Source organism: Brienomyrus brachyistius, chromosome 25 (assembly GCF_023856365.1).
Source record: "Brienomyrus brachyistius isolate T26 chromosome 25, BBRACH_0.4, whole genome shotgun sequence".
Lineage (NCBI taxonomy): Eukaryota > Metazoa > Chordata > Actinopteri > Osteoglossiformes > Mormyridae > Brienomyrus > Brienomyrus brachyistius.
In genome coordinates this window covers 12,714,197-12,785,589 of record NC_064557.1, presented here as the reverse complement: position 1 = coordinate 12,785,589, position 71,393 = coordinate 12,714,197, and the positions used below count along the sequence as shown (strand labels likewise).

The following is a 71,393-nucleotide window of genomic DNA, read 5'->3' as shown; positions in this document are numbered from 1 at the left end:
GTGGTAGGTGCAGTTGTGGATGTCGTCGTGGTCGTAGTTGGTGTTGTAGTTGATGCAGTTGTGCTTGATATAGTGGTCGGTGTAGTTGTGGATATCGTAGTGGTCGTACTTGGTGTTGTAGTTGACGGAGAAGTGCTTGATGTAGTGGTAGGTGCAGTTGTAGATATAGTGGTCGTAGTTGGTGTTGTTGTTGATGCAGTTGTGCTTGATGCAGTGGTCGGTGCAGTTGTGGACATCGTCGTGGTCGTAATTGGTGTTGTAGTTGATGGAGTTGTGCTTGATGTAGTGGTAGGTGCAGTTGTGGATGCAGTGGTCGTAGTTAGTGTTGTAGTTGATGCAGTTGTGCTTGATGTAGTGGTAGGTGCAGTTGTAGATGTAGTGGTCGTAGTTGGTGTTGTTGATGCAGTTGTGCTTGATGTAGTGGTAGCTGCAGTTGTGGATGTCGTCGTGGTCGTAGTTGGTGTTGTAGTTGATGCAGTTGTGCTTGATATAGTGGTCGGTGAAGTTGTGGATATCGTAGTGGTCGTATTTGGTGTTGTAGTTGACGGAGAAGTGCTTGATGTAGTGGTAGGTGCAGTTGTAGATGTAGTGGTCGTAGTTGGTGTTGTTGTTGATGCAGTTGTGCTTGATGCAGTGGTTGGTGCAGGTGTGGACATCGTCGTGATCGTAGTTGGTACTGTAGTTGATGGAGTTGTGCTTGATGTAGTGGTAGCTGCAGTTGTAGATGTAGTGGTCGTAGTTGGTGTTGTTGATGCAGTTGTGCTTGATGTAGTGGTAGCTGCAGTTGTGGATGTCGTTGTGGTCGTAGTTAGTGTTGTAGTTGATGCAGTTGAGCTTGATATAGTGGTCGGTGTAGTTGTGGATATCGTAGTGGTCGTAGTTGGTGATGTAGTTGACGGAGAAGTGCTTGATGTAGTGGTAGGTGCAGTTGTAGATGTAGTGGTCGTAGTTGGTGTTGTTGTTGATGCAGTTGTGCTTGATGCAGTGGTCGGTGCAGTTGTGGACATCGTCGTGATCGTAGTTGGTGCTGTAGTTGATGGAGTTGTGCTTGATGTAGTGGTCGGTGCAGTTGTGGACGTCGTCGTGATCGTTGTTGGTGATGTAGTTGATGGAGTTGTGCTTGATGTAGTGGTAGCTGCAGTTGTGGATGTCGTCGTGGTCGTAGTTGGTGTTGTAGTTGATGGAGTTGTGCTTGATGTAGTGGTAGGTGCAGTTGTAGATGTAGTGGTCGTAGTTGGTGTTGTAGTTGATGGAGAAGTGCTTGATGTAGTGGTAGGTGCAGTTGTAGATATAGTGGTTGTAGTTGGTGTTGTAGTTGATGCAGTTGTGCTTGATGTAGTGGTAGGTGCAGTTGTAGATGTAGTGGTCATAGTTGGTGTTGTTGATGCAGTTGTGCTTGATGTAGTGGTAGCTGCAGTTGGGGATGTCGTCGTGGTCGTAGTTAGTGTAGTAGTTGATGCAGTTGTGCTTGATATAGTGGTCGGTGTAGTTGTGGATATCGTAGTGGTCGTAGTTGGTGTTGTAGTTGACGGAGAAGTGCTTGACGTAGTGGTAGGTGCAGTTGTGGACGTCGTCGTGATCGTTGTTGGTGATGTAGTTGATGGAGTTGTGCTTGATGTAGTGGTAGCTGCAGTTGTGGATGTCGTCGTGGTCGTAGTTGGTGTTGTTGATGGAGTTGTGCTTGATGTAGTGGTAGGTGTAGTTGTAGATGTAGTGGTCGTAGTTGGTGTTGTAGTTGACGGAGAAGTGCTTGATGTAGTGGTAGGTGCAGTTGTAGATATAGTGGTCGTAGTTGGTGTTGTTGTTGATGCAGTTGTGCTTGATGCAGTGGTCGGTGCAGTTGTGGACATCGTCGTGATCGTAGTTGGTGCTGTAGTTGATGGAATTGTGCTTGATGTAGTGGTCGGTGCAGTTGTGGACATCGTCGTGATCGTAGTTGGTGTTATAGTTGATGGAGTTGTGCTTGATGTAGTGGTAGGTGCAGTTGTAGATGTAGTGGTCGTAGTTGGTGTTGTAGTTGATGGAGTTGTGCTTGATGTAGTGGTAGCTGCAGTTGTGGATGTCGTCGTGGTCATAGTTGGTGTTGTAGTTGATGGAGTTGTGCTTGAAGTAGTGGTCGGTGCAGTTGTGAACGTCGTGATCGTAGTTGGTGTAGTAGTTGATGGACTTGTGCTTGATGTAGTGGTAGGTGCAGTTGTAGATGTAGTGATTGTAGTTGGTGTTGTAGTTGATGCAGTTGTGCTTGATGTAGTGGTAGCTGCAGTTGTGGATGTTGTCGTGGTCGTAGTTGGTGTTGTAGTTGATGGAGTTGTGCTTGATGTAGTGGTAGGTGCAGTTGTAGATGTAGTGGTCGTAGTTGGTGTTGTTGATGCAGTTGTGCTTGATGTAGTGGTAGCTGCAGTTGTGGATGTCGTTGTGGTCGTAGTTAGTGTTGTAGTTGATGCAGTTGAGCTTGATATAGTGGTCGGTGTAGTTGTGGATATCGTAGTGGTCGTAGTTGGTGATGTAGTTGACGGAGAAGTGCTTGATGTAGTGGTAGGTGCAGTTGTAGATGTAGTGGTCGTAGTTGGTGTTGTTGTTGATGCAGTTGTGCTTGATGCAGTGGTCGGTGCAGTTGTGGACATCGTCGTGATCGTAGTTGGTGCTGTAGTTGATGGAGTTGTGCTTGATGTAGTGGTCGGTGCAGTTGTGGACGTCGTCGTGATCGTTGTTGGTGATGTAGTTGATGGAGTTGTGCTTGATGTAGTGGTAGCTGCAGTTGTGGATGTCGTCGTGGTCGTAGTTGGTGTTGTAGTTGATGGAGTTGTGCTTGATGTAGTGGTAGGTGCAGTTGTAGATGTAGTGGTCGTAGTTGGTGTTGTAGTTGATGGAGAAGTGCTTGATGTAGCGGTAGGTGCAGTTGTAGATATAGTGGTTGTAGTTGGTGTTGTAGTTGATGCAGTTGTGCTTGATGTAGTGGTAGGTGCAGTTGTAGATGTAGTGGTCATATTTGGTGTTGTTGATGCAGTTGTGCTTGATGTAGTGGTAGCTGCAGTTGTGGATGTTGTCGTGGTCGTAGTTGGTGTAGTAGTTGATGCAGTTGTGCTTGATATAGTGGTCGGTGTAGTTGTGGATATCGTAGTGGTCGTAGTTGGTGTTGTAGTTGACGGAGAAGTGCTTGACGTAGTGGTAGGTGCAGTTGTGGACGTCGTCGTGATCGTTGTTGGTGATGTAGTTGATGGAGTTGTGCTTGATGTAGTGGTAGCTGCAGTTGTGGATGTCGTCGTGGTCGTAGTTGGTGTTGTTGATGGAGTTGTGCTTGATGTAGTGGTAGGTGCAGTTGTAGATGTAGTGGTCGTAGTTGGTGTTGTAGTTGATGGAGAAGTGCTTGATGTAGTGGTAGGTGCAGTTGTAGATATAGTGGTTGTAGTTGGTGTTGTACTTGATGCAGTTGTGCTTGATGTAGTGGTAGGTGCAGTTGTGGATGTCGTCGTGGTCGTAGTTGGTGTTGTAGTTGATGCAGTTGTGCTTGATATAGTGGTCGGTGTAGTTGTGGATATCGTAGTGGTCGTACTTGGTGTTGTAGTTGACGGAGAAGTGCTTGATGTAGTGGTAGGTGCAGTTGTAGATATAGTGGTCGTAGTTGGTGTTGTTGTTGATGCAGTTGTGCTTGATGCAGTGGTCGGTGCAGTTGTGGACATCGTCGTGATCGTAGTTGGTGCTGTAGTTGATGGAATTGTGCTTGATGTAGTGGTCGGTGCAGTTGTGGACATCGTCGTGATCGTAGTTGGTGTTGTAGTTGATGGAGTTGTGCTTGATGTAGTGGTAGGTGCAGTTGTAGATGTAGTGGTCGTAGTTGGTGTTGTAGTTGATGGAGTTGTGCTTGATGTAGTGGTAGCTGCAGTTGTGGATGTCGTCGTGGTCATAGTTGGTGTTGTAGTTGATGGAGTTGTGCTTGAAGTAGTGGTCGGTGCAGTTGTGAACGTCGTGATCGTAGTTGGTGTAGTAGTTGATGGACTTGTGCTTGATGTAGTGGTAGGTGCAGTTGTAGATGTAGTGATCGTAGTTGGTGTTGTAGTTGATGCAGTTGTGCTTGATGTAGTGGTAGGTGCAGTTGTAGATGTAGTGGTCGTAGTTGGTGTTGTTGATGCAGTTGTGCTTGATGTAGTGGTAGCTGCAGTTGTGGATGTTGTCATGGTCGTAGTTGGTGTTGTAGTTGATGGAGTTGTGCTTGATATAGTGGTAGGTGCAGTTGTAGATGTAGTGGTCGTAGTTGGTGTTGTAGTTGATGCAGTTGTGCTTGATGTAGTGGTCGGTGAGGTTGTGGACATCGTCGTGATCGTAGTTGGTGTTGTAGTTGATGGAGTTGTGCTTGATGTAGTGGTAGGTGCAGTTGTAGATGTAGTGGTCGTTGTTGGTGTTGTAGTTGATGGAGTTGTGCTTGATGTAGTGGTAGCTGCAGTTGTAGATGTAGTGGCCGTAGTTGGTGTTGTAGTTGATGGAGTTGTGCTTGATGTAGTGGTAGGTGAAGTTGTAGATGTAGTGGTCATAGTTGCTGTTGTAGTTGATGGAGAAATGCTTGACGTAGTGGTAGGTGCAGTTGTGGACGTCGTGATCGTAGTTGGTGTTGTAGTTGATGGAGTTGTGCTTGATGTAGTGGTAGCTGCAGTTGTGGATGTCGTCATGGTCGTAGTTGGTGTTGTAGTTGATGGAGTTGTGCTTGATGTAGTGGTAGGTGCAGTTGTAGATGTAGTGGTCGTAGTTGGTGTTGTTGATGCAGTTGTACTTGATGTAGTGGTAGCTGCAGTTGTGGATGTCGTCGTGGTCGTAGTTGGTGTTGTAGCTGATGGAGTTGTGCTTGATATAGTGGTAGCTGCAGTTGTAGATGTAGTGGTCGTAGTTGGTGTTGTAGTTGATAGAGTTGTGCTTGATGTAGTGGTCGGTGCAGTTGTGGACGTCGTCGTGATCGTTGTTGGTGTTGTAGTTGATGGAGTTGTGCTTGATGTAGTGGTAGCTGCAGTTGTGGAAGTTGTGGTGGTAGTTGGTGTTGTAGTTGATGGAGATGTGCTTGACGTAGTGGTAGGTGCAGTTGTGGAAATCGTTGTGATCGTAGTTGGTGTTGTAGTTGATGGAGTTGTGCTTGAAGTAGTGGTCGGTGCAGTTGTGAACGTCGTGATCGTAGTTGGTGTAGTAGTTGATGGACTTGTGCTTGATGTAGTGGTAGGTGCAGTTGTAGATGTAGTGATCGTAGTTGGTGTTGTAGTTGATGCAGTTGTGCTTGATGTAGTGGTAGCTGCAGTTGTGGATGTTGTCGTGGTCGTAGTTGGTGTTGTAGTTGATGGAGTTGTGCTTGATGTAGTGGTAGGTGCAGTTGTAGATGTAGTGGTCGTAGTTGGTGTTGTAGTTGATGCAGTTGTGCTTGATGTAGTGGTCGGTGAGGTTGTGGACATCGTCGTGATCGTAGTTGGTGTTGTAGTTGATGGAGTTGTGCTTGATGTAGTGGTAGCTGCAGTTGTAGATGTAGTGGTCGTTGTTGGTGTTGTAGTTGATGGAGTTGTGCTTGATGTAGTGGTAGCTGCAGTTGTAGATGTAGTGGCCGTAGTTGGTGTTGTAGTTGATGGAGTTGTGCTTGAAGTAGTGGTCGGTGCAGTTGTGGACGTCGTCGTGATCGTAGTTGGTGTTGTAGTTGATGGAGTTGTGCTTGATGTAGTGGTAGGTGAAGTTGTAGATGTAGTGGTCATAGTTGCTGTTGTAGTTGACGGAGAAATGCTTGACGTAGTGGTAGGTGCAGTTGTGGACGTCGTGATCGTAGTTGGTGTTGTAGTTGATGGAGTTGTGCTTGATGTAGTGGTAGCTGCAGTTGTGGATGTCGTCATGGTCGTAGTTGGTGTTGTAGTTGATGGAGTTGTGCTTGATGTAGTGGTAGGTGCAGTTGTAGATGTAGTGGTCGTAGTTGGTGTTGTTGATGCAGTTGTACTTGATGTAGTGGTAGCTGCAGTTGTGGATGTCGTCGTGGTCGTAGTTGGTGTTGTAGCTGATGGAGTTGTGCTTGATATAGTGGTAGCTGCAGTTGTAGATGTAGTGGTCGTAGTTGGTGTTGTAGTTGATGGAGTTGTGCTTGATGTAGTGGTCGGTGCAGTTGTGGACGTCGTCGTGATCGTTGTTGGTGTTGTAGTTGACGGAGAAGTGCTTGACGTAGTGGTAGGTGCAGTTGTGGACGTCGTCGTGATCGTTGTTGGTGATGTAGTTGATGGAGTTGTGCTTGATGTAGTGGTAGCTGCAGTTGTGGATGTCGTCGTGGTCGTAGTTGGTGTTGTTGATGGAGTTGTGCTTGATGTAGTGGTAGGTGCAGTTGTAGATGTAGTGGTCGTAGTTGGTGTTGTAGTTGATGGAGAAGTGCTTGATGTAGTGGTAGGTGCAGTTGTAGATATAGTGGTTGTAGTTGGTGTTGTATTTGATGCAGTTGTGCTTGATGTAGTGGTAGGTGCAGTTGTGGATGTCGTCGTGGTCGTAGTTGGTGTTGTAGTTGATGCAGTTGTGCTTGATGTAGTGGTAGCTGCAGTTGTGGATGTCGTCATGGTCATAGTTGGTGTTGTAGTTGATGGAGTTGTGCTTGATGTAGTGGTAGGTGCAGTTGTAGATGTAGTGGTCGTGGTTGGTGTTGTTGATGCAGTTGTACTTGATGTAGTGGTAGCTGCAGTTGTGGATGTCGTCGTGGTCGTAGTTGGTGTTGTAGCTGATGGAGTTGTGCTTGATGTAGTGGTCGGTGCAGTTGTAGATGTAGTGGTCGTAGTTGGTGTTGTAGTTGATGGAGTTGTGCTTGATGTAGTGGTCGGTGCAGTTGTGGACGTCGTTGTGATCGTAGTTGGTGTTGTAGTTGATGGAGTTGTGCTTGATGCAGTGGTCGGTGCAGTTGTGGACGTCGTCGTGATCGTAGTTGGTGTTGTAGTTGACGGAGTTGTGCTTGAAGTAGTGGTCGGTGCAGTTGTGGACGTCGTTGTGATCGTAGTTGGTGTTGTAGTTGATGCAGTTGTGCTTGATGCAGTGGTCGGTGCAGTTGTGGACGTCGTCGTGATCGTAGTTGTTGTTGTAGTTGATTGAGTTGTGCTTGATGTAGTGGTCGGTGCAGTTGTAGATGTAGTGCTCGTAGTTGCTGTTGTAGTTGACGGAGAAGTGCTTGACGTAGTAGTAGGTGCAGTTGTGGACGTCGTGATCGTAGTTGGTGTTGTAGTTGATGCAGTTGTCCTTGATGTAGTGGTCGGTGCAGTTGTGGACGTCGTCGTGATCGTAGTTGGTGTTGTAGCTGATGGAGTTGTGCTTGATGTAGTGGTAGGTGCAGTTGTAGATGTAGTGGTCGTAGTTGGTGTTGTAGTTGATGCAGTTGAGCTTGATGTAGTGGTAGGTGCAGTTGTGGACTTCGTCGTGATCGTAGTTGGTGTTGTAGTTGATGGAGTTGTGCTTGATGTAGTGGTCGGTGCAGTTGTGGACATCGTCGTGATCGTAGTTGGTGTTGTAGTTGATGGAGTTGTGCTTGATGTAGTGGTAGCTGCAGTTGTAGATGTAGTGGTCGTAGTTGGTTTTGTAGATGATGCAGTTGTGCTTGAAGTAGTGGTCGGTGCAGATGTGGACGTCGTTGTGATCGTTGTTAGTGTTGTAGTTGAGGGAGTTGTGCTTGATGTAGTGGTAGCTGCAGTTGTGGATGTCGTCTTGGTCGTAGTTGGTGTTGTAGTTGATGGAGTTGTGCTTGATGTAGTGGTAGCTGCAGTTGTAGATTTAGTAGTCGTAGTTGGTGTTGTAGTTGATGCAGTTGTGCTTGATATAGTGGTCGGTGTAGTTTTGGATATCGTAGTGGTCGTAGTTGGTGTTGTAGTTGACGGAGAAGTGCTTGATGTAGTGGTAGGTGCAGTTGTAGATGTAGTGGTCGTAGTTGGTGTTGTTGCTGATGCAGTTGTGCTTGATGCAGTGGTCGGTGCAGTTGTGGACGTCGTCGTGATCGTAGTTGGTGTTGTAGTTGATGGAGTTGTGCTTGATGTAGTGGTAGCTGCAGTTGTAGATGTAGTGGTCGTAGTTGGTTTTGTAGATGATGCAGTTGTGCTTGAAGTAGTGGTCGGTGCAGTTGTGGACGTCGTCGTGATCGTAGTTGGTGTTGTAGTTGATGGAGTTGTGCTTGATGTAGTGGTAGATGCAGTTGTAGATGTAGTGGTCGTAGTTGGTGTTGTAGTTGATGGAGTTGTGCTTGATGTAGTGGTAGATGCAGTTGTTGATGTAGTGGTCGTAATTGGTTTTGTAGTTGATGCAGTTGTGCTTGAAGTAGTGGTCGGTGCAGATGTGGACGTCGTTGTGATCGTTGTTGGTGTTGTAGTTGAGGGAGTTGTGCTTGATGTAGTGGTAGCTGCAGTTGTGGATGTCGTCTTGGTCGTAGTTGGTGTTGTAGTTGATGGAGTTGTGCTTGATGTAGTGGTAGCTGCAGTTGTAGATGTAGTGGTCGTAGTTGGTTTTGTAGATGATGCAGTTGTGCTTGAAGTAGTGGTCGGTGCAGTTGTGGACGTCGTCGTGATCGTAGTTGGTGTTGTAGTTGATGGAGTTGTGCTTGATGTAGTGGTAGATGCAGTTGTAGATGTAGTGGTCGTAGTTGGTGTTGTAGTTGATGGAGTTGTGCTTGATGTAGTGGTAGATGCAGTTGTTGATGTAGTGGTCGTAATTGGTTTTGTAGTTGATGCAGTTGTGCTTGAAGTAGTGGTCGGTGCAGATGTGGACGTCGTGATCGTTGTTGGTGTTGTAGTTGAGGGAGTTGTGCTTGATGTAGTGGTAGCTGCAGTTGTGGATGTCGTCTTGGTCGTAGTTGGTGTTGTAGTTGATGGAGTTGTGCTTGATGTAGTGGTAGCTGCAGTTGTAGATTTAGTAGTCGTAGTTGGTGTTGTAGTTGATGCAGCTGTGCTTGATATAGTGGTCGGTGTAGTTTTGGATATCGTAGTGGTCGTAGTTGGTGTTGTAGTTGACGGAGAAGTGCTTGATGTAGTGGTAGGTGCAGTTGTAGATGTAGTGGTCGTAGTTGGTGTTGTTGCTGATGCAGTTGTGCTTGATGCAGTGGTCGGTGCAGTTGTGGACGTCGTCGTGATTGTAGTTGGTGTTGTAGTTGATGGAGTTGTGCTTGATGTAGTGGTAGCTGCAGTTGTAGATGTTGTGGTCGTAGTTGGTTTTGTAGTTGATGGAGTTGTGCTTGATGTAGTGGTAGATGCAGTTGTTGATGTAGTGGTCGTAATTGGTTTTGTAGTTGATGCAGTTGTGCTTGAAGTAGTGGTCGGTGCAGATATGGACGTCGTTGTGATCGTAGTTGGTGTTGTAGTTGATGTAGTTGTGCTTGATGTAGTGGTAGCTGCAGTTGTGGAAGTTGTTGTGGAGGTAGTTGGTGTTGCAGTAGATGGAGATGTGCTTGACGTAGTGGTAGGTGCAGTTGTGGATGTTGTCGTTGTAGTAGTTGGTGTTGTAGTTGATGGAGTTGTGCTTGATGTAGTGTTTGCTGCAGTTGTGGATGTTGTGGTCGTAGTTGGTGTTGTAGTTGATGGAGAAGTGCTTGACGTAGTGGTAGGTGCAGTTGTAGATGTAGTGGTCGTAGTTGGTGTTGTAGTTGATGGAGTTGTGCTTGATGTAGTGGTAGCTGCAGTTGTGGATGTTGTTGTGGTCGTAGTTGGTGTTGTAGTTGATGTAGAAGTGCTTGATATAGTGGTAGGTGCAGTTGTGGACGTCGAGATCGTAGTTGGTGTTGTAGTTGATGGAGAAGTGCTTGATGTAGTGGTCGGTGCAGTAGTGGATGTTGTTGTGATCGTAGTTGGTGTTGTAGTTGATGGAGTTGTGCTTGATGTAGTGGTAGCTGCAGTTGTGGAAGTTGTGGTGGTAGTTGGTGTTGTAGTTGATGGAGATGTGCTTGACGTAGTGGTAGGTGCAGTTGTGGAAGTCGTTGTGATCGTAGTTGGTGTTGTAGTTGATGTAGAAGTGCTTGATGTAGTGGTAGGTGCAGTTGTGGACGTCGTTGTGATCGTAGTTGGTGTTGTAGTTGATGGAGTTGTGCTTGATGTAGTGGTAGCTGCAGTTGTCGATGTTGTTGTGGTCGTAGTTGGTGTTGTAGTTGATGTAGAAGTGCTTGATGTAGTGGTAGGTGCAGTTGTGGACGTCGTTGTGATCGTAGTTGGTGTTGAAGTTGATGGAGATGTGCTTGACGTAGTGCTAGGTGCAGTTGTAGATGTAGTGGTCGTAGTTGGTGTTGTAGTTGATGGAGTTGTGCTTGATGTAGTGGTAGCTGCAGTTGTTGATGTTGTTGTGGTCGTAGTTGGTGTTGTAGTTGATGGAGAAGTGCTTGATGTAGTGGTAGGTGCAGTAGTGGAAGTTGTTGTGATCGTAGTTGGTGTTGTAGTTGATGGAGTTGTGTTTGATGTAGTGGTAGCTGCAGTTGTCGATGTTGTTGTGGTCGTAGTTGGTGTTGTAGTTGATGGAGAAGTGCTTGATGTAGTGGTAGGTGCAGTTGTGGACGTCGTTGTGATCGTAGTTGGTGTTGTAGTTGATGGAGTTGTGCTTGATGTAGTGGTAGCTGCAGTTGTGGAAGTTGTTGTGGTGGTAGTTGGTGTTGTAGTTGATGGAGAAGTGCTTGGTGTAGTGGTAGGTGCAGTTGTAGATGTAGTGGTCGTAGTTGGTATTGTAGTTGATGGAGTTGTGCTTGATGTAGTGGTAGCTGCAGTTGTGGAAGTTGTGGTGGTAGTTGGTGTTGTAGCTGATGGAGATGTGCTTGACGTAGTGGTAGGTGCAGTTGTGGAAATCGTTGTGATCGTAGTTGGTGTTGTAGTTGATGGAGTTGTGCTTGTTGTAGTGGTAGCTGCAGTTGTGGAAGTTGTTGTGGTGGTAGTTGGTGTTGTTGTTGATGGAGATGTGCTTGACGTAGTGGTAGGTGCAGTTGTGGATGTTGTCGTGGTAGTAGTTGGTGTTGTAGTTGATGGAGTTGTGCTTGATGTAGTGGATGCTGCAGTTTTGGATGTTGTTGTGGTCGAAGTTGGTGTTGTAGTTGATGGAGAAGTGCTTGACGTAGTGGTAGGTGCAGTTGTAGACGTAGAGGTCGTAGTTGGTGTTGTAGTTGATGTAGAAGTGCTTGTTGTAGTGGTAGGTGCAGTTGTGGACATCGTTGTGATCGTAGATGGTGTTGTAGTTGATGGAGTTGTGCTTGATGTAGAGATAGGTGCAGTTGTAGATGTAGTGGTCGTAGTTGGTGTTGTAGTTGATGGAGTTGTGCTTGATGTAGTGGTAGCTGCAGTTGTGGATGTTGTTGTGGTCGTAGTTGGTGTTGAAATTGATGGAGATGTGCTTGACGTAGTGGTAGGTGCAGTTGTAGATGTAGTGGTCGTAGTTGGTGTTGTAGTTGATGGAGTTGTGCTTGATGTAGTGGTAGCTGCAGTTGTGGAAGTTGTGGTGGTAGTTGGTGTTGTAGTTGATGGAGAAGTGCTTGATGTAGTGGTAGGTGCAGTAATGGAAGTTGTTGTGATCGTAGTTGGTGTTGTAGTTGATGGAGTTGTGCTTGTTGTAGTGGTAGCTGCAGTTGTGGAAGTTGTAGTGGAGGTAGTTGGTGTTGTATTTGATGGAGATGTGCTTGACGTAGTGGTAGGTGCAGTTGTGGATGTTGTCGTTGTAGTAGTTGGTGTTGTAGTTGATGGAGTTGTGCTTGATGTAGTGGTTGCTGCAGTTGTGGATGTTGTGGTCGTAGTTGGTGTTGTAGTTGATGGAGAAGTGCTTGACGTAGTGGTAGGTGCAGTTGTAGATGTAGTGGTCGTAGTTGGTGTTGTAGTTGATGGAGTTGTGCTTGATGTAGTGGTAGCTGCAGTTGTGGATGTTGTTGTGGTCGTAGTTGGTGTTGTAGTTGATGTAGAAGTGCTTGATATAGTGGTAGATGCAGTTGTGGACGTCGAGATCGTAGTTGGTGTTGTAGTTGATGGAGAAGTGCTTGATGTAGTGGTAGGTGCAGTAGTGGATGTTGTTGTGATCGTAGTTGGTGTTGTAGTTGATGGAGTTGTGCTTGATGTAGTGGTAGCTGCAGTTGTGGAAGTTGTGGTGGTAGTTGGTGTTGTAGTTGATGGAGATGTGCTTGACGTAGTGGTAGGTGCAGTTGTGGAAGTCGTTGTGATCGTAGTTGGTGTTGTAGTTGATGTAGAAGTGCTTGATGTAGTGGTAGGTGCAGTTGTGGACGTCGTTGTGATCGTAGTTGGTGTTGTAGTTGATGGAGTTGTGCTTGATGTAGTGGTAGCTGCAGTTGTCGATGTTGTTGTGGTCGTAGTTGGTGTTGTAGTTGATGTAGAAGTGCTTGATGTAGTGGTAGGTGCAGTTGTGGACGTCGTTGTGATCGTAGTTGGTGTTGAAGTTGATGGAGATGTGCTTGACGTAGTGGTAGGTGCAGTTGTAGATGTAGTGGTCGTAGTTGGTGTTGTAGTTGATGGAGTTGTGCTTGATGTAGTGGTAGCTGCAGTTGTTGATGTTGTTGTGGTCGTAGTTGGTGTTGTAGTTGATGGAGAAGTGCTTGATGTAGTGGTAGGTGCAGTAGTGGAAGTTGTTGTGATCGTAGTTTGTGTTGTAGTTGATGGAGTTGTGCTTGATGTAGTGGTAGCTGCAGTTGTCGATGTTGTTGTGGTCGTAGTTGGTGTTGTAGTTGATGGAGTAGTGCTTGATGTAGTGGTAGGTGCAGTAGTGGAAGTTGTTGTGATCGTAGTTGGTGTTGTAGTTGATGGAGTTGTGCTTGATGTAGTGGTAGGTGCAGTTGTGGACGTCGTTGTGATCGTAGTTGGTGTTGTAGTTGATGTAGAAGTGCTTGATATAGTGGTAGATGCAGTTGTGGACGTCGAGATCGTAGTTGGTGTTGTAGTTGATGGAGAAGTGCTTGATGTAGTGGTAGGTGCAGTAGTGGATGTTGTTGTGATCGTAGTTGGTGTTGTAGTTGATGGAGTTGTGCTTGATGTAGTGGTAGCTGCAGTTGTGGAAGTTGTGGTGGTAGTTGGTGTTGTAGTTGATGGAGATGTGCTTGACGTAGTGGTAGGTGCAGTTGTGGAAGTCGTTGTGATCGTAGTTGGTGTTGTAGTTGATGTAGAAGTGCTTGATGTAGTGGTAGGTGCAGTTGTGGACGTCGTTGTGATCGTAGTTGGTGTTGTAGTTGATGGAGTTGTGCTTGATGTAGTGGTAGCTGCAGTTGTCGATGTTGTTGTGGTCGTAGTTGGTGTTGTAGTTGATGTAGAAGTGCTTGATGTAGTGGTAGGTGCAGTTGTGGACGTCGTTGTGATCGTAGTTGGTGTTGAAGTTGATGGAGATGTGCTTGACGTAGTGGTAGGTGCAGTTGTAGATGTAGTGGTCGTAGTTGGTGTTGTAGTTGATGGAGTTGTGCTTGATGTAGTGGTAGCTGCAGTTGTTGATGTTGTTGTGGTCGTAGTTGGTGTTGTAGTTGATGGAGAAGTGCTTGATGTAGTGGTAGGTGCAGTAGTGGAAGTTGTTGTGATCGTAGTTTGTGTTGTAGTTGATGGAGTTGTGCTTGATGTAGTGGTAGCTGCAGTTGTCGATGTTGTTGTGGTCGTAGTTGGTGTTGTAGTTGATGGAGTAGTGCTTGATGTAGTGGTAGGTGCAGTAGTGGAAGTTGTTGTGATCGTAGTTGGTGTTGTAGTTGATGGAGTTGTGCTTGATGTAGTGGTAGGTGCAGTTGTGGACGTCGTTGTGATCGTAGTTGGTGTTGTAGTTGATGTAGTTGTGCTTGATGTAGTGGTAGCTGCAGTTGTGGAAGTTGTTGTGGTGGTAGTTGGTGTTGTAGTTGATGGAGTTGTGCTTGATGTAGTGGTAGCTGCAGTTGTCGATGTTGTGGTCGAAGTTGGTGTTGTAGTTGATGGAGAAGTGCTTGATGTAGTGGTAGGGGCAGTAGTGGAAGTTGTTGTGATCGTAGTTGGTGTTGTAGTTGATGGAGTTGTGCTTGTTGTAGTGGTAGCTGCAGTTGTGGAAGTTGTTGTGGTGGCAGTTGGTGTTGTCGTTGATGGAGATGTGCTTGACGTAGTGGTAGGTGCAGTTGTGGATGTTGTCGTGGTAGTAGTTGGTGTTGTAGTTGATGGAGTTGTGCTTGATGTAGTGGTTGCTGCAGTTGTGGATGTTGTTGTGGTCGTAGTTGGTGTTGTAGTTGACGTAGAAGTGCTTGACGTAGTGGTAGGTGCAGTTGTAGATGTAGTGGTCGTAGTTGGTGTTGTAGTTGATGGAGAAGTGCTTGATGTAGTGGTAGCTACAGTTGTGGAAGTTGTTGTGGTGGTAGTTGGTGTTGTAGTTGATGGAGATGTGCTTGATGTAGTGGTAGCTGCAGTTGTGGATGTTGTTGTGGTCGTAGTTGGTGTTGTAGTTGATGTAGAAGTGCTTGATGTAGTGGTAGGTGCAGTTGTGGACGTCGTTGTGATCGTAGTTGGTGTTGCAGTTGATGGAGTTGTGCTTGATGTAGTGGTAGCTGCAGTTGTGGATGTTGTTGTGGTCGTAGTTGGTGTTGAAATTGATGGAGAAGTGCTTGATGTAGTGGTAGGTGCAGTAGTGGAAGTTGTTGTGATCGTAGTTGGTGTTGTAGTTGATGGAGTTGTGCTTGATGTAGTGGTAGCTGCAGTTGTCGATGTTGTTGTGGTCGTAGTTGGTGTTGTAGTTGATGGAGAAGTGCTTGATGTAGTGGTAGGTGCAGTAGTGGAAGTTGTTGTGATCGTAGTTGGTGTTGTAGTTGATGGAGTTGTGTTTGTTGTAGTGGTAGCTGCAGTTGTGGAAGTTGTGGTGGTAGTTGGTGTTGTCGTTGATGGAGATGTGCTTGACGTAGTGGTAGGTGCAGTTGTGGATGTTGTCGTGGTAGTAGTTGGTGTTGTAGTTGATGGAGTTGTGCTTGATTTAGTGGTTGCTGCAGTTGTGGATGTTGTTGTGGTCGTAGTTGGTGTTGTAGTTGATGTAGAAGTACTTGATGTAGTGGTAGGTGCAGTTGTGGACGTCGTTGTGATCGTAGTTGGTGTTGTAGTTGATGGAGAAGTGCTTGATGTAGTGGTAGGTGCAGTAGTGGAAGTTGTTGTGATCGTAGTTGGTGTTGTAGTTGAAGGAGTTGTGCTTGATGTAGTGGTAGCTGCAGTTGTCGATGTTGTTGTGGTCGTAGTTGGTGTTGTAGTTGATGGAGAAGTGCTTGATGTAGTGGTAGCTGCAGTTGTGGAAGTTGTGGTGGTAGTTGGTGTTGTAGTTGATGGAGATGTGCTTGACGTAGTGGTAGGTGCAGTTGTGGATGTTGTCGTGGTAGTAGTTGGTGTTGTAGTTGTGCTTGATGTAGTGGTAGCTGCAGTTGTGGAAGTTGTGGTGGTAGTTGGTGTTGTAGTTGATGGAGATGTGCTTGACGTAGTGGTAGGTGGAGTTGTAGATGTAGTGGTGGTAGTTGGTGTTGTAGTTGATGGAGTTGTGCTTGATGTAGTGGTAACTGCAGTTGTGGATGTTGTTGTGGTCGTAGTTGGTGTTGTAGTTGATGTAGAAGTGCTTGATGTAGTGGTAGGTGCAGTTGTGGACGTCGTTGTGATCGTAGTTGGTGTTGAAGTTGATGGAGATGTGCTTGACGTAATGGTAGGTGCAGTTGTAGATGTAGTGGTCGTAGTTGGTGTTGTAGTTGATGGAGTTGTGCTTGATGTAGTGGTAGCTGCAGTTGTCGATGTTGTTGTGGTCGTAGTTGGTGTTGTAGTTGATGTAGAAGTGCTTGTTGTAGTGGTAGGTGCAGTTGTGGACGTCGTTGTGATCGTAGTTGGTGTTGAAGTTGATGGAGATGTGCTTGACGTAGTGGTAGGTGCAGTTGTAGATGTAGTGGTCGTAGTTGGTGTTGTAGTTGATGGAGTTGTGCTTGATGTAGTGGTAGCTGCAGTTGTCGATGTTGTTGTGGTCGGAGTTGGTGTTGTAGTTGATGGAGAAGTGCTTGATGTAGTGGTAGGTGCAGTAGTGGAAGTTGTTGTGATCGTAGTTGGTGTTGTAGTTGATGGAGTTGTGATTGATGTAGTGGTAGCTGCAGTTGTGGATGTTGTTGTGGTCGTAGTTGGTGTTGTAGTTGATGTAGAAGTGCTTGATGTAGTGGTAGGTGCAGTTGTGGACGTCGCTGTGATCGTAGTTGGTGTTGAAGTTGATGGAGATGTGCTTGACGTAGTGGTAGGTGCAGTTGTAGATGTAGTGGTCGTAGTTGGTGTTGTAGTTGATGGAGTTGTGCTTGATGTAGTGGTAGCTGCAGTTGTCGATGTTGTTGTGGTAGTAGTTGGTGTTGTAGTTGATGGAGTTGTGCTTGTTGTAGTGGTAGCTGCAGTTGTGGAAGTTGTTGTGGTGGTAGTTGGTGTTGTCGTTGATGGAGATGTGCTTGACGTAGTGGTAGGTGCAGTTGTGGATGTTGTCGTGGTAGTAGTTGGTGTTGTAGTTGATGGAGTTGTGCTTGATGTAGTGGTTGCTGCAGTTGTGGATGTTGTGGTCGTAGTTGGTGTTGTAGTTGATGTAGAAGTGCTTGATGTAGTGGTAGGTGCAGTTGTGGACGTCGTTGTGATCGTAGTTGGTGTTGTAGTTGATGGAGAAGTGCTTGATGTAGTGGTAGGTGCAGTAGTGGACGTCGTTGTGATCGTAGTTGGTGTTGTAGTTGATGGAGAAGTGCTTGATGTAGTGGTAGGTGCAGTAGTGGAAGTTGTTGTGATCGTAGTTGGTGTTGTAGTTGATGGAGTTGTGCTTGATGTAGTGGTAGCTGCAGTTGTCGATGTTGTTGTCGTCGTAGTTGGTGTTTTAGTTGATGGAGAAGTGCTTGATGTAGTGGTAGCTGCAGTTGTGGAAGTTGTTGTGGTGGTAGTTGGTGTTGTAGTTGATGGAGATGTGCTTGATGTAGTGGTAGGTGCAGTTGTGGATGTTGTCGTGGTAGTAGTTGGTGTTGTAGTTGATGGAGTTGTGCTTGATGTAGTGGTAGCTGCAGTTGTGGAAGTTGTGGTGGTAGTTGGTGTTGTAGTTGATGGAGATGTGCTTGACGTAGTGGTAGGTGGAGTTGTAGATGTAGTGGTGGTAGTTGGTGTTGTAGTTGATGGAGTTGTGCTTGATGTAGTGGTAGCTGCAGTTGTGGATGTTGTTGTGGTCGTAGTTGGTGTTGTAGTTGATGTAGAAGTGCTTGATGTAGTGGTAGGTGCAGTTGTGGACGTCGTTGTGATCGTAGTTGGTGTTGAAGTTGATGGAGATGTGCTTGACGTAGTGGTAGGTGCAGTTGTAGATGTAGTGGTCGTAGTTGGTGTTGTAGTTGATGGAGTTGTGCTTGATGTAGTGGTAGCTGCAGTTGTCGATGTTGTTGTGGTCGTAGTTGGTGTTGTAGTTGATGTAGAAGTGCTTGATGTAGTGGTAGGTGCAGTTGTGGACGTCGTTGTGATCGTAGTTGGTGTTGAAGTTGATGGAGATGTGCTTGACGTAGTGGTAGGTGCAGTTGTAGATGTAGTGGTCGTAGTTGGTGTTGTAGTTGATGGAGTTGTGCTTGATGTAGTGGTAGCTGCAGTTGTCGATGTTGTTGTGGTCGTAGTTGGTGTTGTAGTTGATGGAGAAGTGCTTGATGTAGTGGTAGGTGCAGTAGTGGAAGTTGTTGTGATCGTAGTTGGTGTTGTAGTTGATGGAGTTGTGCTTGATGTAGTGGTAGCTGCAGTTGTGGATGTTGTTGTGGTCGTAGTTGGTGTTGTAGTTGATGTAGAAGTGCTTGATGTAGTGGTAGGTGCAGTTGTGGACGTCGTTGTGATCGTAGTTGGTGTTGAAGTTGATGGAGATGTGCTTGATGTAGTGGTAGCTGCAGTTGTGGAAGTTGTGGTGGTAGTTGGTGTTGTAGTTGATGGAGATGTGCTTGACGTAGTGGTAGGTGGAGTTTTAGATGTAGTGGTGGTAGTTGGTGTTGTAGTTGATGGAGTTGTGCTTGATGTAGTGGTAGCTGCAGTTGTGGATGTTGTTGTGGTCGTAGTTGGTGTTGTAGTTGATGTAGAAGTGCTTGATGTAGTGGTAGGTGCAGTTGTGGACGTCGTTGTGATCGTAGTTGGTGTTGAAGTTGATGGAGATGTGCTTGACGTAGTGGTAGGTGCAGTTGTAGATGTAGTGGTCGTAGTTGGTGTTGTAGTTGATGGAGTTGTGCTTGATGTAGTGGTAGCTGCAGTTGTCGATGTTGTTGTGGTCGTAGTTGGTGTTGTAGTTGATGTAGAAGTGCTTGATGTAGTGGTAGGTGCAGTTGTGGACGTCGTTGTGATCGTAGTTGGTGTTGAAGTTGATGGAGATGTGCTTGACGTAGTGGTAGGTGCAGTTGTAGATGTAGTGGTCGTAGTTGGTGTTGTAGTTGATGGAGTTGTGCTTGATGTAGTGGTAGCTGCAGTTGTCGATGTTGTTGTGGTCGTAGTTGGTGTTGTAGTTGATGGAGAAGTGCTTGATGTAGTGGTAGGTGCAGTAGTGGAAGTTGTTGTGATCGTAGTTGGTGTTGTAGTTGATGGAGTTGTGCTTGATGTAGTGGTAGCTGCAGTTGTGGATGTTGTTGTGGTCGTAGTTGGTGTTGTAGTTGATGTAGAAGTGCTTGATGTAGTGGTAGGTGCAGTTGTGGACGTCGTTGTGATCGTAGTTGGTGTTGAAGTTGATGGAGATGTGCTTGATGTAGTGGTAGGTGCAGTTGTAGATGTAGTGGTGGTAGTTGGTGTTGTAGTTGATGGAGTTGTGCTTGATGTAGTGGTAGCTGCAGTTGTCAATGTTGTTGTGGTCGTAGTTGGTGTTGTAGTTGATGTAGAAGTGCTTGATGTAGTGGTAGGTGCAGTTGTGGACTTCGTTGTGATCGTAGTTGGTGTTGAAGTTGATGGAGATGTGCTTGATGTAGTGGTAGGTGCAGTTGTAGATGTAGTGGTCGTAGTTGGTGTTGTAGTTGATGGAGTTGTGCTTGATGTAGTGGTAGGTGCAGTAGTGGAAGTTGTTGTGATCGTAGTTGGTGTTGTAGTTGATGGAGTTGTGCTTGATGTAGTGGTAGGTGCAGTAGTGGAAGTTGTTGTGATCGTAGTTGGTGTTGTAGTTGATGGAGTTGTGCTTGATGTAGTGGTAGCTGCAGTTGTCGATGTTGTTGTGGTCGTAGTTGGTGTTGTAGTTGATGGAGAAGTGCTTGATGTAGTGGTAGCTGCAGTTGTCGATGTTGTTGTGGTCGTAGTTGGTGTTGTAGTTGATGGAGAAGTGCTTGATGTAGTGGTAGGTGCAGTAGTGAAAGTTGTTGTGATCGTAGTTGGTGTTGTAGTTGATGGAGTTGTGCTTGATGTAGTGGTAGCTGCAGTTGTCGATGTTGTTGTGGTCGTAGTTGGTGTTGTAGTTGATGGAGAAGTGCTTGATGTAGTGGTAGGTGCAGTAGTGGAATTTGTTGTGATCGTAGTTGGTGTTGTAGTTGATGGAGTTGTGCTTGATGTAGTGGTAGGTGCAGTTGTGGACGTCGTTGTGATCGTAGTTGGTGTTGTAGTTGATGGAGTTGTGCTTGATGTAGTGGTAGCTGCAGTTGTGGAAGTTGTTGTGGTGGTAGTTGGTGTTGTAGTTGATGGAGAAGTGCTTGGTGTAGTGGTAGGTGCAGTTGTAGATGTAGTGGTCGTAGTTGGTATTGTAGTTGATGGCGTTGTGCTTGATGTAGTGGTTGGTGTAGTTGTGGATATCGTCGTGATCGTAGTTGGTGTTGTAGTTGATGGAGTTGTGCTTGATGTAGTGGTAGCTGCAGTTGTGGATGTTGTTGTGGTCGTAGTTGGTGTTGTAGTTGATGTAGAAGTGCTTGATGTAGTGGTAGGTGCAGTTGTGGACGTCGTTGTGATCGTAGTTGGTGTTGAAGTTGATGGAGATGTGCTTGATGTAGTGGTAGCTGCAGTTGTGGAAGTTGTGGTGGTAGTTGGTGTTGTAGTTGATGGAGATGTGCTTGACGTAGTGGTAGGTGCAGTTGTGGACGTCGTTGTGATCGTAGTTGGTGTTGTAGTTGATGGAGTTGTGCTTGATGTAGTGGTAGGTGCAGTTGTGGACGTCGTTGTGATCGTAGTTGGTGTTGTAGTTGATGGAGTTGTGCTTGATGTAGTGGTAGCTGCAGTTGTTGAAGTTGTTGTGGTGGTAGTTGGTGTTGTAGTTGATGGAGAAGTGCTTGGTGTAGTGGTAGGTGCAGTTGTAGATGTAGTGGTCGTAGTTGGTATTGTAGTTGATGGCGTTGTGCTTGATGTAGTGGTTGGTGTAGTTGTGGATATCGTCGTGATCGTAGTTGGTGTTGTAGTTGATGGAGTTGTGCTTGATGTAGTAGTAGCTGCAGTTGTGGATGTTGTTGTGGTCGTAGTTGGTGTTGTAGTTGATGTAGAAGTGCTTGATGTAGTGGTAGGTGCAGTTGTGGACGTCGTTGTGATCGTAGTTGGTGTTGAAGTTGATGGAGATGTGCTTGATGTAGTGGTAGCTGCAGTTGTGGAAGTTGTGGTGGTAGTTGGTGTTGTAGTTGATGGAGATGTGCTTGACGTAGTGGTAGGTGCAGTTGTGGACGTCGTTGTGATCGTAGTTGGTGTTGTAGTTGATGGAGTTGTACTTGATGTAGTGGTAGGTGCAGTTGTGGACGTCGTTGTGATCGTAGTTGGTGTTGTAGTTGATGGAGTTGTGCTTGATGTAGTGGTAGCTGCAGTTGTTGAAGTTGTTGTGGTGGTAGTTGGTGTTGTAGTTGATGGAGAAGTGCTTGGTGTAGTGGTAGGTGCAGTTGTAGATGTAGTGGTCGTAGTTGGTATTGTAGTTGATGGCGTTGTGCTTGATGTAGTGGTTGGTGTAGTTGTGGATATCGTCGTGATCGTAGTTGGTGTTGTAGTTGATGGAGTTGTGCTTGATGTAGTGGTAGCTGCAGTTGTGGATGTTGTTGTGGTCGTAGTTGGTGTTGTAGTTGATGTAGAAGTGCTTGATGTAGTGGTAGGTGCAGTTGTGGACGTCGTTGTGATCGTAGTTGGTGTTGAAGTTGATGGAGATGTGCTTGATGTAGTGGTAGCTGCAGTTGTGGAAGTTGTGGTGGTAGTTGGTGTTGTAGTTGATGGAGATGTGCTTGACGTAGTGGTAGGTGGAGTTGTAGATGTAGTGGTGGTAGTTGGTGTTGTAGTTGATGGAGTTGTGCTTGATGTAGTGGTAGCTGCAGTTGTGGATGTTGTTGTGGTCGTAGTTGGTGTTGTAGTTGATGTAGAAGTGCTTGATGTAGTGGTAGGTGCAGTTGTGGACGTCGTTGTGATCGTAGTTGGTGTTGAAGTTGATGGAGATGTGCTTGACGTAGTGGTAGGTGCAGTTGTAGATGTAGTGGTCGTAGTTGGTGTTGTAGTTGATGGAGTTGTGCTTGATGTAGTGGTAGCTGCAGTTGTCGATGTTGTTGTGGTCGTAGTTGGTGTTGTAGTTGATGTAGAAGTGCTTGATGTAGTGGTAGGTGCAGTTGTGGACGTCGTTGTGATCGTAGTTGGTGTTGAAGTTGATGGAGATGTGCTTGACGTAGTGGTAGGTGCAGTTGTAGATGTAGTGGTCGTAGTTGGTGTTGTAGTTGATGGAGTTGTGCTTGATGTAGTGGTAGCTGCAGTTGTCGATGTTGTTGTGGTCGTAGTTGGTGTTGTAGTTGATGGAGAAGTGCTTGATGTAGTGGTAGGTGCAGTAGTGGAAGTTGTTGTGATCGTAGTTGGTGTTGTAGTTGATGGAGTTGTGCTTGATGTAGTGGTAGCTGCAGTTGTGGATGTTGTTGTGGTCGTAGTTGGTGTTGTAGTTGATGTAGAAGTGCTTGATGTAGTGGTAGGTGCAGTTGTGGACGTCGTTGTGATCGTAGTTGGTGTTGAAGTTGATGGAGATGTGCTTGATGTAGTGGTAGGTGCAGTTGTAGATGTAGTGGTGGTAGTTGGTGTTGTAGTTGATGGAGTTGTGCTTGATGTAGTGGTAGCTGCAGTTGTCGATGTTGTTGTGGTCGTAGTTGGTGTTGTAGTTGATGTAGAAGTGCTTGATGTAGTGGTAGGTGCAGTTGTGGACGTCGTTGTGATCGTAGTTGGTGTTGTAGTTGATGGAGTTGTGCTTGATGTAGTGGTAGGTGCAGTAGTGGAAGTTGTGATCGTAGTTGGTGTTGTAGTTGATGGAGTTGTGCTTGATGTAGTGGTAGGTGCAGTAGTGGAAGTTGTTGTGATCGTAGTTGGTGTTGTAGTTGATGGAGTTGTGCTTGATGTAGTGGTAGCTGCAGTTGTCGATGTTGTTGTGGTCGTAGTTGGTGTTGTAGTTGATGGAGAAGTGCTTGATGTAGTGGTAGCTGCAGTTGTCGATGTTGTTGTGGTCGTAGTTGGTGTTGTAGTTGATGGAGAAGTGCTTGATGTAGTGGTAGGTGCAGTAGTGGAAGTTGTTGTGATCGTAGTTGGTGTTGTAGTTGATGGAGTTGTGCTTGATGTAGTGGTAGCTGCAGTTGTCGATGTTGTTGTGGTCGTAGTTGGTGTTGTAGTTGATGGAGAAGTGCTTGATGTAGTGGTAGGTGCAGTAGTGGAATTTGTTGTGATCGTAGTTGGTGTTGTAGTTGATGGAGTTGTGCTTGATGTAGTGGTAGGTGCAGTTGTGGACGTCGTTGTGATCGTAGTTGGTGTTGTAGTTGATGGAGTTGTGCTTGATGTAGTGGTAGCTGCAGTTGTGGATGTTGTTGTGGTCGTAGTTGGTGTTGTAGTTGATGTAGAAGTGCTTGATGTAGTGGTAGGTGCAGTTGTGGACGTCGTTGTGATCGTAGTTGGTGTTGAAGTTGATGGAGATGTGCTTGATGTAGTGGTAGGTGCAGTTGTAGATGTAGTGGTGGTAGTTGGTGTTGTAGTTGATGGAGTTGTGCTTGATGTAGTGGTAGCTGCAGTTGTCGATGTTGTTGTGGTCGTAGTTGGTGTTGTAGTTGATGTAGAAGTGCTTGATGTAGTGGTAGGTGCAGTTGTGGACGTCGTTGTGATCGTAGTTGGTGTTGTAGTTGATGGAGTTGTGCTTGATGTAGTGGTAGGTGCAGTAGTGGAAGTTGTTGTGATCGTAGTTGGTGTTGTAGTTGATGGAGTTGTGCTTGATGTAGTGGTAGGTGCAGTAGTGGAAGTTGTTGTGATCGTAGTTGGTGTTGTAGTTGATGGAGTTGTGCTTGATGTAGTGGTAGCTGCAGTTGTCGATGTTGTTGTGGTCGTAGTTGGTGTTGTAGTTGATGGAGAAGTGCTTGATGTAGTGGTAGCTGCAGTTGTCGATGTTGTTGTGGTCGTAGTTGGTGTTGTAGTTGATGGAGAAGTGCTTGATGTAGTGGTAGGTGCAGTAGTGGAAGTTGTGATCGTAGTTGGTGTTGTAGTTGATGGAGTTGTGCTTGATGTAGTGGTAGCTGCAGTTGTCGATGTTGTTGTGGTCGTAGTTGGTGTTGTAGTTGATGGAGAAGTGCTTGATGTAGTGGTAGGTGCAGTAGTGGAATTTGTTGTGATCGTAGTTGGTGTTGTAGTTGATGGAGTTGTGCTTGATGTAGTGGTAGGTGCAGTTGTGGACGTCGTTGTGATCGTAGTTGGTGTTGTAGTTGATGGAGTTGTGCTTGATGTAGTGGTAGCTGCAGTTGTGGAAGTTGTTGTGGTGGTAGTTGGTGTTGTAGTTGATGGAGAAGTGCTTGGTGTAGTGGTAGGTGCAGTTGTAGATGTAGTGGTCGTAGTTGGTATTGTAGTTGATGGCGTTGTGCTTGATGTAGTGGTTGGTGTAGTTGTGGATATCGTCGTGATCGTAGTTGGTGTTGTAGTTGATAGAGTTGTGCTTGATGTAGTGGTAGGTGTAGTTGTGGACATCGTCAAGGTCGTAGTTGGTGTTGTAGTTGATGGAGTTGTGTTTGATATAGTGGTAGGTGCAGTTGTGGATGTCGTAGTGGTCGTAGTTGGTGTCGTAGTTGAGGGAGTTGTGCTTGATGTAGTGGAAGGTGCTGTTGTGGATGTCGTCGTTATCGTCTTGGTTGTTGGTTGTCCAATTGTTGTACTTATCATAGTTGTTGTCGTAGCTGATGTTCTGTATTGAGATATTTAGTTAATTTTTAAAATAAATTGTATGATAGTGATCCTAAGAGTTTTTTTCATACTTACCCTTTGCTTTCTTCAGCTTGCAAGTAAATACAAACTGTTGAAAACAAATATATAAATTGCATTAATTATACAATTTATCAGCAATTCGGCTTAAACATGTTTTTAACATTTAATTTTTTTTATGTTTAACTGCATTCATCATATACACTACATCATTATTTATATCATAAGAATGTACTAGTGAACTCACCTAGTATAATCACAATCTCTACTGTCTTCTTTATTCCAGGTGATTTGAAAGGAGAAAATCTGAAATAATTTTAATACATATTTATACAACTAAACATGCATATAAATTCACTTCACAATAGCACAATCTTTTTACAGTTGAAAAATGCGCATTTTTAATTAAATTAAATTATCCAAGATAATATACACAGATACTGGCACACTATATCACATTTCGGGTAAGCTTTAATGATCTTTTTTTAATTTTCTGCTTAAAATTGCCCATCACAATAGACACTCCTACTGTGTAAGCACTGTTGTTACATCCATAAAACATGCAACTATAGCAGTTAAATTCAAATAATATTTCAAGTAAAGCATATTCCAACATCTACTTCGTTACTACGTTTGGGAAACATCCATCCATCCATCCATTTTCCAAACCGCTTATCCTACTGGGTCGCGGGGGGTCCGGAGCCTATCCCGGAATCAATGGGCACGAGGCAGCATTTGGGAAACAGTTTTTATGAATATCAATATACAGACATGTCCACTTAAATGAAATTATAAAAATATCATCACTTTTTCCCCCAGAAATTTTAATCTCTTACACTGATCATTTGTTCCAACAAAGACCAATAACTATCTCCTTAGATCATCAAGACCATGTATTAACATTACAACCAGTAAAACCAATGTATTTAAACATATGATTTAACTATTCCTTACTTCTTAGCACTGTTTTATACTCACCCTCTATTTTGAAATGATCAGTATACCCAGAGAGCACACATATGTTGAACTGACATTGATTCCATATCAGCAAAAAAGGATGAAACAATGTTGATCTTCAATCTTTCACTTTATATCAACATTGAATCAAGGTTTTGCCATCATCAAGTTTTCAATATTGAAAATCTGACCCAAAATCAATTCAGTTTCAACGTTGATAATTTAACACTGACCCATAATTGAACGCATTTAACTATAATTCAACGTTGAAACAATAACATGTTTCTATCTGGTATATAGGCCTACTGTAACTTTTGTATACACGTTTTTTGCATGAAGTTGGGAAGTTAAAACATCTGAACGTTTCATCAAACAGGCAAACAATCAAATAAATAAATCAAGCAAGCGATATATAAATGAATAAGTACATGTAAACTAATCGGTAAATACATTTAAATCAAAACAACTGACTCACCCTTTCTCCTTTAGATTTTCCATAATGATGCACAATTAAATCTTCTTGGTTCTCGTCCTATATTATATTTTCAATGAGTTCTCAAATACTCCAGCGTTTTAACCAGCATCTGAGCACTTTGTGCTTTCGGTGCTGTTTTGTTTGGGCGCGTCTGATCGTTTAAAGCAGTAAAATGATTGCGTTATTTTAGGCCGGTCAGACAAGTTGAATTCAATGATTCTTCGGGAGAGTTTGACTGTGCTGTGTGACGTGATCGTAAAAAGGGAAAAAACATATAATCTCTATGTACCTTTGAATGTCAGTTAAGCCATTGGAACGCAATTAATCGTTTTTCTATAAAATTTATGTTAGTGATATTCATCAAGTTGTGGTCAATAATTTTAAGTTTGACTTCCGCCGACTGTGTTATTTGGGACAAAATAAAACATGTTGGGGGGTTTTACCGCCACCATAAAAACATTAAATGGTGAGGACGGATGAAACTACAGCTATTCGGAACCTGCCGCCTCATACTGTTATAATTTATATCAGAAATATCTGTAACAACCATGGCGATAGATGGGGGGATCCAACGACACATTTTTCCGACTTTCATACCCCTCGCCCAAAAGGTCAGTACAGTTTTGTTGTGAGGGCAGTAAACCAATGTGCACCAGCGGAATGTGTATCAAGTCCTGTTATATGTACATGTACCTTTCACAACCATATTAAGCGAGTTTTGTTTTTTTTTCTAACGCACAAGCACTTACGAACATAATGTGACCACTTTTTGAAATAAAACTACATGTTATTTTGAATTGTGAAATTATACTGTCTGCACACACTACTGCCACTACTACTACTTACCACTGTAAACATCACTGCAATGACAATAACGATGTCGAAAGTCGCTATTGCATAAGCTAAAAAGAAACGCATACCTGTCTGCTTACTAAGCATATCCATAGGTCATGTGTCTGTTAATTTGCTTGTTCGGTGATCCAAGTGCTGTGAAAACCAAAGGACTTAATGCTTGATCTATACAGTTAGTTACGTTGTTGCGAAAGTAAGGTAGGACCGCATATTTTGATTTAAGGTCTTTAAAGCATTGTGTGTTTATGTGTGTATGCGCGTGTGTATATGAACCTTGCATGTGCTCTCTTCGGGCTGTGTAACGCAGTTTCCTCCAGCAGTCCAAAAATAGGTGTTTAGATGAATCGGTGGTTCTGCACTTCATAATGCATGATCGTGTGCCCCGCCACATATCCCAGGCTCATTGCCGGCACGTAATGGATAATCAGTATAGAAGACAGATGATGGAAACAAAAAGATACATTCCTTCCATACTTCGTTCATTCAATTAAATCTAAAAATTAACATTTAGCGGGGAAAAGGTTTAAAGTGATTTCGATATTCGTTTTCTATTAAACTACACAAAAGGCATCACGTTTTTGTCGTACAAGTGAGTTAATTTCCCGTAGGCATAGCAATGAAATTACAAATTGAACATTTAAGGTTACATTAATGAGTGTAATATTATTTTTTTCTAACTCTGCAATAAAATGTATTTTGTTTCTTGCTTTCGTTTTCTACAGAGTATATCAAGCATGTTAGTGTGAGATGTCACTTCTTCAGGTCACATAATTGTTTATTGTCCTATATGAATCCATTATTCTTTTCTACGTCATTTGGCTGCACTCTAAAATACATTCCTAAATATCGACGATAGCTAACAGACTTACGCAACACATATTCTTTCAATAAAGACCCGTAAATGCACCACTATAGGTGTGGCGTCAATAGAGGGCGTGTTATCTGAACTGTTGTTTATTGTACGGCACTGTGCAGTTACAAGCTGTGAAAAAAAAACACATTTCATTCCATATATCATGCAGTGAACATAAAACACTTGATATGAATGATGTTTTTAAATCATTAGTACTGGAATATATAAGAAAAAATATATGTCCGTTCTATGCGGTATATATGTAGACTAGCAAAATAAATAATCAAACAAACAAATAAAATCCATCAGTAGTCTACAGCCTTACAGTTTAGTTTTGAAAAACAGTAGACTGACCTTTCAGATACACAAAGGTTATAAAGTTAGTAATGGCGTGCTGTGGCATGATATATTTTGTCAAACCAGTTTCCCATCCCTTTTGAACAGTATTCCGGTCTTTTCAGACAATGATCAAAATGATCAAAGAAAAGTCATACACCCTGATACCTATAAAAGATGTTGACATGCAGCTTTGCATAACTGTCAATAAGGCCATGTATTTTGTTTTATAAATTTTGCAATACTTACCTGGCAGCCCAGGGACTAAGTTACTGGAGATTAAAACTCTAAAAATTTAGGATTTGCCTATTTACTGAAGTGTTGTGAGCTTAATGCAACAATTTCAGAAGTAATTTGTAATCATTTGTTTTTTAAGTTTGCTTTGTTTTGCTGTGAATAAATGGTGCTACATAACTTTGTATCATGATGACTAACTCCAAAAACAGTTGAAAGAGGACAAAATGGAGAACCTAATAAGTGAGGTATAAGTTTTGTGTTCATGGTAATCGATCTGGATGGTCTAATAAATAAATAAATAAATGATGCATGGACATCATTTATTCTTCCTCAAACATAAGCATCATTTTTTAAAATTAGAATAACTGTGTAACTTTAATGGTTCTAGCTGCTTCCGAATACAATAGCTTATTAGACATTCACAAAGCTAGATGTTAACTATTGCAATTGAGAATAAATACCTTTCTGAAAGAAAAAAAAAACCGTCCCAGAGTTCAAAGAGTCTTTGGGTTACAAGTCCAGTTTGCACACCACTAATAACTTTCTAACAGTCTCCGTAGAGTGAGTGAAGTAACTGGTAGAACACACAACTCAGCAATCCACAATGACATGTGTTTCTATGGTTACAACCCATTTCATCTTTAACTAAATGGTACTTCTCGAAAAACCAGTTTATCATTATCATTTGCTGAAGCTTTATAAAACAGCGTTTTCAGCTCACACCCAAAGTTGCTACACACAGTTCAAGTTTACAGAAAGATGGTCTTCCACTGACCAAACCTGTTTCTGTGCAGCTGTAGAGAAAATATGAATAATACAGTTATTACTAATAGCTGTTTTTAAGCAGTGAATGTGATAAGTAAATGTCACCCTTTAACAGAATTTTCAGTATTTTATGTTTAGTGTCTTATATATCATGAAGTTGCCAGTCATCATATTTTTAAGCATGACTTATATTTTTCAGATTTTTCTGATTGTGTTTCTACAAATCTAAATGCACACACATGTTGTATCTTTTTTGAATAAACCTTTTGTTGCTCATTGTGCTACTTCAAAATGTTTGTCTTCTGTTTATTTAAGAAAGAAGGATCACAGTGTTGTTCTTTGTTATAAAAAAGTGATATTTCTTTGGGTTGGATCTCTCCGGGTTCTGTTTATTGATTAAAAAATCTGCATGCCAGTGAACACAGAAACCCTATTTAATTTCAAAGTGTCAGTTATTTGTAGGAATTTTAGTCAGAGAGTGTGCTTTGGTGCAGTGACGATTGTATCTAGAAACTTTACATCTTGCTTTAATGTTTTTTAGTCCTTACACAATTATCATTTAAATTTACCTTGACCTTTAAAAGTAAACCTCTCCCATCTGAAATCATCCATTCTGGTACGTAAGCAGCTAATCATCACTCCTGTTTCAATTTAAGCAATAGCCTTCCTTGGGTTGAACTAGAGCGCTCTCTAGAGTATGAATTTATTATAAACGGTGTTAAATAACTTCTGAAACGGTTTTACATTCAGTGTTCGCGTGCAGCATGAGTGCACTCGGATGTTACTGACAGTGTTGGGGAGTAGCTTACTAAAACTGCTTTTTTCAGTAGCTTATCAGTAGCGCAAATGTAGATTTTCCAGCGACTTCTTTTTACAGATAACGATGTACAGTAAAACGCTATATCGTTTAAAAAAAAAAAAAAATACAGGCCATCGTCAATTTACGATCTATGCCACTCATGACTGCTCCCCCGGGTGAACTGTTTCCGCCCCGACTGCCGGCGACTCCAGCATCCCCGCGAGACTCACATTCATTCGTCTCGTGCCCAGGATACTGATAGCAGCGCTCACAGCACAGTATACATTCGTATCCGTCTGTGTAACGATGAACTAATAAAATGGTGATAAAAAGATTAAAAACAGCAAAAATATGACTTAAAGATAGATTTTATAATTTCAGTTAAATGGCCTATTGTATATTAAACATATGATAATCTTTACATATTAAATAGAAGGCCGACAGATCGCGGTCGTAAATCGTTGTTTGTTTAAAGTCCATCTGACTAATACTTCAGTAACAACATGTATTATTTTTCTCTCTTTACAACGACGGGTGTTTTCAGCCACCAGGTGTTTCTAACTGGATTTTTGCTTGAATACTCTAGCGATGGTTGTTAAATGGTTGAAAAATACTTCGCGGCAAACAATATTTAGACACTTTCGTTAAAATTCATATTAGGCGCACTTTGGTTCTTGGACAGATAATCAAAATCTTTTCCTTTTTTAGTTGTAACCCTTCTAATTTTCATACAGCAATTAAGAAGTACTCTTGGTTTACACCAAATACAGACACGTTTTTGAAACCTTATTGTGATTACATTGTTAAAAATATAGATTTTTTTTTCAACATCGTGTTTCACTTTTCATAATTAATTTGTCTTAAAAGTCTTAAAACCTACAACACAAATATTAAATATTAAATTGCCGGATGAAATCGCTTATATATAGATAGCTATTTTTCTCTGAGATTGTAGTGTAGTTAACTATTGTATAATAACAGTAACTTGGCTGTAGCTTGGCAACTTTTAATAAGTAGCTTGTAGCTTGAAAAGCTGCCGTTTAAAAGTAGCTTCCCTAGCGCTGGTTTCTGAGCCCACCCGGTAGTAGTAGATAACTTAGACCCATTCATTCGGCGTTCACTGGGAGCGAGTGAGTACAGTAGACGGTTCTGTCTGACAGGTATGTGTGTGTCTGGTTAGATCAATCGGAGGAAATGTGCTGTGGAGAGGCAAATATATTTTTCTCTACCTTAGATGATTTCTTCTTAGTAATGCTATGCGTTAAAACGGATTAAAAATGAATTAGTTGAGTCTGTAGTGTGATTTTGTCGACTGCGGTTAAACTATCCGCGCTTCGCCGAAACACGGTCCAATCATCCGCGCTTAAAATGTTATATGCACGCATAGACATGACATTACGGTATCAGCCGTACATTACGGTTTAAGAAAACGACAGACTCCAAGCGATCGCGCATAGGAAATGGGTGAGTACGCGTATGTACAAAGTACAGGATATACGCTGCTCAAAAAAAATAAGGAACACTTTTTAATCAGAGTATAGCATCAAGTCTATTAAACTTCCGGGATATTGATCTGGTCAGTTAAGTAGCGGAGGGGGTTGTTAATCAGTTTCAGCTGCTTTGGTGTTAATGAGATTATCAACAGGTGAACTAGAGGGGCAACAATGGATGAACACTGCTGGAGCCCTACAAAATGACCTCCAGCAGGCCACTGGTGTGAACGTTTCTGATTGTTTGGTCAGAGACAGACTTCATGAGGGTGGCTTGAGGGCCCAACGTCCTCTAGTGGGCCCTGTGCTCACTGCGCAGCACCATGGAGCTCGATTGGCATTTGCCATATAATACCAGAATTTGTAGATCTGCCACTGGCACCCTGTGCTTTTCACAGATGAGAGCAGGTTCACCCTGAGCACATGCGACAGATGTGAACGGGTCTGGAGAAGCCATGGACGTTATTCAGCATTGTTCAGCATGACCGGTTTGGTGGTGGGTCAGTGATGGTCAGGGGAGGCATATCCATGGAGGGACGCACAGACCTTTACAGGCTAGACCACGGCACCTTGACTGCCATTAAGGTATCAGGATGAAATCCTTGAACCCATTGTCAGATCCTATGCTGGTGCAGTGGGTCCTGGGTTCCTCCTGGTGCACGACAATGCCCGGCCTCATGTGGCAAGAGAATGTAGGCAGTTCCTGGAGGATAAAGTAATTGATAACATTGACTGCCCCCCACGCTCGCCTTACCTTACCTAAATCCAATAGAGCACCTCTGGGACATTATGTTTCGTCCATCCGATGCCACCAGGTTGCACCTCAGACTGTCCAGAAGCTCAGTGATACCTTGGTCCAGATCTGAGAGGAGATCCCCCAGGACACCATCCGTGGTCTCATTAGGACCATGCCCCGACATTGTTAGGCATGCATACAACCACGTGGGGGCCATACAAACTACTGAGTATGATTCTGAGTTACTGTAATGAAATTCTGGCAAAATGGACTAGCCTGCCGCATAATTTTTCACTTTGATTTTTGGGGTGTCTTTGAATTCAGCCCTCTGTAGGTTGATAGTTTCATTTCCATCAAACGATGTGGCATCCTTTTGTTCCTAACACATTAGTCTACATCAGTATAGATATCCAGCATGATTTTTTTCCCCATTGATATCTGATGTGTTTTCAAAGTGTTCTTGTAATTTTTTTGAGCAGTGTACTTAAATACAATTAATATCTTACTTTCCCGTAATGTATGAACAAGTCATATGGCATCTGAAAGACAACGTTCAAGGCTATTTCCTAAACAAATCTGGTCAGATTTAATATACCACTTAAAAGAATGCACTTTGAAATCCATATAATTTTATGTTATGAGCCAGGTTGGACAACTCATTTCTCAGGATTATCCCCTAAAGTACAAACATATCTGGTACCACATGAAAGGCAAGGGACTACATTATATCACCACCAAATTTGGTCAACTTTTACTGTAGCATTCTGATAATCCTGAGAAATGAGTTGTCAAACTTGGCTCATATATGCCAACGCATGTACTGTAAAACCATGGATATTAAATCTGACCAGATTTGTTTAGGAAATAGCCTTGAACGGTGCCTTTCAGATGCCATATGACTTGCTCATACATTACGGGAAAGTAAGACATTAATTGCATTAAGTATATCCTGTACTTTGTACATACGAGTACTCACCCTTTTCCTATGCGCGATCGCTTGGAGTCTGTTGTTTTCCTAAACCGTAATGTACGGCTGATACCGTAATGTCATGTCTATGCGTGCACCTCACATTTTAAGCGCGGATGATTTGATCGTGTTTCGGCGAAGCGAGGATAGCTTGACCGCAGTATTTTGTGGCCAAGTGAATTGCTGTGGGAATGGTCCACCTGATTTTGTGCCGCCCTATTCACGTTACGATTTCTAACTCTGCTATTGGTGTCAGGTCATATACAAGAAATCAGAGGTAAGGTTTTTCAATTTTTAAATAGTACTATGGAATAAAGGTTTATTTATACTAAATTTGTTTGATATTTGTTAGATGGCCAATGCTACACATTGGAATGCTTACTGTTTCAACCACACCCAGTACAAAAACAACTCATAGGAGATAGATAAATAAATAAATAACAGGCATTAGGCGTGTATCAGTGCAGTGAAAACAAGAAACACTTGAATCATGAATCCTGAGTATCTTCATTCTTTTCTTATGTGTTTAAGAAGGAACTCTCTGACACAAAGACAATGCTTAACATGTAATGAGATCTTAGGTTTAATCTCAGGTATGTTTATGGTTTGCGAATGACTGCTACTGTGACTGTTACAAATAACTGCTCTGTAACCCGCAAATAAACCTTTGTAGCAGCCAAAAACGTAATGACTGCTAATAACATAATTATTTTTAATACATTGGTATTAGGTATTGCATTAATACCTAACAGGTGAACTAGAAGGGCACCAGCCAATAATGTAATAACTTTTTGTATATAATGTTATTACATTTTCGATTTAGAAATCTTGTTATATTATTGGTAAGTTATAACATAATGGACTTTTATTACATTAAGAATGGACAAATTATTACATGATTGGAAGTTATTACAGTATTGGTAGTTAAGCCTATATTATTGGGTGGTGCAGTATTAAACTGTGTTCCAGCCGGCATTTAAACGTTTATCACTGTAAAATCTACAGTAAGTTACCATGATCATGCAGTTATTTACTGTACATGTTTTCTTAGTAAAACACTGTATATTTTGCTGAAAACCTTCTAGATGAAACAAAATCACAATAATGGAGTTGTTACTGTAGAAAATCATTGTATCTCAATGCATTACTATCCCTTGCAGACTTAGTCCTTGCTTGAACTGGTACTGCTGCTCAGCTGGAGCTCAAATTGGCTGCACAAAAAATCGTCTCGCATTCACACTCACTTGGTGCCAAAAGGGTAGAACGATGATGTCAGTGCGTGTGTGTTGCTATGGGAGGAGTACTGTTTTGGAAGTGATGGCAACACAGATAGAGGACCATGTGAGATGCAATGAACACAAGACGTTTCTGAATTTACTGCAAATGCTTACATTGCCTTTAGTATGGTGAATCACTTTAAATAAATGGAGGCTGCCGTACATGTTCAAGACAACTTCAATGTTCCTTACAAGCCTCACATCATCATCTAGGACGCTCACAACTGCTTGTACATTAACTATCTAACCTCATGTTAGCTGATTTTTAAACAGCAGAGCCCATTATGTGTGTATTGTATAGCAGCTTGTATTTCACAGATGGCAACACGAAAGACGCAAAAGTCTCGTATTGTGTGGAGCCATCCTCATTCAATGTACTGGTGGTATGTTACTGCTCCTGGGTTTAACCAAACACAACTCATTCAAACTTTCCGATCGTCCCGCAAGTCCATATGTTCTGGAAGCTGCTCTGTGAGTGATTTAGTCTGTGCTGCTGCAGTTTAACCCTCTGGAGTCTGAGGGTGAGAAAGTGGGTGAGAACCCACTTTCAAGGTAGTCTGACATGCCTTGACATTTTTAAATATTTCACCTATCTGAAAAACATTTATCCCAAAGTGCTACAAATGGTTTTATTCAGCACAAACTCAGCACCAATAACCTAAGACCACCTAGAATGTCATCATTCAAATTTTTTTGTTAAAATCAACTTCAAACATACACTTTTCAAAAACCTATTTTCAGAAGTGCTAAGAAATTGTAAAAAAAAAAAAAAAAAATGACAAACGTTTCTAGCCAAGACTTTGAGCTCCGGAGCTTATAGACATAAGGATTAGTGAATGAGATATTCTGAAATTTTATGTGGTTTGATTACTAAAATGTTCGAACTTTGGAGTGACACTATGTTAAGTCAGTGACCTACACAATTAATATTGATGAGATAGGTGTCACCACACCTGTAATAGTTTGCATACTGCCAATGTCCATCAGTCTGGAATGTCAGTCACTGGCCCCCACGCCCATCACTTTGGAAAGGCAAGAAAAGAAGAGACAATAATAACCTTTTTACAGTTTATAACATGCAACGAATTAAACACTGATGAATAAAAAGTTTAATCGTATTATATTACTGTAAAAATACAAAACAATAAATGAATATTAGAACAATAAATTTTCAGTCTTAATCAGGATGCCAAGCATCAAAACAGTTTTTGTCTGGTTGAAGGCAAATGTACACATCACATGCTTTGCACTTCAAGGGGTTTTTGTTTGTATAATAATCTCCTAGCGCCGGTGACGCTATTAAAATATCCCGGCATGCTCGCGAACCATGTGCCCCTGATTGTTTTTGGTGTACAAAATACTTTTGCTGTGTCTTCTCTTCTGTGTATGTAGGTGTATTTACCTGTATGTATCCCGATCTGTGCCAGTTGGTCGCGTGTTTCCGGGTTCACCGTCTTTTTTTAGTTTCGTTATTGCCGCTGCCATGCTTCTGTTTGCTAAATGGAATACTTCGCAAAATATGTTCACATTTTATTGCTGAACTGGGGCATATTTCCAAAAAGCTCCCGTTAGTGACTTAGATTCAGTTGCAAGGGTCCAACTGTGTAAGTCGCTAAGGTAATCAGCAACTATAAGTTTGGGAAACGTACCTCCGTCACATTATTTATATGAATTATACTAATGATTTTACTGCATACGTTAATATTTTAAGAAAAATACTATTTTAAGAGTGAACTCTTTGAGACTGGGACCTGGGTACTTTAGATGTTACTGTTTGCTGTCGTCAAGGACAAGCAGAACGGAGCCAGGGCACCATATGGCCAAGTTGGTAAGTGTCTTTGACTGTTACATGCTAATTGTCACTCAGCTAGCAAACGGTAGTCAGTTGACCAAAATCCCTTACATTTGTAAAGTTTGTGAATTTAGGACAATTTGAGTTCCTGCCTGGGGCGGCATGGTGGTGCAGTTGTTAGCACTGTTGCCTCACACCTCCGGGTTCGAGTCTCCGCCTGGGTCACATGTGTGTGGAGTTTGCATGTTCTCCCCTTGTTGTCGTATATACCTCGGGTACTCCAGTTTCCCCCCACAGTCCAAAAACATGCTGAGGCTAATTGGAGTTGCTAAATTGCCCGTAGGTATGCATGCATGCATGTGAGAGTAAATGGTGTTTGAGTGTGCCCTGCGATGGGCTGGCTCCCCATCCTGGGTTGTTCCCTGCCTCGTGCCCATTGCTTCTGGGATAGGCTCCGGACCCCCCGCGACCCAGCAGGATAAGCGGTTTGGAAAATGGATGGATTCCTGCCTTCAGGAAGCACGTGAAAATTCACCGAAATCTTGTAACCCTTAGATTTTATTGTGGGGTAGCAGATTATGTCCTGCTAGACCTACTACTTTTGGTACTACTTTTCTTAAAATCCCATCGCACCGATTTCACAGGTAGGGTGTTACCAGTAGCACTCCTGTTTAGTTTTTGAAGGTGCTGGTTTAGCATACAAAAATGACGGTTGTAGCCATATGTCTACAAATTTTTCAGCATTGCATGAGCATATTCAGTTGCAAATAAAAAAATGGGGAAAAGGAGTGTTGCCCCTGTAATGTTACTACTCAATATAACCATCCGAACTTGGTGAACGTTGCTAAATTATTTATTGTACAGCAATCTAAAGCAAACCTTGCAACATGGCGCTCTTTCTTTTATTGATCCTCGTTATGTCTATAGCACTTAACATGTAACTATAACGCACACACTGGCCATCTAGTGGTTGGGAGTAGCAGCTGCACATATCGTTACAGCCCCTCGCGGGCCACATGCGGCTCCTTGGCCACGTGACTGCAGCTCTTCTCAGAATGACAGACGCCTTCACATTTTCGTGTGTTAACATAATTATGATAATACTTTCATAAACATAAAATATTTATTATTATTATTCATTTAGATATTTCTTTACCCGAGACCCAGTAGGATAAGCGGTTTGGAAAATGAATGGATGGATGGATATTTCTTTAGCTATATGTGAATGAGGGTGGTCTGTCACGCGCTTCTGTGGTGTCTTAACTGCATCATTCTCTACGACGAGATTACGTCTCTGGTCAAACGAAATGCTTTCTGGAGTTTTCTTCAGTGCCTGAGATTGGATGTACGCTTCAGTGTTTATTGGGGATCGCAATTCTTTCATATACCTTTTGTAGTAAATTGTCACCATTCCTTCCCAGGTCTCCATAATTTTTTTAATATTTTACATATTATCGCCAGCTGAGTTCGGAGTGGTGAGGACATTTTGCGCTGCTCGGTCAGCAGTTACAGTATTGAAGTGCAGAGTGAAGGGCAGACGACTGCAGAGCCAAATGATCTTTACTCAAGGAAGAAGTGGTGAGGGTGAAGACTATCATTACAGAACTGAACATTGTTGTAATATTAGTCACCTTTGTGCTGTTATGCGTCCGAGTGCTTTAAAACTGAGATGCCCCCCCACCCCCCGAATCTGTCTTTCTTTATTTTTTTGTAAGTACTTGAAGTTTTGTTTTTGTCTTAAATGCATATATACGCGAATCTTATTAAAAAAATCGTATCTCAAACCTGTATACCCGTTGTGGCTCTTTGTAGGGGTGTTACAGTGGTGCAGTGAACAGTGGTTAGCACTGTTGCCTCATACCTCTGGGACCCCAGTTCAAGTCTCTGCCTGGGTTACATGTGTGCATCCTAGCCACCAATTATCATCATGTGCAGCCACGACATAGCCTTAGATGCTTGCAAAGTAAAGTGATTTCCTAAGATTTGCACACATCCCTCACCTCTGATGAATGCGGGGCATTTATTAGCCATTTGGGCCTTTTCCATAGTATGGCAAGTACAGGTGTCTGCAATGACATTAATGAAGCTTCCATTAAATTTAATTGTAGCATATTTGTAACCTTTTATTTATTACTTACACCTGTGCTTGCTATACTATTTCATGTCAGTTTGGCTGCCATTAAAAAGGCCCATTAGTGATATGAAACCATGTGACGCTACCTTTACGTCAAGATACCTCAGCAACACCTTACAAACCAAAGACCAAATTTTTTGGAGATGTTCATGACATTATGCTGTAGCTTTAATAAAAAAATAGATACATTTTGAAATATAGGTTTTTTTGTTATTGGAAAAATTATTCATATGGGTATGGCATATTATTAATGAAATCTATAGAGCTGGACAATAGCTTTAAAACAATATGAGGAGCACTTCTGTGCAGCTTACATTAAGGTAAATATAGCCATTCAAAGTCAGCCCCCCCCCCCCCCCCCCCCAAAAAAAAAAAAAAAACTTAAAACTTTGTTCGCTCAAATCTCCCTTAATATTGATCTCAGACACGCCCAGTTTCAGTTTCATGAGTTATTCAGGTAACTAAATCAGCATGCCAAGTTTTGTTAAAATCCATGACGATGAGGTGCGAAAGTGTGATGATTTGACATGGAATCACCCATTTATTACAATGCTATTTTTAGGGATCCCACTGTTACTACAATTATGGCGAGTTCCAAAAACAGTGAATCAACTCATAACTTTGAAACATAATTATGCCACATGAATAATAATGTAAATTAAGGAGTGAATGACAGGTATTTTATGGAAAATCTCTCCATGTTTGATCTTCAAATGCAGCCATTGTAATTCAGAAATTTATTGAGAACTTCCAGGAGGTGCACAGTAGTAGTACAGCCCATCTTTTGTATAGAACGCAGCAAGAACTTCTGGTAACACTTTGCTGAAAGCTGTCATCTATAGTGTATAAGAATTAATAAAGTATTACAGCATCTTATATTGAAAGTCTGAAAGCATTACAGTGTTGATTATAATACTTTATAAGCTCCAACGAAGCTCTCATCGATAATGCACTATGCATGCCTTCATAATGCATTATAATGGTTGGTATTAGAATTAAGGATGCTTTGTACTGCATTATGAAGGTATCTATACTGCATTATAAATGACAGCTTCATAAAGCATTCATAATGCATAATTAACATGTACATGTTACCAAACTTAATATTCTTGCAAAAGATGATCTTCTATAAAGGTGTGATGAGGGACAAGTAATTAAACTTTAAAAACTTTTTTCAAGAGTACATTTTGTAAGATGAAGCTGTTGCCAGGGTTCCCAGAAGGAGGTGTTTCATCTCGCAAGGCACCCTGGATATTATAGAGAGGAGTCTCAGGGCACGACTTGGTGGCAACTCCAGTCTGTAGCAGGAACTGAGGAGGACGGCTGTAACGGCTCTGAGGGCAGATAAGGAGGAGTTTGTTAGACAAATCTGTGAGCAGGTGACACACCATCTGTAGTCTAGTGACCCACTTCCTGTTTACAGAGGAATCGAAGCATTACGCACATCTGAATCTGTTCCCAGGAGGTCTGCAGTCAGGGCGGGTGACGGAACGGTCCTTACGGATGACACTGCAGTTGTGACCCACTGGGCCGGCAACTTTGAGCAGTTGTTTAAAGCTGACCCTTCAGGTAGGATATTGGAGATCTCTGGGTCCACGGTTCTCAAAGCTGATCCTCTGATCAGCTATGAAGCTCCTAATCTCACTGAGATTGCTCGGGTGGTGAATCAGCTGGAGGTGGGGAAGGCTGCAGGGATCTGTGGTATCTGGGGTGAAATTCTCCAGGCTGGTGGTATGGCTGTCCTCCTGGCATTGCATGGTGGTTAGTTACTCATGCTCTCTACTATGAACACCTGTGTAAAATAATAATTAAACTCATTTACTATATCAATTTCATTTTCAATTATAAGGCCCTTACTATCCTGCAAATGAGTGATTTCAGCTTTTAGAGCTTTTGGAGTTAAAATATTGGATGAATGTTTTATTGTCATCCTTAGCCTCCAATGCAATTTTTCTTTCTACATTCCTCTTAGAGAGTCTAATGTTTTTTAACTCAACCTGTAGACTTAAATCATTAGTTAATTTCCATTTGTGGAAGAGAGCCCTTTTGCTCATGATTTTATTCTTAATTTCCTTAGTAAACCACCTTGATTGTAGGTTCCTAGATTCAGTTTTGCTGGAAACAGGTATGAAGTCCTCTTGCACTTGCAACAATATGCTTTTAAAAAATTCCCATGCCTCTTCAATCGATTTGCCATTTAACTCCATCAAATTTACAATTTCTAGTTTCAGTCTCATACCATTAAAGTTAGCCTTCCTAACATTGTATACTTTTGTTTAGAACATTGATCTTCGGACAGTAAAATTAACTACCACTACTGTTCAATGGTTCTAAAATTTTCCAATCCTATCCTGGTTATTAGAGAAAACAAGATCAAGAAGGGCTTCTTCCCTGGTAGGGGTATTAACAAACTGAGTAAAAAAACAATCCTGTACTAATTCCACCATCTCAAGTTCATTTACAGAGGAGCCAGAGACTGTGTCCCACTGTATCCCAGGTGAATTAAAATCACCCATAACCACCACATCATTTTTATTACTCATAATCCTGATATCGTCATATAACATTCTGCCTTCCTCTGCAGCTACATTAGATGCTCTATAACAAACCCCGACAATTAGGCTATTTGAGTTTTTAGCATCTAGTTTTATTCATACAACTTCTGTACTTTTATTTTTATCAGTGAGCTCCCTTGCCTACAAGTTTTCTTTTACGTATGCTGCACCGGGGTTTAATTTCAGGGAAAGCAAACAAAATGCAGACTGACAATACAATGACAGGACCGGGGAAACAAATGGAAATGCGGACTAAATACATTGGACTAATGACAAGCATCAGAAACAGCTGGTAAACACGGGGAATCCACACGGGGTTAATGAGAGGGTGTGGCACACGGAAGGAGTGGACAATCGGGGCATTACAGGACCCCCCTCCAAAGGTGCAGTGCGAAGGACACAACAGCACATGGGGAGACAAAAGCAACAGCATCAATGGTGCACAGGAAACAGCACTGACGCACAGAACTGGCACAAGGAGGACAACGCAAATAATAAGCTACAAACCACGGGGAACACAGACAAACACAAAGTCACCAAAGATGGAAACACAGGACTGGGGAATACTAAAGGGGACTATGGAGGGCCCACACCAGGGCGGACACCCATAGGAGGCACAAAGGGACCGGCAGGGAACAAAGACTCAGAGGACAGGAAGGGAACACAGGGGGCACATAGGGACCGGCAGGGAACAAAGACACAGAGGGACAGGAAGGAAACACAGGGGGCACATAGGGACCGGCAGGGAACAAAGACACAGAGAGACAGGAAGGAAACACAGGGGGCACATAGGGACCGGCAGGGAACAAAGACACAGAGGGACAGGAAGGAAACAAAGGGAGAACATTGGGACCGGCAGGGAACAAAGACACAGAGAGACACGAAGGAAACAATGGGGGCACATAGAAACTAGAGGGAAATGAGGGTGAAGTAGGTTGGGGAGTGAACACAGGGGGCCAGAAACCAAAGGGCAAGGGGAGCTGGAGGGACCCTCAGCGGGCATAAGGTGGGGGGCGCTGGAGCAGCAGGTGACCGCGAGGCTGGAACAGGGGCTGAAGGGGATGTCGAGGCTGGTGAGGGGACAGGTAAAGGAGCTGGTGGAGATGGTGAGGAGGGAGCCGAAGGGGACTGTGGCGGAGGGGAGGACAAAACTGTAGCCACGGCAGGCGGGGACACAGCTACAGTCGGTCCAGACACAAGTGACCGACTAGGCATCGGAGACCGGGCTAAAAATATATAAATATAAATAGATGGAGTACATATTATAACAGACTACTATAGATGCCAGTAGGCCTTTCTCAACATCCCCAACCTAATAGAAACAGAGAGAGTTTGTTACATTAAATAATGAAACAATTAGCCCTGAAAGTGATATATGTGAGTGGCACAACAGCGAACAAATTCAATGTTCTGTCAACGATTGTATATGCTGGCTTCCTCTGAATCCGTGCTACTGGTGCATCATCACAGAGTTAATGACAGTAACATATATGAAACAGTGAGAAGATGTGAATGCAAATCGTTTCTCTTTTCCTTGGATATTTTTACTTTGACTACACCAGACAAATTGAAGACTTGAATAAAATGTGGAAGAGGATCCTACAATTCTTTAGAGTTCAGTTGACAAAGTGGAGGAAGGCAGCGAGAGCTGTTATGAAGGAAGCTTTGAAAAAGGACAGAGATCTCACCAGTGGTCTAGCAGTAGTGCTTGTACTGTCACACTTCAGAGGCAGAGGATGCCCTTTTCCTCCTTGCTAATGTAAGTGCCCAAAGCCATTCTGTTGTATTTTTAGGTATTTCAATTCATTGATTGTAGGCCATATGACAGGACCATATTTGGAGAAAAGAAAGCCCAGTGGAAAACAGATTAAATTACTATTATTATTGGTAGTAATATTATTTAACCATACAAACAAAAACAAAAGTTATATACTGGTTACATGGGGTCATTTCTTGTGTATTTTAATCTCTATTACTTTTTTTCCTATACTTTTCACAGTTGATTATTACTCCTGCTGATGCAGAGAAGCAGTTGTCTCTCCTCATCAGCCCATGGCTAATCATGCTAGATTATACGTATAACAGTGAAGATAAATTTCCAGCATTGGCAAAGCAAATTAGTTTATTTCTGTAGCAGCTCCACTAAAAATAATAAATGTTCAAAAATATGCCTGAAACGGGATAGCAGATGCAATGTGCAGATAAGGTCGTAGTGTTGTTACTAGCTTAATGTTTCACTTATTCTGCAGGAGACAGCATCCTGAGTGCATCAGAATGGATGTTGTCATTTGAGGGGTATGTTGCACATTCAACTCCGGTGCCTGACTTCGCCACTGCCTTGGCTGTGCTCTTTGCCAGTTATGTGTTCAGCATTGAACATCAGGTGAAAGCAGCCAGAACACTGGAATACTGGAGGTATGGTTTATATTTTGTGTCTTTATATCACTTTTTATTTACATTAATTTCACCTGTAATTATATTGCTATTCATTTGTGTTTATAATTATACAACTTTTGTTCATCATATCCCTGAACATTTTTAAATTCTTATATAAAATTACAGTATGTTATAGTTGGAAGGCAATACACATACCACTCTCAATATTTATATCTTTTTCAGTTGAGCCTAACCATAATAAGCCCTACAATTATCAAAGTTAGATGCTTTTGCTGGTTTTCATTTTCTTGTAGGTTTCTAGTAAGGATTAATACTGATTCCAGCAAGTAAAGTGGCAGTATCATTAGGAACCTAAAACTGGAAAACTGGTAAAAAAAAGAAGACATTACATATGAACTCATATGCTCATTAGGGACTTCACCGAGTTTGATTGAGTGATGACTCGACATAAGTGAGTTTTACACCTTAGTTTTTAATCTGACAGAGGTAAAACATCCCAAAAGAGTCCATGTAAATGTTCAACATCACATTTTATTATTCAGGGACACAGAGGGGCATGGTGGATGTAACTGAGGAAAATGTTGAGATGAGGAGATGCAAGCAGTTTTGTCACTTCTGCCAATAATGTGAAGACATTAACAGCTTTGAAAAAAAGAATTATTCAGTGTTACACTGTTAGTCAAAACAAATTTATTATTTTGGAAGGACACGGTCTATGAAGGTGTAGCCTTTGCAGGCTGCGTTCTTCGAAGGTTGAATTATAAATGTTGGGAAATGGGATGGTCTGGCCTAAGAATAATTTCTTATTTACGTCACCAGCTGTTCCCGCCCATGCCCTTGTGTCACGCAGCACCACTCCTATCGCCTGGCCTGGGACACTCCCACTTTACCTCCATGCTATGAATCTTGGGATAGGTTGGGCTGGGAAGGTGCAGAAAAGGGATGCAATTCTAGACTGCATTTGAAGGAGACTTGTAATGTGTGCTATTAATATTGACATTGCAAGCTATGCACAAACGATTGTCATATCGCAGCTTGGTTGAGATCAGGCTTTTGCCTACCTGCCTACTGTATATACGGTATAAGGTATTTTCATAAACAACCTTATTTTTCAATACAAAAATCTTGGTGATGCATTTGGTCTTTGTGCTGTTAATAACATTACAGTATTAAAACACTGCAGTATTTTTGTGTTACAATCATGTACTATTATAGTTACAAATACAGTAGTTGAAGCCGTGGCCAGGTAAATTGGTGGTGTAAATCACTGAATCTTGCTTTTATGTCTTTCCCCAAATATGTAAATTACAAATATGTAAATGAACCTGCAGTAACAACTCTTAACCTCATGAACTAAAGTTCTGATATACTGTGACTTTGGCACATTCCAGGGGCATCGGAAAGAGGGGGAAGGTGTCCGCCCTAATATCAGCAGAACCCCCCCCCCCCCCACCCTCATTCTCAATTGATAAATACATACAGTACATAATCAACAGCATGTTCCTTATCTTTTATTGTGAATCTGTGTGTTACTGAGGCCAATCATTTTATCCTGTTGATCAGTTATTTTTTTTAGTTATGTTTGGTTAGGAAACTGTACCCTTAATGATGTTATTTTAAATTACCAGTATGATTTGACAGCAGTAATGATACTGTCACACCCCGCTTCGGTCCCTTCCGTTCTCTCTCCCTAGTGTGGCTCTAACGAATCACACCAATTAATTATTTGTCTTGCCTCTCATTTCAGCCCTTGTGTGATTCACTCCAGCTGCCTCTTGTCTGGGGCTGCGTGATATATCGTTTCGGCATCGTCATCGCAATGTACATGTGCAATAGTCACATTGCAGAACGTGCAATGTCAAGTAACGCAAATTAAATTAAGCAGTGTGGACAACGCTTTTAGTGTTTTTATTCTTAAACAATCTACAAAAGTTTGTCAATCACTAACATTCTTGATCTCAGTGCTAACAACTTTCCTTAGTTTAATGCTCATGCTCTGTTTAGTACTGATTAAGTTGTCATTACCGTTATATTTGGACAAAATCAGCTCAATCTTTCTAGAATTATACCAATAGAGCTATTGAACTAATTAGATTTTTTTAAATCCTAATATCGCAATATATATATCGCAGAAAGAATAAATAATGCAATGTGATTTTCTTCACAATATCGTGCAGCCCTACTCTTGTCTGCTCCCTCATCAGTGGTGTTATAAAGTGTCTCCCAGTCTTGTGCTCCCCAGACCAGTCACTGATGCCATCCTTGGCTTGTTTGTGAATGCTGCTCCTGCCTGTTACCTGTTTCCTTTATGTTTTCCAGTCCTTGGTTTTAATCTCTCATGATCCTTTTGTTTTGCTCCTGCTCCCCAATAAAGCCCCATTAGGTTTTGCCCCAAATCTTGCTGCTATGTCCTTCTTCCAGCTATATCTTGTGACAGTGACAGCAAAGGGTGGTTCAGACCAACCTTAAGAAAGTATTTCTTGCATAAGGTATACTTAACTAAGGACATTCGGGAAAACATGTTGGAGCATTAAGAGACAACTTATGGTAGAACATACAAATGACATAGTATGAAGGAGGTATGGGGAAATGCACCCCAAGTTTCTAAAAATAAAAAAAAAGTAAATCAATCTTTTGGGGAAAATACGACATGTGTTATATTGTCACAATTGACAGAATCACTGTTAATAACTCAAACAGATATTTCAGAAGCAAAGATGTAAACCTTGTATTACCTGAAAATCATGTGCACTTCCAAAAAGCAAAACTATTATTCCTCTGAAATATTCACAAGATTTTATTAACCAGAATTGACTAGAATGTTAGACCTAGATACTGGGAATAAATAAGTCACGTCAGTTTAAAAAGTTGAAAATTAAGGAAAGAAATGACCAGACATGTCCAGAGAAGGCTTTTAGCATTTTCTCTGAAACACAGGCCAATACATCGAAGAGCTGTTGACATCTGAAGTGTAAGTGTCTAAGAAACGGAGAAACAAGTAAGGTCAGGTTACTTTATTTATTTCCATAGGTAGATTTGGTTTTTAGTGAACAGTCCTCATCCATAAACACTAGGGGTGTAACGATATACTCAGCCCACGAGACGAGACGATATTTTAACAATATTTTAAGGAAAACTTCAAAGAGGAAATATAGTACTAGCTTTAATTTGATTAATTTGAAAGACAAAAAATGCTAAATAATGCAGATGTATGGTGAAATTAAATAATCACATCATCATATGAAGTAAATAACAGAACAAATATTTACTGTTTTCTGCAGTGGATTTAAGTAAAGAGTGATGATGGTGCTGAAAATGGCTTTGCATATTAGTAGCATAACATTAGATCCGTGCTTAGCCGAGACTCCAGGCCTTTGGCTTCCGCCATCGTAGGCGACTGGATTGGGCAAGGTGCAACGCCCGAGAGATCCCCAGGCTCCGGCAGGATTGCCTGTGTGACTAATTTTTCCTGCAGGACCTGCTTAATCTCCCATTCTGAGGCATCAACAGGGATCACCACGTTAAAGAAGCCCGTGATGGCTGTCAGGTCAGCCTTCCCGCACCAGTCAAACTGCTCCTGTGTGGGTCACAGGGTCAACTCAAGCAAGCCGAACTTAGCCATGCTAATGCCAGTTATCAGGAGTTCTCCTCCCACAATGAATCCGCCAAACAAACCCTAAAAAGACACAAAGACTGGGTGACAGACAAAACAGAGGGACGATCCCACCAAGCTTTATTATTTTGATCCCGGACGAGCCCCCCATTTCTGTTACGAGCCCTAGTCTAGGGTTGGAACGTAAGAGAATGAAAGGGAAAGGGGAAGTGGAGTATGAGCACGAAAGGGTATGATGGACAAGGGAACACAAGTGGACAAAGTGGTATTTTTGTGTTTTTATGTTTTTTATTGACACATCACAGAAGAAATAAACCAGTGCAAAAGAACTCAGGAGTGATTAAGGCCAAAATAATAAACAAAACCCAGCTTCCGAACGCAACCCACAGCTAACTTACCTAATTGCAAAGCAAACAAAACCAAACGACAAATTCTACATCTAACTCCCTATCCAAATAACAGCATACAACACACGTTCACAGACCAAAATAAAATGGCAGTCACTCCTTACGCACCTGAAAGACAGAGAACATACACACACAGATCAAAGTCCGAGGGGCGGACGAAGACGTAAAACAAAAAGAGTTCAAAACCAGATAGCAAAATTAGCCAGAGCAAAGGTACAGAAAAGGCGAAGCAAAAATCAGAAAACCAACAACCAACCACATCATACACAGTAATATCAATACAAGAAAAGCAAACCAACAACAATAATCAGGGAGCAGAGGTGTCGAGGTTTCTTGCTGACAGCTTTTCAATCCTGGGCGATGGAAGTGAGGAGGTTTGGATGTGGAGGCAGAGCGAACAATGAATGGAAGGCGAGCTGAGAAGACAAGGGCTGTGGGCGGAGCTGAACCTAAACATGAACCAACAGCAGCACGTAACACCCTTCAACTCTGAGACCTTGGAGGTAATGCTGGAAGGTTCCCCTTCTGGGGATTCTATTGTTCTGCTGGGAGACTTTAACGCTCTCGTGGGTAATGACAGTGAAACCTGGAAGGGTGTAATTGGGAGGAATGGCCAGCCTCATCAGAATCCAAACAGAGATCAGTTATTGGACTTCTGTGCTAACCACAGTTTGTCCATAATGAACACTATGTTGGAACATAAGGGTGTTCATAAGTACATGTGGCACCAGAACACCTTAGGCCACAATTCAATGATCGATTTTGTAATTGTATCACTGGATCTACATCTGTACTTTTTGGACACTCGGGTAAAGAGGTGAGCTAAGCTGTCAACTGATTATCACCCGGTAGTGAGTTGGATTTGATGATGAGGGTAGATGCTAGATAGACCTGGTAGACCAAAACATATAGTGAGGGTGTACTGGGAATGTCTGGTGGAGGCCCCTGTCTGGGGAATCTTCAACTCACACATCCAGCAGAACTTCTCTTCTTTCTTGAGAGAGACAGGAAACCTTGAGTCTGAATGTACCATGTTCAGGGACTCCTTTACTGAGGCGGCATTGCGGAGCTCCGGCCGTAAGGTTGTTGGTGCCTGTCGCCGTGGCAATCCCTAAACCCGACAATGGACACCATTGGTAAAGAGATCTGTCAGACTGAAGAAGGAGGCCTTCTGAGCTTGTTTAGCTTATGGGACTCTTTAAGTAGCTGACAAGTACCAGCAGGCCATGCAGAAAGCACTGTTTACAATTGCTGAAGCAAAAACTTAGGTGTGGGAGGAGTTTGATGAGGCTATGAAGATGGACTTTCGATCGGCCACGAAAAGATTCTGGCAAACCTTTAGGCAGCTTTGGGGGGGGGAGCAGGGCTTTACCCATGCTGTTTACAACAGGGATAAGAACTGTTGATCTCAACTGGGATATAGTTGGGGGGTAGAAAGAATGCTTTGAGAATCTGAACCCCAATGATATGCTTTCTTTAGAGGAAGTAGAGCTGGAAGATTGTATCCCTGTACAAACGGAGCAAAAGCTTGGTTCACATTGCCAGCATTAAGTCAGACTCATTCCTGGTGGGTGTTGGACTCTGTCAGGGCTGATTCTGTTTATAATTTTTAAGGACAGAATTTCTAGGCATAGCTAAGGGGCAGAGGGGGTCCAGTTAGGATCTCGTCTTTGCTTTTTGCGGATGACATAGTCCTGTTGGAATTGTCAACTGGTGACCTGGAGCAGTTTGCAGCTGAGTGTGAGGTGGCCAGGATGAGGATCAGTACCTCCCAGTCTGAGGCCATGGGTCTCCACTGGAAAAGGGTGAATTGTCCTCTCCAGTTGGGGGATGAGTTGCTGCCCCAAGTGAAGGAGTTTAAGTACCTCAGGGTCTTGTTCACGAGTGAGGGAAGAAGGGAGCAGGAGATCGACAGATGAATCGGTGCAGCATCGACGGTAATGCGGATGCTGTACCGTTCTGTTCTGGCAAAGAGGGAGCTGACCTGGAAGGCGAAGCTCTCAATTTACCATTCGACCTACGTTCCTAACCTCACCTATGGTCATGAACTCTGGGTAGTGACTGAAAGAATGAGATGCAAGCAGCTCCACAGATGGCTGGGCTCAACCTTAGAGATAGGGTATGGAGCTCAGACATTTGGGAGGGGCTCAAAGTGAAGTCGCTGCTCCTCTGAATCGAAAAGGAGCCAGATGAGGTGGCTAGGATGGCTGGCATGGGAACGTAACACATATCTGGTACGCTAGTATGCATTCGCATTTAAAAGCGATATGTGCAGCAACACTGTTGTAACAGCGCAAATGTCTACTTATTTCATTTGCGCTGATATGACAAGACATTATTGTGCATTTTAGCCTGTATATGCTATTCGTACTTCATTTGTGGTATAAAGGTTAAAATGTCCAGTAATTTCTAGTCATAGCATTGCAAATGCACACAAAATACAACAATCTATTGCCACACATATCTCTTTTAAAGGTGAATGTGTATTTATGCATCAGTTACGTACATCCTTGTTTGTAATTGTTTATACACAGGGATTGCAATAACTGGTACGCAAGTACACATTCACCTTTAAAAGCAATATGTGCGGAAATTGATTGTTGCGCAAATACGTACGCATTTTATGTGCATTTGCGCCGATATGACAAGAAATTATCGTGCATTTTAACCTTTATATGCTAATTCATACTTTATTTGCGGTATAGAGGTTAAAATGCATGCTAATTTCTTGTCATATCGGATATAAAATACGTACATGTTTGTGCTGTTACATTAATTGATTGCCGCACGTATCGCTTTTAAAGGTGAATGTCAATCCTTGTTTATATAGTACTGTACTGTATAGTGTAATAAAATGAATAGAGGAAGTTAGCACACTACATTACTTAGGTTTGCATACTGTAAATACATGTAACCGTTCTTATTTATTTTAAATAATGAAAAGGTCTAAAAGAAACTCCAACTTGATAACTTTGTTGTAATTTGCATAATTGCTCAACACTGAGATGCTGCGCTGCTGTTTCCTTGGCCAAAGTTCTCATACAGCGTACAATACGGACTGATCAGAGAGCTGATTGGAAGTTCGGGCAGTCTTTAAACAGGTAAGTCGTTAAGTGAGGAGTGTCTTTATTCAACTGGACCATGGCCAGTCTCGTTGTTCTGAAGCAAACTAACAAAGATCAGCATACTTAATGATGGTCCTACTTTCCCACCTACTGTGACACACATTTGTGTAAAGGATGTGTAATAGAGGTGAAAGCACACTTCCTTGTGAAGTGCCAGTTGAAGAGCAAACCTGGTCAGACAGACTTCCATTCACTCTCGCTCTTTGTGTCCTGTTGGCTAAAAAGTTAAGAATCCAGCCCCCAGATTCTTACTCAGGTCAAACTGTTACTAGCACCCTAGTAATTAAAATACTGGATTGCGTTAAAAGCAGAATAAAACTCTTGCATGGTACCCATTTTTTCCAAATGTTTAAAAAGTAGGTTAAGCAAAGTGACTGCAGCATTCTCTACTCTCCTATGAGGCCTGTAAGTTTACATTTCTTTTGCTTCCAAAATTAATCTGAGCTAAGAAAGCAGTGTCATATGAACAAAGCACAGTGAACGAGGTACAATGAGATTCTTACATGAATGCATTCTCCACAGAATACAAGTCAAGTCACCTTTATTTATACAGCATATTTTAAAGACAAGTGTCAATCAAAGTGCTGCAAAATGAAATCAACTTAGATAAGACAAACAAAACTGAGAAAGGTAATGTAATTTAAAACTAGAGCAATGCAAAACTGAGATCAAACAAAAACATTAAATTAAGAGTAAAGTCCAAAGTAATAAGTTAAAACAGAATGTAAAAGAATGACTACCAGAATTAAAAGCAAATCACAACCAGATGACACCAAAACAGAATAAACCACGACAGAACAGACAGCCGACTATAGTCCTTAAAGTGACCAAATCGCCAAATCGCCCGAAATAAATAGGTTTTTTAATTTGGTTAAAACATGTCAATTGTAGGAGAGAATTTTATGGATGAATAAAGACTGTTCCAGAGTCTTGGAGCAGCTACTGAAAAGGCCCAGTCAGAGATATAGCTGGGAGCCATGCCACGAAGAACAAATAGTGAAACTTCAAATTGCAACGATAAATTTACCTGGCAGCCAGTGCAAGGATGCAAGCCTGGGCGTAATGCTCTGTATGGGAGTAACAATCTTTCTTTTCTTGGTACTTGTAAGGAGTCAGGCAGCTGCATTTTGGACCAACTTCAGGCATGACGAGCATGCTTGACAGGTTCCCAACTAGAGACAATTACGATAGTCAACACAGGAAGAGACAAAAGTGTGAATGACTGTTTCCAAATACTTAAATTCCTATATTCCTAAGTTGAAAGAAACTACCACAAACCACTGTTTTTATTTGTTTATCAAACTTAAGAGCAGAATGAAAGATAAAAACAAGATTTTTTTACATGGCTGTGTACATTAACTGACAGTGGGCCCAAGTCACTTGCTATAACTCTGATAGCATCTGGAATCCCAAAGATAATATTTTATTAAAGATATTAATATTTTGTTTTGGTTTAGCTTAAGAAAACTGTTTGACATCCAGCATTGAACAAGCCTTAGACAGTTGGAGATGTGCTGAAGTCCACCATTTTCACCTGGCTTGAGTAGAAGGTATAACTGTGTGTCATCTGTATAAGAGTGATAGAAGTTTAATACTTCTAAAACATGGACCCAAGGGGGAGAATGAACACGGAGAACACAACAGGGCCCAAAATGGAGCCCTGAGGTATTCCACAAGTAATCCTTGGTGAAAAGGAACAGCAGTTTCCCAATCTGATATGAAACATTGTAAATACGAGACAAACCAGAAAAACCAGTCAAATACTGACAAGTAACAAGCACATAAAATACTATGATGGTCGGATAATGTATGATATGCAATGAATCTTGGGATAGGCTGGGCCGGGAAAAGAGGACGCATTTCTAGAATGCATTTGAAGGAGACTTGTGCAATATTAACATCAACATTGCAAGCTATGCACACTGAATTCTCACATCACAGCTGGGTTGAGATCAGGCTTTCGCATGTAAGGTATTTTCATAAACAGCGTTATTTTTCAATAAAGTTCCTGTCACACCCAATTGTTCGATCCCTCCGTGGGCCACGCCCCCTCGTTAACCCCGTGTGAATCCCTACGCTTACCAGCTGTTCTACGTTTCCTGCTATTAGTCTCTATATTTAAGTCCGCGTTCAAGTATGTTTCCGCAGTCCGCTCATTGAAGCATGTACCGTCTTTGTGCTTCGTTTTGCCATTATACTCCTTGTTTCCGATTCTCCGTGTCCTGGATCCTCATTCCCCGATCCCTGCTCGTCCCACCGTCTGACAGTTGCGGTATTTATAAATCTTGGTAATAAAATTCACTGAGAGCAAACAGTTTACTTTTCACTAGAAACCAATGAAAACATTTATTTGACAACCCTGAGGAGGGGAACCGCGATGCCCACTGCTAACTCAACTCCAGGCTCAAACGCACTTAACATTTTCAATGATTTTTTGACTTAAGTGCTTGATGGGAGAATCGACCCAGAGGGTCTGATAATAATAATAATATATTATATTATCCATCCATCCATCCATCCATTTTCAAAACCGCTTATCCTACTGGGTTGCGGGGGGTCCAGAGCCTATCCCGGAAGCAATGGGCATGAGGCAGGGAACAACGCAGGATGGGGGGCCAGCCCATCGCAGGGCATACGCACACACCAGTCACTCACACATATTATCCATCCATCCATCCATCCATTTTCAAAACCGCTTATCCTACTGGGTTGCGGGGGGTCCAGAGCCTATCCCGGAAGCAATGGGCACGAGGCAGGGAACAACCCAGGATGGGGGGCCAGCCCATCGCAGGGCATACGCACACACCAGTCACTCACACATGCACACCTACGGGCAATTTCACAGTTTTTGGACTGTGGGGGGAAACCATAGTACCCGGAGGAAACCCCATGACGACATGGGGAGAACATGCAAACTCCACACACATGTGACCAAGGCAGAGACTCGAACCCGGGTCCCAGAGGTGTGAGGCAACAGTGCTAACCACTGCACCACCATGCCACCCCCTATATTATATTATATTATATTATATTATATTATATTATATTATATTATATTATGTAATATGTTCTAATTTATGCTTGGTAAAAAAATATACTCAAAACGTTATGAGATGACTTATTTTATGTTATTGCGTGTCTTTCCCTTCCTTCAGATTGTAGTACCATTGTCAGAGTGCACTGCACAGCTACGAGTAAGTAATGTCCGGCAGTTTAGAAGTCAGAGCAAAAAATGTAATAAAACAGTTATTCCAAGATCTGGTGTAGCATATAAACAAATAAACAAAATGAAACATAGTTACCTGAGCAGGGTGGAGAAACGCAAAAAAGAGAGGAAAGCGAAAAATGTCTTGGAAAACTCAGAAAGGTAAGAGCGTTTGTCTCTCCACCAGCAGAATGTGCTACTGCCAAAGCAAATACTAGTGCTGTTGTTCCTGTCCCTGAGTCAGCCCCCCTACTCCCAGAATGTGATAATATAAACGTGTTAATGATGGCACCGCCACTGTTCCTCCTGATGATTACAGCGCCAGTCAAGATAGTAGATTTGAAAGTATTAATGATTGTGTCTCTCATGAATAGGAGACAGTTGTACTGGGTAATCACACTGCTCTTTGGCTAAAACAACTGTCAGATAATGAGCGGTGCTTGAAAGAATCAGTTCAATTCAAAGACAGAATTTTTCCTAAAAATAATGAAGGTCGCAGATTTACCAGTAGTAACTATTGAATGCAGATGAAAAATGGAGAAAAGATAAACAGAACACGGCTGGTATACAGTGGAAAAAACGACCGTGTGATGTGCTTTTCTGTCATCCCATTTAAAGCAACATGAAAGATATGTTGAACATACCAAAAACATGGATCGCTGGCACAGTGTTTTGGAGAAGCTAAAAATTAGAACAGCTATAGATCAGGTGAATCGGGAATTAATGTTTCCTGAAGTACATCACTGGAACGAGAATCTGCGAAGACTGATTGCAATTGTCAGCAATTTGTTAGAATGTAATCTTGCTTTCTGCGACCATTCAGACAAGTTGTTTGAACACTGGAATGGAAATTTCCAAATTGCCAAATTGAATCAATGGCTCAGTTTGACCCAGTCATGGGACATCATTTGAGGAGAATCCAGACAAAGGATTCAAACACACTTACCTCAACAAGAACATTCAAAATGAGCGTATAACTGATGCTATTGCTGAGAAAGTAAAGAAAGCCAAATATTACTCAGTTATCATGGACTGTACTCATGATATGTCATTAGGAGAAACTGTCAATGGTGTAAAGAGTTGTAAGTTGTTAGACTTCAAGAGGCGTCTCCACTTATTTTGTTGGTTTCCTCAGTATACTTGAGACGACAGGAAAAGGGCTTATGGGAGCCATTTTTAGGTCACCTGTTCACACTAATTTTGGATGTTTCTAACTGCCATGGTCAGTCATATGATAATGGTAGTAATGTGCAGGACAGGAAGCAAGGACTTTGTGGAAATTAATAACATGGCATTATGTGTTCCTTGTGGAAATCACACACTTAACCTTGTTGCAGCGAAGTCATTCATAACATTTATCAGCTTCTTTGGTCTGCTGCAGCAACTATACACTCTCTTTAGCTCATCTGTACACCGCTGGGTCACACTTACAGAACCGGTCACGACCCTTACAGTGAAAGCACTTTCAGCAACAAGATGGGAGTGTATGGATGACAGTATTAAAACTGTCTGGAAACAGTGAAAGCTTTGTCTGCTCTAAAGAAGTATGTTCCAGACAAACAGTGAGCAACATCCTGCAGCGCCCTGAAGTTTCAGTTTGTCAGAAACACTGACAAAAGAAACTAAAGGGAGTGAGAGAATTCCTGCACACACATCGAGATCATGGCCTCACCTCTGCTACAACAGATGCCAGAGAAATAGCAGAAAAGCTTTAGGTGGAGCCAACCGGGCCAGAGGTATGTCAGAGAAGAATAGTAAGACGTATGTATGAAGAAAGAGAGCAAACTGAATCAACTGCTCACACCTATCTCATCACCATTTGAGATACTTGATTACACACACACACACACACACACACACATATATATGAGCGCTAAGACCGTTTCTCAATCTCCCCGTGACAGTAGCTTCCAGTGAGAGAAGTTTTTCATCCCTGAAGCTCAAAACATACTTCAGATCACTTGCTGTTCTTTCCATTGAACATGAAGTCAGGAGGTCATTGGATATAGAGTCTCTGATAACAGAGGCCAAAGCTCGCAAGATCAAATTTTAGTCTGAAGTTTAGTTTCAGCCTGGAATCCTTTTCATATACCAAACCCAAATAACTAAGTTGATAAGTGAGGGAAAACGTCTATAAAAGTTTTCTTTTATAAAAAGAAATGCACAAATAAAACGATTCACGACAGATAATTTAACCAACAATAAAGTGAATTTCACCCACTGAAAAAATCATCAAATTATTTAGCCAATGGCTTTTCAGAATGAAACACATTTGGACATAACACGCTAAAATAACAACAAGTATAATATAAAAATTTATATAAATCTTACCTTGTTATGAAGAAATACAACATATTTATTCCTTAGCATAATACAAAGCCTCATATCATCAATGACAACAAGTATTTTACCCTCATTAAAACTTCTACTCACACCGAAACTTTTTAAATATAGAAGAAAACAATTAAAAAAAACAATAGACAATTAGAATATCTATATCAAAAAGAATATACTTTATGTGTAGAACAGACATATATAGAATAGTATATTGTTTCTAAAATGTTTGATGGGGGTGTAGACAATGTCAACTTGTGCTTTGGTAGGGTCCATCTTAAAAATGAACGTCTTATTAATATGTTCAGTAATTTTGAAACTGCTTTACTTATGTTGTCATATTCATCCTGGAAGTTATTTTGATGTTGTGGTTACAAGTTCAGCATCAGGTTCGGGTGTAACTCACATTCTTCACTCAGGGTGTATACAGGCGTGTTTGCTCATAAACGATAAGCAAGATGGATTTAAAAACCACCCAAGAAATTGGAATAGCAGTCTGATGTGAGAAGTTAACATACTCCACAACAAACTAATGTAACAGAATCAATAAGGTACTTCAAGGGATTTTAAAATTTGAACAAACAAACAGAGAGAGGTGGCTTTCAACTTCAAAAGGAAATAGAAAGTGTTTTCTACAGATATACCTTTATATGTCAACTCTCCAGAAATGAAGAAAACCACAGCAAGAATTTTATTTTCCATAGGTAAGTTCAGAATGTTGTTAATTTCAATATTTCTGATATTGTTTATATCTATAATATTATATACAGCCACAGAAAAAAATGAGACCACTATATTTTTGAAGAAATCTTCATTTTTAAATCCTGGTTCAATCCTGGTTCTGTTGACAGAAAGTTACGCTGAGCAGCAGGTCGCTTACTGGTCCAAAATTCCTAAGAGAGTTATACAGAAGAATAAGATGAAGCAGGAGAAGGAATGGCAAACATGAAGTGCAGGTGTGAAATGCACTGCTAGGACAGTTTGTATCAGGCTCCTAGAAGCAGGACTGAAGTTCCATGAAGCAAGGAAGAAGCCCTTCATTAATGAGAAATAAGGAAAGCCAGGTTGCAGTTTGCAAAAAATATATATTATTCAAAGATGCACACCCATAAATTGAGAAATGAGTGAAACAAAAAATTGTGCTGTTGTCTCTTAATTTTTTCTGTGGTTGTATATTATACTACATACAGTGTGTGCATCTGTGTAAAAAATAAAAATCTCTGAAAAAAGATTTATTTATAGAGGGAGCTAGAGTAAGATAATTCTTGTCATTCACAATTTCCTGAATGTTCGTGTCTAAATAAATCCTAGAAACTTTTATATGTGATGAGACAGGGATGAAAGATGTGGGAGCAGATGTGATTACAGAGGTAAGACAAAGATCAGGTGTGGCTTATTAGACCACAGTAGGATGTAATCAGGAGGGTCAGATGGGCAGGGTGTGACAACCCCCCCCCCCCAAAGCATGCCCTGTGATCACAAAGGACAAAGGGTGGAGGGAATCAAAAGGCACCAAGTGACAAGGAAATAGGACATAGCACGACAGGACCAATGGGACACATGGGATGAACATCACAACAGGGCCGAAGAGACAGAGTCCCAGTAGAGTACAGGACAAGATGGGACAAATGGTAACACCAGGGGCTCAGAATAAGCAGGGACCAGATCAGTAACCAACGGGAAAGACATATGACAATACCAGGAATCAGGGATGAATACCATCCATCAGCAGGGACCAAGAGTAGAGGAGACAGATGGACACAGGGACAGGCAGAACAAGGCACACCATTACACAACAGACAGGTGGCAAAGCCTCATGGACAAACACAGGAAAGGACCACAGGGAATACAGACAAGGGCAAAACAGTGGGACAGGCCAATGGGACTTGACAAGTGAGAATATGATCTGGCTGAGGGGGCTTCTTCTGGACCCTGGGTAGCAGGCACCAACCCTAGGACATTGATCATCTTAGGCCCACTTACTGGCAAGGTTGGACTCGTGTGGACAGCAGGGCCAGGACCGGAACAGCAGGATAGTAGTGCAGTAACTGCAGCGCATGAGCTGGATGCTACCAAGGAATCTGTGAAACAGGAATAGGAACAGGAGCCAGAGGGTGTTGTCATTCCCCTCCTTAGGGACATGACAAGAGAGCAGCCTGGATAGACATCAGGTAGACTAGGGGCTGGGCAGGTGGCCTGAATAGTGTCCTTTTGTCCCCCTCCTGGAGATGGAGACAAATTCTACCCCTCTTCTGGACCCTCTCTTGTCCCAGAGACCACACAGACTTGGGACTGGGTTGATGTGAGCATGGGGCTGAGGTGGGGGCTCACAGTGTGGGACTCTGGGCTAGGCTCAGAGGGTTCCACTCCAAGTCCACTGCCTGAGCATTGTCCAATTTGGATGATGAAGTGGGAGTCTATGGGTCATCATGAGACGATGAGATGAGAGCTGGTGGGTTGCCAGGAGATGAGGCAGGTGCTGGGCAATGACAGGAGGTGACGAGGTAGGTGCCAACGGGACCTCAGGTGGCAATGAGGCCGGTGCCTGGGTGATGACAAGGTGATGGGGGGGGGCACAGGCTGGACATCAGGAGACAGCGATGTGGACGGCAGCTGGATATCAGAACAGGACCAGATTCAAGTAGGGTGATGCCGGGACACCTGGAGGTGAGCAGGGTATAATATCCCTCTCTGGGCCATGAGCCTGGGGATTGGGCGCTGTGGCCCTCTCCTTCACCCAAGCCTGGCATTGAAGGTGTGGCAGTGGCCTCTGGTGCCACAAGCTTCCTCTATTTTTTCTTCTGGCAACTGGAAACTGCAGGACAAGTTCTGGTACCAGCAGCTGGAAGCTAGCACTTGCATTGAGCTGTGGGAAGCCCAAGGGCGCATCCATGGCAAGCTGGGGGCTGTTGTGGGCTCTGGAGGGAGGCTTATGGACTTCAGGTAGCGAACGAGGGGGTAGTCTGAGTGGCCTTGCGATCAAATAACTCATGCACTTCTACCAGCAAATGCTGGACCTCCTTTGCTTTCCGGGGATCTGTGTCTGAGGTGAGCCTCACCAACTCTGCTCCTGTGGCCCAGAAGAGAGTTACAGGCTCAGGGATCCTGTAGACGGTTGGATTGTTCCTTCATTCCTGGCAGGCATGCAGAAGGGAGGTAAACTCCTCCGTCTGAAGGTGGGCTGCTTGACGTGGTGCAGGTAACCAATTTCAGCCCAGCATTTGAGGCACCCAGGGTGTCCGATCTGTCAGGTGAATGGAGGCATGGAAGCTGAAGTGGGGAGGAAGGCTGCTAGTGTATTTGAGGAGTCCCATTATTCGATCACGAGGCAGAAACTAAGGAAGCAGGAGCAGACATGATTACAAATGGGGCTTTATAAACGCAAACGAATCACGATTAGAATCAAGCAAGAGCTCCAGGGACCAAAAACAGGAGAAACAGAGGAAGACAGGGCACAAATACAACATTACTCATGGGACTGGTAAGCCCTTATATACAAAACTGATGAGGGGGCTAACTACAAGCAGCTGTAGTGAGTTGGGGATAGCGTGTGGCTCAGTGGGCTAAGCTTGTCTGCCTATTATCAGAAGGTCCCTGGTTCAAACCCTGCCTCAGTACGTCTGTGGGTCCTTAACCCCCAGCTCCTTGGGCACCCCAATAGGTGGCTGCCCTTCACAGACAGCTTACTCTACAAAGAGCAAGTTAAGGAATGCATAAAGACAATTTCTCCACGGGGATCAATGAAATATCTATTATTATTAATAAGAGGGCAGGAATAAAAGGTAAGACAAATGAGGAGCAGATATAGCTTGTGAGGGCCATGCTAGATGAAAAGACGAGGGTCATATTGACATGACGTGACATGGAGAAATTTTCAAAAGTGTTTTTTTAATGGAGCAGTTTAGCTGGAATGTAAATAATAAGTATATTTTGTAAAGGGGACAGGGCATGATTTTCGTTTTCTTTCAATTTTTTTTTAACCCTAAAAACCTGCAATTAATTACTTTTCCAAAATTCATTCTATCCCAAAAACAGCATTCATTTTCTGGCAGAATACTACAGCAGCCACAACAGCAAAAACTACAAGTACCACCTCTGCTTCCCACACTTTATCATCCGTGGTGTCAAAGACTATGTAAGATTTTTGTGAATTTTGATTTAGTGCTCCTTCCTTCAGTTTTTTACAATCCAGTAATTTTATTTTAACATTACACTGGTAATTTGTATTTTGACATTTATTTTAATGAACTTTTAACTTTCATTTATGTTTTTAGTGTGGGGTCAGAAAAAATCAACATCCAGCTTATTTTCAAAACAATGCACAGCATTAATGAAAATCAGGTAGCTCGTGTGGTCAACCAACTCCTACATTCACAAAATGGACAATGTAGTCAACTGTGGTTGCAGAATATAAATTATCTAAGTAAGTTTCTCTTGGGTCGCACTTCTTCTTGAACAGATTTTATTTAAATTTGTGAAATTAACACTTTGGTTACATTGGTAGGATGTAATCATGCATGTAACCAAGGTTCATTATGCTTTTTGTTTTTTTACTTTGTTTCAGAATTACGTAGCATTGACATTCATTTGGTTTGTCTGATCAATAACGTGAAAATGCCACAAAAAGTTCGGGACAGAACTGTCACTTATAAATTGTTGGAGCGCTCCATCAACAAATTGGTGAGAAAACTAATTATTTCATATGCAATGTGGGGTTTGAAATGCCACGTGGTTTGACTTTGTTACTGAACTTTACGTATTCCTATATACTACTTATTGTGTTCTTGTCACGATCGCTCTAGTTAAACGGGCGATCGCTCATGCAGGCGATGTGGGCAGGAAGTGAAATCGGGGTAAATGGGAATTTATTGGAAGACACGGGGCTAGGAGACATCAGACACCGACTAACATCAATGACAGACAATGAACTGAGGCAAGACGGGGACTGAAATAGACAAGACAACAAGGTTACAGCTGGGTACAATCAGGGAAGCACACGTGGATCATCAGGGTGGGTGTGGCACACACGAGGATCGTACGAGCTGGGCGTGACAGAACCCCCCCCCCCCCAAAGGCGCACTCTCCAGGCGCGCCTCAGGGGAGGCGACGGACGAGACGAGGGAGACGGGACCTGGAACAGAAGAACAAACCATTAATAGGGCACAGGGAACAGGACGGACAGACAAAACTGACAGAGGGACAAAAACCATGACAGGACCTGACACAGGACGGGAAAGGCGGACAGACAGATCAGGAAGGGAGACACAGAGGGAACAGGTAGGACGAAAGGACCAGGAGTGACTGGAGGGAACACCGGGGGACGAGGAGCAGAGACGGGAGGAACGACGGGACGAGGAGCAAACACTGGAGGTACAAAGATGGGAGGAACAAAGACGGGAGGCCAGGAAGAGAAGGAGAGGGAACAAAGGGGAGCCCGAGGGAGCCCCAGCGGGCGACGGGGAGCCGTCGGAGGGGCCGCAGGCGGCCGGAAGGCCAGAGCAGGAGGGGACCTCGGAGCGGCAGAGGAGGCAGGGCGAGGGACTGACGGAGGGGCTGACGGAGGGAGGTGGAGGGAGACCCAGGGAAGGGGACGAGGGAGCTGGAGAGGACCCTGGCGAGGGCAAGGAGAGGGCGGGAGCCGCAGCAGGCGGCGACGTCCTCCGACGGGCTAGAGTGAGGGGAACCGCAGGCGACAGAGGAGCTGCGTCTGGGGAGCCCTCAGGCGACCGACAAGGCACCGGAGCGGGGAGCGAGGCAGGGCGATGAGGCCGTGGAGGGGGACCCGCAGGCGACAGCCGACCCGGAGGGCCAGGACCCACAGGCGCCAACCGAGCCCCAGCGCAGGCGAGGGAGGGCGAGCCAGGGGGCAGGGTGGGAGGGACCCCAGCCCTGCGTTTGTGTCCTCTCCCCTTGTGGGACACGGACATATGGGCCTTTGGTGGAGGTCGAGCTCGCCGGGGCGAGGGCCGAGGAGTCATTAGGAGGGTCCCCGAGGGGTCCCATTCCAGCTCCTCTGCCTCCAAGGAGGTCGAACTGTCCGGGACCTCCTCGGGGACTAGGGCAAGAGGGACAGGAATGGGGCAAGGGACAGGAGCTACAGGGGGCACAGTCACTTGAGGCGGAGGGAGCGCCTAGGGCGTGGGCGCGGGAGCCGCAGGCAGAGGGAGCACTTCGGGCGTGGGCGCGGGAGCTGCAGGCAGACGGAGCACCTCGGGCGTGGGCGTGGGAGCCGCAGGCAGAGGGAGCGCCTGCTCGGGAGCCGCAGGCAGAGGGAGCGGCTGCTCGGGCGCTGGAGCCGCAGGCAGAGGCGGCTGCTCGGCCGCTGGAGCCACAGGCAGAGGCAGCAGCTCGGGCTGCGCAGGCGGCAGCTCAGGCTGCGCAGGCGGCATGAGCGGCTGCTCGGGCTCGAGTACCGGGACCTCCCGCTCAGGTGGTGTAGCAGGGACCGGGGTTCACCGTAATTGGAGCAGCCTCCCCAGGTCCTCTGCTAATCTCTCCAAGGAGCCTTGAGAAGAGGCAGGAGAGAACGCGGCGAAGTCTTGCTGCAGCCGCTTGGCGAGCTGGACCGCCTCTGGGGAGTCCTGGGAGGCCGATTCAGCCATCACCCTCCAGTACAGTCCATGGAGGGTGAAGAATTGATGAATGGTGGCCTTGGGCATAGCCGGGACCTCCAGCGGGGACTCAGTGGTTGCAGCCGGCAGAGGTGAAGGGAGCTCCTCGGGCTGGGTGGCTGCAGGTGGCGGGACGGGCAGATCCAGCGCAGGTGAGACGGGCGTGGCCCCTTTAGGGATCCGGGGTAGTCTTTCACCGCACTGGCCCCATTATTCGCCAGCCGCGCTGGCCGGTAGAAATACCACTCAAGGGGCGGTGGTAGCTCCGTGGCAAACGGCTCTCGTTCCCGCAGGAGGAGGGGTTTCTCCTCCTCGCTCCCAGTCGGGAGCCAAAGCCCGGCGAGAGAGCAAGCTCCTAGGCGGATCGTCAGCGCCTCCGGTCTCCTTTTCCTCTGCTTTCTCTTTCTTTGTGGTTCTGTCATTCTGTCACAATCGCTCTAGTTAAACGGGTGATCTCAGGCAGGCGATGCGGGCAGGAAGCGAAATCGGGGTAAACGGGAATTTATTGGAAGACACGGGGCTAGGAGACATCAGACATCGACTAACATCAATGACAGACAATGAACTGAGGCAAGACGGGGACTGAAATAGACAAGACAACAGGGTACAGCTGGGTACAATCAGGGAAGCACACGTGGATCATCAGGGGGGCGTGGCACACACGAGGATCATACGAGCTGGGCGTGACAGTTATCATGTATGTTGTTTTTTATTTAAAAATTTCTGTTTTCCTTTATGAATCGTCAAACCACAGATGAACTCAATGTTGCAGCAACCTGGGGCTAAACCTATGGTATTTCAAGTAGCAAAGTACACGTAAGTCTAATTTTTAACTGAAAAAAGACACATTGTGTCAATATTATACGTATATGTTTATTCACTGTAAATTTACAAACGAAATTTGTTATTGCATTACAAGTATAAATTACCTTATTTTTGTTTTTTATCTGTTGTTTTAGGAGTCAGGGTAGCCAAGTAATAGCTGACGTGGACTACGTCATTAAAGAAGGACATATCAGTCATCCAAGTGACTTCGTTAATCAAATCATGAAATCCATTGGTATGTTTACGTAATATCATTCTTACTTAGACTCTATCACTCAATAACTGTTACCATTACTACCATGGGTTTCAACTACATATTTGTTAAGCATGTTGGATCTGGTCCAAAGGAAAAGTAAATTAAATTTGGCATAACATTGCAAAATCCCCTTGAGAGTTTATAAATTATGAGTCATTCCATAAATAATGCATAAATATTGCACTTCCAGGTCTGATCAGTACCACCAGCACCTCAACCAGTTCATCTTCAGCAGCATCAACAAAACATTCTGCAGTTGCTGCTCCTTCAGAAGTTTTGAAATCTTTAACAACTGCTTCCACACTGACAAGTAGTAGCTCAAGTAGTTCAACATCAGCAGCCCCAATAGCAGAAACCTCTGCAAGTACTCCTTCATCTCATAAAACCTCAAATGTTCTGACAACTTCCACATCAGCTTCCAAAGTGATGAGCAGTAGCCCAACCAGCCCAACTGCATCAGCCACAAAGGGAACATCTGAAATTACCACTACTTCAACTCCAACCGGCACAACAGCCCTGATATCTTCAACATCGGCTTCCACCATGACAAGCAGTAGCCCAAGCAGTTCAACCTCAGCAGCCCCCATGACAGAAACCTCTGCAAATATTAATTCATCCCCAAAAACCGCAAGTGTTCTGATATCTTCCACATCATCTTCCACAGCCACACACAGTAGTCCAACCAGCACAGTTGCAGCAGAGATAAAAGAAACTTCAGCAAGTAGTATTTTAAGGCCAACAACTACAGTATCCGTGACCTCTTCAACATCAGCTTCCAGAGCAATAAGCAGTAGCACCACCAGTTCTGCTTCAGCAGCCTCAACAACAAATTCCGCTTCTTCAACTCCAACCACCCGAGGAACTCTGATATCTTTAATATCAACTTTCACAGTGACAAGCAGTAGCACAACTACATCAGCCATAAAGGGAACATCTGCAAGTATTCCTTCATCTCCAAAATCCTCAAATGATCTGATATCCTCTACATCATCTTCCACAGTCACACACAGTAGCCCAACCAGAATGGCTGCAGCAGCGATAACAGAAACTTCTCTAAATACCACTTCTTCAGGTCCAAATACTCTGACATCTTTGACATCAGCTGCCAATGCAAAAAGTAGTACCCCAACCACTTCATCTTCAGCAGCCAAAACAACAGAAACATCTGCAAGTATTTCTTCAACTCCACATACGTCAAATATTGTGACATCTTCCACATCATCTTCCACAGTCACACACAGTAGCCCAACCAGAATGGCTGCAGCAGTGATAACAGAAACTTCTGTAAGTACCACTTCTTCAGGTCCAAATACCCTGACATCTTTGACATCAGCTGCCAATTCAAAAAGTAGTACCCCAACCCCTTCATCTTCAGCAGCCAAAACAACAGAAACATCTGCAAGTATTTCTTCAACTCCACATACGTCAAATATTCTGACATCTTCCACATCATCTTCCACAGTCACACACAGTATCCCAACCAGAATGGCTGCAGCAGCGATAACAGAAACTTCTTCAAGTACCACTTCATCAGGTCCAAATACCACAAAAACGCTGACATCTTCCACATCAGCTACGAATGCAACAAGCAGTACCCCAACCCCTTCATCTTCAGCAGCAAAAACAACAGAAACATCTGCAAGTATTCCTTCATCTCCAAAAACCTCAAATGTTCTGATATCTTCAACACCAGCTTCCGTAGGCACAGTTAGTAGCCCAACCAAGACATCTGCAACAGGCACAACAGAAACTTCTGTAAGTACCACTTCTTCAGGTCCAAATACCCTGACATCTTCCACATCAGCTACGAATGCAACAAGCAGTACCCCAACCACTTCATCTTCATCAGCCAAAACAACAGAAACATATGCAAGTATTTCTTTAACTCCACATGCGTCAAATATTGTGACATCTTCCACATCATCTTCCACAGTCACAAACAGTAGCCCAACCAGCCCTACTGCAGCAGGCACAACAGAAACTTCTGTAAGTACCACTTCTTCAGGTCCAAATACCCTGACATCTTTGACATCAGCTGCCAATGCAAGTAGTAGTACCCCAACCACTTCATCTTCAGCAGCCAAAACAACAGAAACATCTGCAAGTATTTCTTCAACTCCACATACGTCAAATTTTGTGACATCTTCCACATCATCTTCCACAGTCACACACAGTAGCCCAACCAGCCCTACTGCAGCAGGCACAACAGAAACTTCTGCAAGTAGCACTTCTTCAGGTCCAAGTACTATAAAAACGCTGACATCTTCCACATCAGCTACGAATGCAACAAGCAGTACCCCAACCACTTCATCTTCAGGAGCCAAAACAACAGAAACATCTGCAAGTATTTCTTCAACTCCACATACGTCAAATTTTGTGACATCTTCCACATCATCTTCCACAGTCACACATAGTAGCCCAACCAGAATGGCTGCAGCAGCGATAACAGAAACTTCTTCAAGTACCACTTCTTCAGGTCCAAATACCCTGACATCTTCCACATCAGCTACGAATGCAACAAGCAGTACCCCAACCACTTCATCTTCAGCAGCCAAAACAACAGAAACATATGCAAGTATTTCTTTAACTCCACATGCGTCAAATATTGTGACATCTTCCACATCATCTTCCACAGTCACAAACAGTAGCCCAACCAGCCCTACTGCAGCAGGCACAACAGAAACTTCTGTAAGTACCACTTCTTCAGGTCCAAATACCCTGACATCTTTGACATCAGCTGCCAATGCAAGTAGTAGTACCCCAACCACTTCATCTTCAGCAGCCAAAACAACAGAAACATCTGCAAGTATTTCTTCAACTCCACATACGTCAAATTTTGTGACATCTTCCACATCATCTTCCACAGTCACACACAGTAGCCCAACCAGCCCTACTGCAGCAGGCACAACAGAAACTTCTGCAAGTAGCACTTCTTCAGGTCCAGGTACTATAAAAACGCTGACATCTTCCACATCAGCTACGAATGCAACAAGCAGTACCCCAACCACTTCATCTTCAGCAGCCAAAACAACAGAAACATCTGCAAGTATTTCTTCAACTCCACATACATCAAATTTTGTGACATCTTCCACATCATCTTCCACAGTCACACACAGTAGCCCAACCAGCCCTACTGCAGCAGGCACAACAGAAACTTCTGCAAGTAGCACTTCTTCAGGTCCAAGTACTATAAAAACGCTGACATCTTCCACATCAGCTACGAATGCAACAAGCAGTACCCCAACCACTTCATCTTCAGCAGCCAAAACAACAGAAACATCTGCAAGTATTTCTTCAACTCCACATACCTCAAATATTCTGACATCTTCCACATCATCTTACACAGTCACACACAGTAGCCCAACCAGAATGGCTGCAGCAGCGATAACAGAAACTTCTTCAAGTACCACTTCTTTAGGTCCAAATACGCTGACATCTTTGACATCAGCTGCCAATGCAAATAGTAGTACCCCAACCACTTCATCTTCAGCAGCCAAAACAACAGAAACATCTGCAAGTATTTCTTCAACTCCAAATACGTCAAATATTGTGACATCTTCCACATCATCTTCCAGAGTCACACATAGTAGCCCAACCAGAATGGCTGCAGCAGCGATAACAGAAACTTCTGTAAATACCACTTCTTCAGGTCCAAATACCCTGACATCTTTGACATCAGCTGCCAATGCAAAAAGTAGTACCCAAACCACTTCATCTTCAGCAGCCAAAACAACAGAACCATCTGCAAGTATTTCTTCAACTCCACATACGTCAAATTTTGTGACATCTTCCACATCATCTTCCACAGTCACACACAGTAGCCCAACCAGCCCTACTGCAGCAGGCACAACAGAAACTTCTGCAAGTACCACTTCTTCAGGTCCAAATACCCTGACATCTTTGACATCAGCTGCCAATGCAAGTAGTAGTACCCCAACCACTTCATCTTCAGCAGCCAAAACAACAGAAACATCTGCAAGTATTTCTTCAACTCCACATACGTCAAATTTTGTGACATCTTCCACATCATCTTCCACAGTCACACACAGTAGCCCAACCAGCCCTACTGCAGCAGGCACAACAGAAACTTCTGCAAGTAGCACTTCTTCAGGTCCAAGTACTATAAAACCGCTGACATCTTCCACATCAGCTACGAATGCAACAAGCAGTACCCCAACCACTTCATCTTCAGCAGCCAAAACAACAGAAACATCTGCAAGTATTTCTTCAACTCCACATACCACAAATATTCTGACATCTTCCACATCATCTTCCACAGTCACACACAGTAGCCCAACCAGCCCTACTGCAGCAGGCACAACAGGAACTTCTGCAAGTAGCACTTCTTCAGGTCCAAGTACTATAAAAACGCTGACATCTTCCACATCAGCTACGAATGCAACAAGCAGTACCCCAACCACTTCATCTTCAGCAGCCAAAACAACAGAAACATCTGCAAGTATTTCTTCAACTCCACATACCTCAAATATTCTGACATCTTCCACATCATCTTCCACAGTCACACACAGTAGCCCAACCAGAATGGCTGCAGCAGCGATAACAGAAACTTCTTCAAGTACCACTTCTTCAGGTCCAAATACTCTGACATCTTTGACATCAGCTGCCAATGCAAATAGTAGTACCCCAACCACTTCATCTTCAGCAGCCAAAACAACAGAAACATCTGCAAGTATTTCTTCAACTCCAAATACGTCAAATATTGTGACATCTTCCACATCATCTTCCACAGTCACACATAGTAGCCCAACCAGAATGGCTGCAGCAGCGATAACAGAAACTTCTGTAAATACCACTTCTTCAGGTCCAAATACCCTGACATCTTTGACATCAGCTGCCAATGCAAAAAGTAGTACCCCAACCACTTCATCTTCAGCAGCCAAAACAACAGAACCATCTGCAAGTATTTCTTCAACTCCACATACGTCAAATTTTGTGACATCTTCCACATCATCTTCCACAGTCACACACAGTAGCCCAACCAGCCCTACTGCAGCAGGCACAACAGAAACTTCTGCAAGTACCACTTCTTCAGGTCCAAATACCCTGACATCTTTGACATCAGCTGCCAATGCAAGTAGTAGTACCCCAACCACTTCATCTTCAGCAGCCAAAACAACAGAAACATCTGTAAGTATTTCTTCAACTCCACATACGTCAAATTTTGTGACATCTTCCACATCATCTTCCACAGTCACACACAGTAGCCCAACCAGCCCTACTGCAGCAGGCACAACAGAAACTTCTGCAAGTACCACTTCTTCAGGTCCAAATACCCTGACATCTTTGACATCAGCTGCCAATGCAAAAAGTAGTACCCAAACCACTTCATCTTCAGCAGCCAAAACAACAGAACCATCTGCAAGTATTTCTTCAACTCCACATACGTCAAATTTTGTGACATCTTCCACATCATCTTCCACAGTCACACACAGTAGCCCAACCAGCCCTACTGCAGCAGGCACAACAGAAACTTCTGCAAGTACCACTTCTTCAGGTCCAAATACCCTGACATCTTTGACATCAGCTGCCAATGCAAGTAGTAGTACCCCAACCACTTCATCTTCAGCAGCCAAAACAACAGAAACATCTGCAAGTATTTCTTCAACTCCACATACGTCAAATTTTGTGACATCTTCCACATCATCTTCCACAGTCACACACAGTAGCCCAACCAGCCCTACTGCAGCAGGCACAACAGAAACTTCTGCAAGTAGCACTTCTTCAGGTCCAAGTACTATAAAACCGCTGACATCTTCCACATCAGCTACGAATGCAACAAGCAGTACCCCAACCACTTCATCTTCAGCAGCCAAAACAACAGAAACATCTGCAAGTATTTCTTCAACTCCACATACCACAAATATTCTGACATCTTCCACATCATCTTCCACAGTCACACACAGTAGCCCAACCAGCCCTACTGCAGCAGGCACAACAGGAACTTCTGCAAGTAGCACTTCTTCAGGTCCAAGTACTATAAAAACGCTGACATCTTCCACATCAGCTACGAATGCAACAAGCAGTACCCCAACCACTTCATCTTCAGCAGCCAAAACAACAGAAACATCTGCAAGTATTTCTTCAACTCCACATACCTCAAATATTCTGACATCTTCCACATCATCTTCCACAGTCACACACAGTAGCCCAACCAGAATGGCTGCAGCAGCGATAACAGAAACTTCTTCAAGTACCACTTCTTCAGGTCCAAATACTCTGACATCTTTGACATCAGCTGCCAATGCAAATAGTAGTACCCCAACCACTTCATCTTCAGCAGCCAAAACAACAGAAACATCTGCAAGTATTTCTTCAACTCCAAATACGTCAAATATTGTGACATCTTCCACATCATCTTCCACAGTCACACATAGTAGCCCAACCAGAATGGCTGCAGCAGCGATAACAGAAACTTCTGTAAATACCACTTCTTCAGGTCCAAATACCCTGACATCTTTGACATCAGCTGCCAATGCAAAAAGTAGTACCCCAACCACTTCATCTTCAGCAGCCAAAACAACAGAACCATCTGCAAGTATTTCTTCAACTCCACATACGTCAAATTTTGTGACATCTTCCACATCATCTTCCACAGTCACACACAGTAGCCCAACCAGCCCTACTGCAGCAGGCACAACAGAAACTTCTGCAAGTACCACTTCTTCAGGTCCAAATACCCTGACATCTTTGACATCAGCTGCCAATGCAAGTAGTAGTACCCCAACCACTTCATCTTCAGCAGCCAAAACAACAGAAACATCTGTAAGTATTTCTTCAACTCCACATACGTCAAATTTTGTGACATCTTCCACATCATCTTCCACAGTCACACACAGTAGCCCAACCAGCCCTACTGCAGCAGGCACAACAGAAACTTCTGCAAGTAGCACTTCTTCAGGTCCAAGTACTATAAAAACGCTGACATCTTCCACATCAGCTACGAATTCAACAAGCAGTACCCCAACCACTTCATCTTCAGCAGCCAAAACAACAGAAACATCTGCAAGTATTTCTTCAACTCCACATACCACAAATATTCTGACATCTTCCACATCATCTTCCACAGTCACACACAGTAGCCCAACCAGAATGGCTGCAGCAGCGATAACAGAAACTTCTGTAAATACCACTTCTTCAGGTCCAAATACTCTGACATCTTTGACATCAGCTGCCAATGCAAATAGTAGTACCCCAACCACTTCATCTTCAGCAGCCAAAACAACAGAAACATCTGCAAGTATTTCTTCAACTCCACATACGTCAAATTTTGTGATATCTTCCACATCATCTTCCACAGTCACACACAGTAGCCCAACCAGAATGGCTGCAGCAGCGATAACAGAAACTTCTTCAAGTACCACTTCTTCAGGTCCAAATACCCTGACATCTTCCACATCAGCTACGAATGCAACAAGCAGTACCCCAACCACTTCATCTTCAGCAGCCAAAACAACAGAAACATATGCAAGTATTTCTTTAACTCCACATGCGTCAAATATTGTGACATCTTCCACATCATCTTCCACAGTCACACACAGTAGCCCAACCAGCCCTACTGCAGCAGGCACAACAGAAACTTCTGTAAGTACCACTTCTTCAGGTCCAAATACCCTGACATCTTCCACATCAGCTACGAATGCAACAAGCAGTACCCCAACCACTTCATCTTCAGCAGCCAAAACAACAGAAACATCTGCAAGTATTTCTTCAACTCCACATACGTCAAATTTTGTGACATCTTCCACATCATCTTCCACAGTCACACACAGTAGCCCAACCAGCACTACTGCAGCAGGCACAACAGAAACTTCTGCAAGTAGCACTTCTTCAGGTCCAAGTACTATAAAAACGCTGACATCTTCCACATCAGCTACGAATGCAACAAGCAGTACCCCAACCACTTCATCTTCAGCAGCCAAAACAACAGAAACATCTGCAAGTATTTCTTCAATTCCACATACCTCAAATATTCTGACATCTTCCACATCATCTTCCACAGTCACACACAGTAGCCCAACCAGAATGGCTGCAGCAGCGATAACAGAAACTTCTGTAAATACCACTTCTTCAGGTCCAAATACTCTGACATCTTTGACATCAGCTGCCAATGCAAATAGTAGTACCCCAACCACTTCATCTTCAGCAGCCAAAACAACAGAAACATCTGCAAGTATTTCTTCAACTCCACATACGTCAAATTTTGTGACATCTTCCACATCATCTTCCACAGTCACACACAGTAGCCCAACCAGCCCTACTGCAGCAGGCACAACAGAAACTTCTGCAAGTAGCACTTCTTCAGGTCCAAGTACTATAAAAACGCT

General features: G+C 43.2%; 1 protein-coding gene and 1 long non-coding RNA gene across 5 annotated transcripts; both read left to right on the top strand.

The window, feature by feature from the left end:
* Nucleotides 1-26,453: 26,453 nt before the first annotated feature.
* On the top strand, nt 26,454-45,068 carry LOC125720696 (uncharacterized). Of its 4 annotated transcripts, XR_007385542.1 has the most exons (4): nt 35,057-35,622; nt 39,183-42,034; nt 42,525-42,690; nt 43,492-45,068. It is a non-coding gene; the product is annotated as an uncharacterized LOC125720696 (long non-coding RNA). The 4 variants fall into 4 exon arrangements; XR_007385543.1 differs by lacking the exon at nt 35,057-35,622 and adding an exon at nt 26,454-26,532 and having other exon boundaries at nt 39,183-42,690; XR_007385540.1 differs by having other exon boundaries at nt 39,183-42,690.
* Nucleotides 45,069-55,789: 10,721 nt separating this feature from the next.
* Nucleotides 55,790-70,148, top strand: LOC125720288 (uncharacterized). The gene is made up of 9 exons (XM_048995495.1): nt 55,790-56,060; nt 59,392-59,491; nt 59,631-59,779; nt 59,921-60,036; nt 62,722-62,783; nt 62,927-63,027; nt 63,239-64,351; nt 69,506-69,831; nt 69,957-70,148. Exons 1-9 carry the CDS (start codon nt 56,024-56,026, stop codon nt 70,146-70,148), a joined length of 2,196 nt encoding a protein of 731 aa, XP_048851452.1. The 5' UTR covers nt 55,790-56,023.
* Nucleotides 70,149-71,393: the final 1,245 nt, after the last annotated feature.

What these genes read in the sequence shown, in the direction of transcription:
- LOC125720288 (XM_048995495.1), top strand. Translation starts at nt 56,024, where the DNA reads ATGAAGAAAACCACAGCAAGAATTTTATTTTCCATAG. An exon ending in AAGAATTTTATTTTCCATAG is followed by an intron (nt 56,061 to 59,391) that starts GTAAGTTCAGAA and finishes TCCCAAAAACAG; the next exon opens with CATTCATTTTCTGGCAGAAT. An exon ending in GCAGAATATAAATTATCTAA is followed by an intron (nt 59,780 to 59,920) that starts GTAAGTTTCTCT and finishes ACTTTGTTTCAG; the next exon opens with AATTACGTAGCATTGACATT.